Source organism: Eurosta solidaginis, chromosome X (genome assembly GCF_040869045.1).
Source record: "Eurosta solidaginis isolate ZX-2024a chromosome X, ASM4086904v1, whole genome shotgun sequence".
Classification (NCBI taxonomy): domain Eukaryota; kingdom Metazoa; phylum Arthropoda; class Insecta; order Diptera; family Tephritidae; genus Eurosta; species Eurosta solidaginis.
Genome location: NC_090324.1, coordinates 50,353,081 through 50,425,169, shown reverse-complemented (window position 1 = coordinate 50,425,169; position 72,089 = coordinate 50,353,081). Strand labels below are relative to the sequence as shown.

Below are 72,089 nucleotides of genomic sequence, written 5' to 3'. Positions count from 1 at the left end.
AATCATTGAAATCCAATTCGAATAGTTTGTGGTATAGATACAAATTGATATTGAGAAGACGTTTCATCATGGTTAAATCAAAATTTCCATGCAAAACCACTAAATAATTAGGCAATTGCCAGTAATTGTTACAATCATTACACCACAATGCCAACCGATGAAATCTGTTGAAACTAATTGAAGACAGTTTTAATTTCTTAATAATATTTAATTATTTATATAAAATATGTACATCTTATTAATACTAATAATTAACAAGTAAGGAAGGTTAAGTTCGGGTGTAACCGAACATTACATACTCAGTTGAGAGCTATGGTGGCAACATAAGGGAAAATAACCATGTAGGAAAATGAACCGAGAGTAACCCTGGAATGCGCTTGTACAATACGGGTATCAAACGAAAGGTGTTAATAAGTGTTTTAAAAGGGAGTGGGCCTTATTTCTATGGGTGTACGCCTTTTCGGGATATCGCCATAAACGTGGACCAGGGGTGACTCTAGAATGCGTTTGTACAATATGGGTATCAAATGAAAGGTGTTAATGAGTATTATAAAAGGGCGTGGGCCTTAGTTCTATAGGTGGACACCTTTTCGAGATATCGCCATAAAGGTGGACCAGGGGTGACTCTAGAATTCGTTTTTACGATAGGGGTTTCAAATGAAAGTTGTTAATGAGTATTTTAAAAGAGCGTGGGTCTTAGTTCTATAGGTGGACGCCTTTTCGAGATATCGCCATAAAGGTGGACCAGGGGTGACTCTAGAATTTGTTTGTACGATATGCGTATTAAATGAAAGGTGTTAATGAGTATTTTAAAAGGGAGTGGGCCTTAGCTCCATAGGTGGATGCCTTTTCGAGATATCGCCATAAAGGTGGGCCAGGGGTGACTCTAGAATTTTTTTGTACGATATCGACCAAAATGTGGACCAGGGTGATCCAGAACTTCATCTGTCGGGTACCGCTAATTTATTTATATTTGTAATACCACGAACAGTATTCCTTCCAAGATTCCAAGGGCTTTTGATTTCGCCCTGCAAAACTTTTTCATTTTCTTCTACTTAATATGGTAGGTGTGACACCCATTTTACCAAGTTTAATTTTGCGTCAATAGACCAATACAATTATCATGTTTCATCCCTTTTTTCGTATTTGGTATATAATTATGGCATTTTTTTCATTTTTCGTAATTTTCGATATCGAAAAAGTGGGCGTGGTCATAGTCGGATTTCGAACAGTTTTTACACCAATACAAAGTGAGTTCAGATAAGTACGTGAACTGAATTTAGTAAAGATATATCGATTTTTGCTCAAGTTATCGTGTTAAAGGCCGAGCGGAAGGACAGACGGTCGACTGTGTATAAAAACTGGGCGCGGCTTCAACCGATTTAGCCCTTTTTCACAGAAAACAGTTATCGTCGTAGAATCTAAGCTTCTACCAAATTTCACAAGGATTGGTAAATTTTTGTTCGACTTATGGCATTAAAAGTATCCTAGACAAATTAAATGAAAAAGGGCGGAGCCACGCCCATTTTGAAATTTTCTTTTATTTTTGTATTTTGTTGCACCATATCATTACTGGAGTTGAATGTTGGCATAATGTACTTATATACTGTAAAGATATTAAGTTTTCTTGTAAAATTTGAATTAAAAAAAAAAATTTTAAAAGTGGGCGTGGTCGTTCTCCGATTTTGCTAATTTTTAGCAAGCAGACATATAGTAATAAGAGTAACGTTTCTGCCAAATTTCGTTATGAAAAAACAAAATTTCACCGCCCCACCCTATCATCATAAATTTATGAACTCCATTGGCTTTCTCAGTTTCATACCGATGCTTCGATGACGTTTCATACGAAAATTGTAAAAAATATTCTTCCTCACCGAGATGGTGAACGCAGACGATATCGAATATATATACGATACCCTCGTTCTAAATCGCAAAAAACTATCCGACAATGATATAGCCAATGTGTTTCAACTGGAGGCCGACGATATACGCTTCACAGCCACTGATATCACCACCAACGACAAGGAACTGTATACGAATCGTTTCAATCGAGCATTTCGCGTCTTCAAATCTTTCGCCTTTAACATTTCAAAGAAATCCCCAAAGTAGTACATGGTGAGTACACAAGCGAACAAAAGGAACTTTTGTGCAACCAACCATCAACTGACAAACTCACCGATTTAAATATAATCGAATTAATATAAAAATAAAAAATGTAAGGCGCGATAACCTCCGAAGAGATCTAAGGCCGAGCTTCTCTTCCAATTTGCGTCGTGCTCCTCTTGATTTTCCCTACAAATTGGCCGGACGGGACCTACATGTTTTATGCCCACTCCGAACGGCATCTGCAAAGCAGATGAGTTTTCACTGAGAGCTTTTCATGGCAGAAATACACCCGGAGTGCTTGCCAAACACTGCCGAGGGGCGACCCCGCTTAGAAAAATTTTCTTCTAATTGAAAAATCTTATTTCTAAAATTTTGATGTTGCTTTGCCCGGGAGTTGAACCCAGGGCATACGGTGTGATAGGCGGAGCACGCTACCATCACACCACGGTGGCCGCCATCGAATTAATATTCTCAACTCAATTATAAAAATTCATCTTATGATTGCGCGTATGGCCAACGTGCGCATACACAATGACGATCTGGAATTTTATAAACACATTTTAAGCACTAAATTTTCCACCCAACTTGATGAGCTAATTCACGACATCGATACAAACGATCGTGAAGATATTTATCGCGGTTCTTACGACACGATCGACAACAAGCGCAGTATTGGTAGAAACTATACAATAGGTGAAATTATTGACGAGTTTCTACATTTGTATTTATATGCACATCAAAATATCATTACTGTATGGTTGAGTCGATTCATAAAAATGGCATGCAATCCCAACTATTCAAACATGGTCAACATTATGGCTGATTTTGTACCATTTTTTCAACGCTTCTTTACCAACGACTTCAATATTAATAGCATAAATAATATCATCATTTTTCGGCAAGGAATGTGTCAACCGGATGACCAACAACTTAAAACGATGAAAGATTTTCGCGAACTCAAACAAATGAATGTCAATATTTTCAAATCATTCTCAATTACACGCTACAAAGCATACAACTCTAACCCTCTCTTCACTCTAATCGACCTTATTCTATCGGCAAATAAACAACAAAAAAACTATCTCATCAACAACAACCTACTCGGTGATGCAGAAAGACACAGCTTACTTTCGCTAATAGATCCAAATGAAAAACTATTCATCGACTATGTTTATGATCTACTTATGGATGACAACAACAAATACGACATGTCTGGAGAAAGACGCTTTCAACTACAGAGTCTGAACTATGATAGTATCGTTCCGATTGTGTCAACAAATACTTTCAACGAAAATAATACATCTAAATCCTCACTACATGTTTTCAACACAATTATAGATCAAACAATGTTCTTTCATGAGCCATCCAATCGTATAGCGTTCAAAGTGCCTGGTGTTGTAGCTAATATTATAGTTAAATAAATATACACACACTATTTTTTGTCTTCTTTGTTTACACATGAGTGGGTGTGAAGCATCTGTTCCTTTTTTGTTATAATTATATGCATGCTCTCTGAATTTTCTCTTTTGCACCAAATTTACGTGTAGGTTAACTACAGTCATGATAAAATGACTTTGCAAAATTTCCATATATATATATTTACATGTGCCTTAACCAAAGTTATGGTATAACGATGCGAATCTCTCCCAGATTTTTTCAGTACTAAATTTACGTGTACTTTAACTACAGTCATGGTAATAAAAACGAATGCGACAAAAAAGGGGATCCGATCTTTGCAAGTATATTCGTAAAAATTTCTAAAAATTTGTGAACAAAATAGGACTCTCCCCTAGATTTATGAACATAAACAGTGTCATCCATAGGGCTTTTGTTGAAAATAAACAAATTTTTATTTTAATACATATGTTCATTTACATTTCTTTTGTTTGGACAAAAATTCTATTGTTTTACAAATCTTTTTCAGTACTAAATTTACGTGTACTTTAACTACAATCATGGTTATAAAGACTGCAAAATTTCCATATATATATATATATATATATATACTTATATATGAGCACACGTTCACTTGATCTGTGCTTGGACGTTAGTCTTTCTTATACATTAGAAAAGACTAAACGTCTCACCGGAAGGCTTATGCGAAAGACTACCTATTGGAAAAAAAATTAAAAAAGACAAATTAAATTTGGTGTAAAATAATCATGGATGGTGACGGAAGGGGACGAAGTGCTGGTCACAACACATGTTCATACATATGTAATTTGCAAAATAATAAACTTGTGAACAGCGCACAGGCCTAGGTTCTAAAGGGACGCACACTCATCGGCAGGGGCAACGCGGATGGCAACTACATACTACATAACCAAAAGAATTTCTCTCAAATATTAAATATCTCGAGTAAAAAAATATTATAAAAATAAACTATAGTCGTGTATTGAGGAAAGAAATGGCAAAAATATTGCACTTTAGAGTTACGTTAAATAAATTATGGCACCATCCTAAAAGCGCATACTTTGAGAGTGATACGAAATGGCAAGAATTTTGCACTTTAGAGTCACTTAATAGATCAAACAAATTAAAATGAAAAGGGTGATAAGAAATGGCAAAAATATTGCACTTTACGTCATGTTATGGCACCATACTAAAAAATCAAACAATTGAGAGTGACAAGAAACGGCAAGAATATTGCAATTTAAAGTCACTTAATAAACGAAACAATTAAAAATGACAAGAGTGATAATAAATGGTAAAAATATTACATTTAAGAATCACATTAATAGAATAATAGCATAATGTATATACATAACCAATTTAGGACAACATAATAGGTCGAACAATTAAAAAGAACATTACACTTTCCACAGCGCTTGTGATAAGAAATTGCAAGAATATTGCACGTTCTATTCACGTTTACTAAAATAACACATCTCAGCTTGTACAAGTGCATGCGTTTGCTCCTCGACAAAACTATCTACAGCCCAACACTCAAAATGTACATGTTCATATGTATGGCCTTACTCGCTCACGTGCAGAGACGAGGTGCAGTACATATTCATATATAATTTGAAAAACTTTTCGCATGGGCCAAGGGACGCACACTCTACGGCAGGGACAAGGTGCTTGTCACAGTACATGTTCATATATGTAATTTGCAAAAACCAAATATAACCACGATAAACTTTTCAGCGGCAGTGGACAAAGTGCTGGTCACAGTTCATGTTCATATATAATTTGTAAAATAATAAACTTATTATAAGAAGGGACGCACATTCGGAGGCAGGGGAAGAAGTGCTGGTCACAGTACATGTTCATTTGTAATTTTTCTTGTCCGAAGACTTGTCTGGACTATTGGGGCGCACACTCGACAGCAGGGGACGAAGTGCTGGTCACAATTCATGTTCACATGTAATTTGCAAAATAATAAACTTGGGAACAAGGCTTTGCGCACAGGCCTAGGTTCTAAAGGGACGCACATTCGGGGAAAGGAGATGAAGTGTTGGTCACAGTACATGTTCATTTGTAATTTTTCTTGTCCGAAGACTTTTCTGAACTATTGGGGCGCACACTCGACGGCAGGGGACGAAGTGCTGGTCACAATACATGTTCTTATGTATAAACTGGAATCCATATGATATTTTTGAGAAACGTTATAAAGTAAATATTTAAAGAAAACATATCAGTTAATTGAAAGATGTCGACCCATACGTACTATGAAGCCTCAAAATGTGGATCAGTAAAATGAACTATTGGGGCGCACACTCGACGGCAGGGGACGAAGTGCTGGTCACAATACATGTTCTTATGTATAAACTGGAATCCATATGATATTTTTGAGGAACGTTATAAAGTAAATATTTAAAGAAAACATATCAGTTAATTAAAAGATGTCGACCGAAACGTACTATGAAGCCTCAAAATGTGGATCAGTTAAATGTTATATTTGCAGAAAGTTGATTATTTGTAAGGACATGAAAAATCATATAAAATAGGACCATACAGCCTATAGTGGCTATTGTTTTTGTTTATTTTTGCACTAACGCAGCACTATGTGTATTTAGAAAGAAGGCGCGGAGTTAAACTAAAATATGTATTTTATTCACACTTCAAAACTTTCAATTACAAACAAAGTAATAAATGGGAAATTAATTAAATTTTAAAAGATGCGCGACGGTGGGCGGGCGGTAGTATAGCAAACGAATATTGTTGACGATGCGTAGCGAACGGGCTGGTAGTTAATGACAAACTGAAAAACTGAGAGCGCGGTGGTGGTTGGCAAGCCACAGCTGAGCTGCACTGCCAGCGCTTGGCCGCACTGGCGGGGTGTTGCCAGACGGAGGGGGCGGACTTAGTCCGAAAACTCGATCATGTCTTCAACATGCCCCCCCCCCCCCCCCCCCCCCCGCCCGACGCGTTGATGGGTTAAGGGCGGCATCAACCCTGTCCAAGGCCGCCCGTGCCTCGGCTACTAATTGCCGTATTTTGTCGTCTTTGTGACGAGCCGATCGGCTTTGTACCGCGCTCTGGCGGTTTTCCGTGCGGGCTCGTGGGGTTGCCCTATCTCTTCGTTGGCTGTCGTTGTCCTGGCGTCTAGCATGGTTGTTCGGTCGAGCCCGGTGGAGCAAAGTATGGTGGCCGAGGGAGCATTTACGGCAGCTGCTTGCGGAGTCGCACGCTCCGGTGGAGTGTGAAATTGCGAGGCAGTTGAGGCAGTGCCGGTGGGTTTTTGCACACTGGTATCTCTCCTCGGGTTTCATCGCTAAGAATGCCCGGCACTGTCTCAACACATGTCGTTGGCCACAGAGGCGACACTTTGGTCCCTCAGTTGTTCTGCGGGTCCTGCAAAGACAAGAAAGAAAAATATTCGTATTTGCAGGCATGGGTGAGGGTAGCTTATAAATCTCTTTCAGATTGCTAGGGGCATGAAACAGAGGGTACCAGAGGTAGGGTTGGCATTACTAGGCAGTTGGTAGTACGCACAGCTTGGCAATATTTCGGGTTATTAGTCCGTTTTGTGTTTTGAGTTTCACAACTCGAACATGGTTATCCGATCCAGGGTGTAAAGTGATTACCCGTCCCAAACGCCATTCGTTCGGGGGTAGTAAATCATCCTTTACCACGACTAAATCTCCAACTTGAATATTGCGTTGAGGGCATTTCCATTTGTACCGCTTATGCAGCTCCTTGAGGTACTCGTTCTTCCATCGTGTGCTGAATTGGTGGTGAAGCACTTTCAGTTTCTGCCATTTGTTGACCAAGGTGAGATGCTCTGCAGTTGGCTCCGGTAACGACAAGAGCGGCGCGCCACGTAGGAAATGCCCTGGGGTTAGGACTAGGGGATCCATTGGATCTTCGGACATAGGAGAGAGCGGTCGGGAGTTGAGGACCGCCTCTATACGTACTAAGAGGGTGGTGAGCTCTTCGAAGGAAAACTTCTGGTTTCCTGCTACCTTCGTGAAGTGTATCTTGAAACTTTTCACGGCCGCTTCCCATAGACCACCCATGTGGGGAGCGTATGGTGGGATGAATTTCCACGAGAATCCGTGAGTTGCATACTTTTCGACGACGTCTGTAGCGACTTCCTTGAGGAATGTGGTGAATTCTCTTTGTAATCCGCGTTGTGCGCCGACGAACGTCTTTCCGTTGTCAGAATATATCTGGTGGGGTAGGCCACGGCGGCCAGTAAATCGGGCAAAGGCTGCGTTGAAGGCATTCGTGGTGAGATCAGAGCACACTTCTAAATGAACAGCCTTTGTGGAAAAACAGACGAACACACAAACGTAAGCTTTGACATACGAAGCTCGGCGAAGGGGAGAAGTTTTTACCATAAATGGTCCAGCAAAGTCGACTCATGTTGTATGAAAGGGTAGGGAATACGTTGACCTCTCGGGTGGCAGGGCTGCCATTATCTGCGTTTTCATCTGCTGTTTATAGATGGTGCAGGTTTTGCAGTGGAAGACGAGCTTTTTGACCTTTTGCTTCAAACGTGGAATGTAGTACTGTTGCTGTACCATTCGGATCATCAGCTGTTTGTCGGCGTGCAGCAAGTTCGAATGGAGGAAGTCTAACAGAAGAGAACAAAATCGAGAGTTTTCGGGTATGATAATTGGGTGCCGCTCATTAAAGCTATAGGTGGCATATGCTAATCTTCCAGAAACTCGCATGATTCCTGAGTCATCTAGCATGGGGTTTAATGTCAGAAGGGTGTTCTTTCTGGGTAAGGGTCCTGACGTTTGAAGCAGCTCTATCGTGTCTCCGTAATGATTCCGTTGAGTTTGAATGATGATTTTGATTTTGGCATCATTCACTTCGGCGTGGGTGAGGTTGAGCGTGGCTGGAACTTTCAGTTTCCTTGCTTTCTTGATAAACCGCAACATATAGGCCACGACTCTAAGCGCTCGAGAAAATGACGAAGAACGGTCGATTATATCTATATTTTCTTCCTGCAGGGTGTGGAATACTTCCACATGTCGTTGTTCGGGGGGAGTTGGGTGGTGAGAAATATCCTTTGGCCACGAAGTTGATGGATTGATAAGCCAATTAGGTCCTTCCCACCATAATGGACATTGGACTAAATCCTGAGGCTTGCAGCCTCGAGTGCCCAAATCCGCTGGGTTATCCTTACTGGAAACGTGCCTCCAAGTGGCGTTGTCAACGTTCTTAAGAATTTCAGAGGTTCTGTTTGCGACATACGTTTTCCAGGTATGGGGTGGTTTTTCTAACCAGGCCAGTACGATGGCAGAATCGCACCAGAGAATGAGTTCGTGTTGGGGTAGATTCAGCTCACTTCGCAGCTGTTTCACTAACTTGGAGAGTAAAACTGCTCCACAGAGTTCCAACCGTGGAAGACTCACGGTTTGGAGGGGTGCTACTTTGCTTTTAGCAGCTAGCAAATGGGATGAAAACTTATTTTCATGGGTTTGTACTCGTAAATATATACAGGCACAAAATGCTTTTTCTGAAGCATCTGAGAATCCATGCAGCTGGATTAGTTTATCGGGGGAATACTGTACCCACCTAGGGATTTTAATGTCTCTGATATGAGGTAAATTTTCATAAATTGAGGTCCATTTTTGGAGAGCTCCGGGCTTCACGTCTTCGTCCCAATCCGTTCCTTCCATCCAGAGTTGTTGCAGCAACATTTTTGCAAGAATCATTATTGGCGAAAGCCATCCTGCGGGGTCAAACAGTTTTGCAACTGCTGATAAAATCTGCCTTTTTGTGGTCGTGTTTTCTGCTGATGGTGGATCATACGTGTAGGTGAAGGTGTCGGTTAGCGCGTTCCACTGAATTCCAAGGGTTTTTGTGGAACTTGAATCATGGAATTTAAGGAAGTCGACGTCTAGCAAATCAGGGTCGGGAACGGGTTTTAAAATTTCAGGGTGATTTGCCGACATCTTCCTCAAAGGGAACCCTGCCGATTTTAAGGCTTCGATAACTTGAGTCATAGAGTTCAAAGTGGACTGTATATTATGACCGCCTGACAAAATATCGTCAACATATGTTTCGTTTAATAAAATGTTTTTAGCGAGCGGATATTCGTCTTGACAATCGTGGGCGAGTTGGTGTAGGGTTCGAATCGCCAAATACGGCGCGCAATTTACACCAAAGGTAACTGTTTTTAGTCGAAAATCTTCTATCGGCAGAGTTGGGTGTTTTCGAAAAACGATTCGATGAAAATCTTTATCTTCTTCATGGATGCGTATTTGGCGATACATTTTCTCAATATCGCCGTTAAAAACAAACTTATAAAGTCGCCATTTAAGTATGACGAGCATTAAGTCATTTTGTAGAATGGGGCCTGTATGAAGGACGTCGTTCAACGAGTTGCCAGAATGCGACATTTTTGATGCGTTGAAGACGACTCGCACTTTTGTGGTTTTGCTGTCGGGTTTTATGACAGCATGATGGGGTAGATAAAATGATAGATATTTACCATCTCTAATTATCTCTTGTTGGGAGGCGGGTTCCATGTGATCCATGGTTAAATATTCATTAAGGACTTCAAAATATTTGTCTCTTAATTCGGGTTTTCTTTCGAGGGTTCGTTCGATGCTGATATACTGCTGTTGTGCTGCGGGTCGTGAATGACCTAGTGCCAGATTGGCTGGAAATTCCGATTTGAAAGGTAGTTTTACTCTGTAGCGTCCATCTTCCTCACGAATTGTGGTTGTCCGGTAGAGTGCTTCGCAGTATTCATCCTCTGCTGATCGTTGTTGGGTTTGGTGAACTTCTTCCTGTTCCCAAAATTGTCTCAAAAGTTGATTGATGGGGTCATCGGTGCATTCCGTGACATGAGTGCTGAAGGTTGATACCTTTTCAGCTACAGGGCCGCTTAATATCCATCCGAATATTGTGTTTTGGGCAAGTAATGTTCCACTCACATTTCGTAGGAGCCCTTCGGTGAGGATTTGCGGGGTGATGCCGATTACCACATCGATTTTTGATGGTATCGAATACTGCGGATCGGCTAACGGTAAATGGGACAGTTCTTCGAGATCGATGCTTGAAACTCTGACTGTGGGCAAGAACTTCGTTAGTTTGGGCAAAATTATTGCTTGTGCGTCTATCATTTGGGTTAAGTCTGCTGAACAGAATGTTATCTGGCAGACTTTATTGGCATTTTTCACAACCGTTCCACCCATTCCAGATATCTGGTGGAGAGACTCTTTTGTGGGTAGACCAAGAACCTTTTGTATACGGGATGATACAAAAGTTTTTTGTGAACCTTGGTCTATTAGGGCACGAATTTTATGAAATTCGCCAGCAAAGTATACTGATACTATTGCTGTGGGTAGTAGGGTGGTTCCATGATTACTCGAGAAGAGTGAAGAAACCGGGTTTTTGTCTTGAGACTGTTGGGAGGAGGTGGCTCTTGCGGCGGCTTTTGACGTTGAGGCTCGCTCGTCGTCCGTTCTCCTAGGGGTGCCGGCTTGGGCATTTTGAGCTCTGGGGTTTGGTTGTGATTGTTGGGGTTTGGGCTGCAAATGCAGTAGCGAATGATGACGCTTTTGGCAATAAACGCACGTGAAACTACTTTTACATTCGTTCTTGGGGTGTGACGTAGACAAACAGTTTTCGCAATAACTATTTTCTCTCACAAATTTGATTCGGTCTGATACCGATAAATTTCTAAACCTAACGCAAGATTTGACTGCGTGGTATTGGTTGCACAATCTACACGAAGCCGTTTTATTGAACTCGGTGTGATATGCATGGGTTTTATTATTGTTGAGTTGGGTCGAGTTTTGATTCACCGTTCGTGGTGTAAAACTCGAAAATTGGGGTTTCGCCTTGCCTGGTCTATAGGTACTTATTCTCTCTACTACCTCGTATCTGCTGGTCAAAAATTTATTCATATCCTCCCAAAGTGGGAGTTCTTTTCGGGAGCTGAGGGATTGTTCCCATAGTGAAAGGCTTTCACTTGGCAGCTTGGATGAGCAGAGGTAAACGAGGATTGGGTCCCAGTCCGTTGTCGGGATTCCTTGGGTGTTAAGGGTTGACATGCAGTTGTTGATTGTTGTCTGCATCTTCTGTATTTGTTCTCCGCTTTCTGCGAATATTGTGGGTAGGTTGAACAGCGTCTTCAGTTGGTTGTCGACGAGTATCCTTTTGTTCTCGTACCTAGATCTGAGCGCTTCCCAGGCAAGCTCGAAATTATTATCGCTCAGTGGGTATTGTTTTACAATAAGCCCATCTTGTCCTTTTGTTTTCAGGCGTAGGTGGTATAATTTTTGAGCGGGTGATAATTTAGGGTGGTTTTTATAGACTGCCGTGAACATATCTCTAAAGGATGGCCAGTCTTCGTATCCACCATGAAATACTTCGGTGTCGCATGGTGGTACTTTTAAATAAAAACCGTTTGTGTTTGAATCATTTATTGGGTGGGCGGGTATTTGTTGTTGGTTGGTGCTAGCAGTATTAAAAAGCTGTAAGGCTTCTAAAATTTGTGATTTGCATGTTTGGAACGTTTCCATGCATTTCGCAAATTTTTGCTCAACCGAGCCGATGACATCTGTATAATTATCAGAGAAACTTACATCTCGATGGGACTCTAGCACCTTTGCCCATATTTTATCAAGGTCTTCTAATTTGACCTTAAGCATAGACTCTGATAAATCGGTAGCTTGGGAGGGTGACCATCTTGAGCAGTAAACCTCTAATTGGTTACCGTCGTATATGAATTCCTGCAGGCATTGGTCTGCAGTGGTCAATTTGTGGGTTTCGTTGGTTTTTGGCATTATAATTTAATGTGATTTACCAAGAAATGGGAGCTTTTATTAAGCTGTGAAAATCGAGAAGAAAGAAAAATTTTGTCAAAAGGGCACAAACAAAATTTTTTTTTTTTTTTTTTTTTTTTTTTTTTTTTAAACCAGCTTAATGTGCGCTTGGTTTTAATACGAGCTTGTCTCAGCGCTTCTGAGTACAAGTAATGTGGGTATAATAATATAAATATTATAATATTTGTGTTCACTGGGTTTTTATTTTTTTATTTTTTGAGACCGGCCTAATGTGTACCGGCTTTTTGCTTTGTTATATGTACTTGTCTCAGCGCGTCTGAGCACAAGTAATATGGGTATATAGTACGTATGTATGTATTTATATATATGGGTGAAATATATTTGCCGACAAACTGTGGTGTACCAACAACCTTTTGTTTGCCGTGCCAATGCACTTGATCTATTGTTAACAAAGTAAATGCATGAATATGTAACCGATGATCTTCTTTGTTGATTCCTTCTATTATGTTGTTACGTATGTATGCTCATGCAATTACTTTGTTGAGGGTGGGTTTTTGGCTTATGCAAAAAGATATACAAGTGCGTGTGGGTATTATGGGTGCATATAATTGTAGGTTTGTATGCAAAATTAATATTGGGTGCACCGGTAAAATAAACTTTTGGAAAAATGACAAAAATTTGGCAAAGTTTGTTGCTATGGGTTTTTTATAAAATATATATTATGTAATATATGTATATAAGGGTAAACTGGGCAGCGGTGCTTTTCACGCTGGAGAAATATGTAGCTCGGGTAATATTACCGAGCTAAGTGGGTATATACATATATTACATATATACGTATATATTTTTATAATTATGTAGATGTTTAGCGCAACGAACTTATTGGGTATATAGAACCGGGCAGTGGATTTTCCGTTGGTACGGGAATGCAAATTTACTTGTTGAAAAATTTATATGGGTTTTTTGATGGGACTGTACCTGTTGGTAACAGTGAGTAAGCCAATGAAATATTTTGCCGTTTAGGCTTTTTGATTTGGGTTATATACCCAGGGTCCGGATCTTTAGATCGGAGGGGTATATAAATTTTGGGATTTTAGATTTTGGGTCCGTACGTTAGACGGAGGGAATATATATATGGGAATATATTGGGTAACGAGAGTACTTACTCAGACATTTTTATATGAGCTGTGTGTGACTTGTTGGTTTTGTGTTGTCCTTTAACTTTGGTTGTAATGTGCTCCTCGTTGATATGCTGTGTTGTAATGTTGTACCTCCTTTATGTTGTGTGTCTTTTGTGTAATGGTGTAATTGTAATATATGTCTTTCTTTCTTAATTAAGTTTTAACAAAAAAATTTTTTCCAAAATGTATTTTTTCTTTTTCCAAAACCTTTTTCCTTCTGTATATTTTAATGACATTTTTGTTGCACTAAGCACTTTTGTATTTTTTCTTTTGTTTTGCGGGCAAAAATATTTAAAAAATTCCCACTTTCTTTTTTCGTTATTTTCCAAAAAAAAACAATTTTTTCCAAATAATTATATTTTTCTTTTCTTTAAAAATTTTTTTTGTTGTTTTTTTTTTTTGACCAAACTTTTTTCCAGCACTTTATTCTTTAGTTTTTCTCCGTTGTTTTCACCAAATTTTGGGTTTTGTTTTAAATAAAATTAAAATTTTATCAATTTACCCTTTTTTGCTCGTATTTCAGATTTTGTTAACTTTTATGTTGTATTTGTATGTAAAATTTTCTCTTTTTGTTTTATTAAATTTTTTGATTTCTCAATTTTTTTTCCTTCACACCTTAATTTTTTGTTTTTTGTGCACATATATGTATGTATATATGTTTTGTCCAATTTATTTGAAATAGTTTTTTGTTAAGCACTTCTATAGTTTTGTGGCCGTACCGAACCGCGTTTTATGTAACAATTGTTTTTGTCTTACTTGTTTTTATTATATTTGTGTTTTTTTTTCACTTTTTACTTTTTTCTTTTGCCGCTGGTTACCTTATCCGGCTCGAAGGACCATGTTTATTTTTGCACTAACGCAGCACTATGTGTATTTAGAAAGAAGGCGCGGAGTTAAACTAAAATATGTATTTTATTCACACTTCAAAACTTTCAATTACAAACAAAGTAATAAATGGGAAATTAATTAAATATTAAAAGATGCGCGACGGTGGGCGGGCGGTAGTATAGCAAACGAATATTGTTGACGATGCGTAGCGAACGGGCTGGTAGTTAATGACAAACTGAAAAACTGAGAGCGCGGTGGTGGTTGGCAAGCCACAGCTGAGCTGCACTGCCAGCGCTTGGCCGCACTGGCCGGGTGTTGCCAGATGGAGGGGGCGGACTTAGTCCGAAAACTCGATCATGTCTTCAACAGTTTTTATTGCGGAGAGGTTGAGCTAATCCAGGGTAAACGACGTAAGCAATTCAATCACGAGACAAATAAGCATTTGGCTAAATGTTGTATCAAAAGCAAACGTCGGTATAAATCGGAGATGAGCATCGAGAAGTTTGCTTTGGAGATGTCTCCTGTGAAAAGAGGTTTTGACTGTGGAAAGTTTATTAGTACGAAGTATAAAAAAGTTGCGGGTAAGAAGGCGATGATGATCAATTCGGAGGTATCCATAGATCCGAGCGAACGTCATCTATGGGTTTCGGGAGAAGGTGTTCGAAGGATGCTTGATGAAAATGTATTTGATGCAAGGATAGATATTGTTGAAATCTTTTGGAAAACATGCAATTTTGAAATGCCAGAATGGCTTGTACAATTGACCAATCAATTGGAATTTCATGAAAAAGTGAATATCGATACATACTGGTCCAAAGTTTTTGACAATGAGTATATCGAGTTCTTTCATGTCTATGTGCATTTATGTGTATTTGAAAAATTTGCCATTGCAATTCGTAAAATGCACAATATGTGTTGTTTGCTTCGATACGCGTGTGTATGTGATAAATATGGACGAAATCGTGTTCATTTCATCTTGGTGTCACGCAAGGATGCCATGATTAACACACGCATTAATACTCGTACTATTGGCGTGTGTGAAATAACTGAAAAACGAGAAAGACTCACACTCGAGATGAGTAATTGTGGTATAAGTATCCAACCGTCGTGGCCTGACCATATACACATTTTTATGAAGCGTATCTCAAGTAGAATGCATTTATTTAATACGATAAGCTATATCAGTTCTCGAGAGTGTAGTGAGCCGTCTGCTGATAGAAGGGGACTACAAGGTGGAGGGGAATATAGATTTGAAAATGTTCAAACTCCACGCCAAGTTATTGTTGCACAAGATGTTACTGATCATATTTCAAGCTATACAACAAACATGAGCCATATTGGTTCTCATTGGTACATTTTTCGTCCAGTTCATCCATATATTGCAGCGTGGCTCATGGCTGTAAGTAGTCAAGGATTGTCTGCATATGTGGATCAGGTTATGCAAAAGAGAACACTTGTAGATAAATTCGGTTTTATAATGGAACATAATAAAAGCACCATTTTACAGTATCAAAATATCATGGAATATTCAGTACAGTCGGCCATACCTCTACGCTAAGGCGAATACGTATATCACAACATTTGTACCGATAATGTATCCAGAGGCGTAAAGGATGAGAGTCGATATATTTATTTAGGAAATAACGAGTATGTATACATTTCAAGTGGTCCACATTGTTGTGACGATTTTTCAACGCATATATTTTTTATGAGTCAACCTGATTCGATTCTGGATGCTTAAAAAAGAGAATAAAATCAAAGAACTTGAGAAAGAAATTATTAAATTAGGAATGAAAGTAAAAACTATGAAAATATTACTGAAGTTAAAGAACTTGATTGTAAAGATAAAGACCTCAAAGAATAAGAGAGTAAAATTAAAGAACTTGTGAAAAAAATTGTTGAATTAGAAATAAAAGTAAAAAACTATGAAAATATGACTGAAGTTAAAGACAAAGACCCGAAAGAAAAAAATTAAAATTACACGTCTTAAAAATCAAATTGCGCACATTATTAATTGAAAAAAAATCGGGCCCATATTTAGAATCTAATGATAAGTCAAAATCATAAAAAAAGCAAAAATTATAGATATGGTAAAAAAAAGAGATCTCTGACTTGTTCAAATAGGAGTCAATAATATTATTATAAAACTTGAAATTAATGCAATTTGTTTTATTTGTTTATACGTAATATTAAAATGTTACGTATACGCACCGGCACTCATATTTTCAGGTGGTGCGGATGAAGGAGACTGAGAAAGAAATAGAATGAGACGATGATGGAGATAGATGAAGCTAAAAAGACGTAGGGTGAGTGAATAAAAGGATTAGAAAAAAATTAAAAGGGCGGGTGGGCAGAGTTAGATGGTAAGAGCTCATTAAAATGTATGCAGATATGCCAAATTTAGGGCGGGACAACGTCTGCCGGGTCTTCTAGTTTACTATAATATATTCTACATAATCAAGTTATTCTGTTATCGGCTCCACAATTTCATTCACAAGTGTCAATAAATATTTATATTTGATTGAGAGAATTTTATACTTTCTTTTTAGTTTCGTATTAATATGTTGGAGCTCTTTGTTTGTTTCCATCAGTTTTTCCAATTCATTCTCCTCACCTTCAGTGACTGCTTTCCTCTTACGTGATGATGACAATGATGGCATTGTACCGTATATACTTCGAAGTCAATCTAATCTAAGTCATTATTTAAAAGCCTTTTCTCGTCCAAAAAATTAACACATATAGTTATTTATTATTTTACAAAACTACTATATACATTAAATTTAAAAGCCTAAATTTTTCTTTTGAAGCTTATTAGTTAATTTCTTATTTTCATTTAACAAAATATAGATTGCCTCATCTTTTGTATTTAACATTTTTTTAAGAATAAAAATTTCATAAAATAAAATTTTGTATGGTAAATCAGTTTTTAATATAACTTAATATTATTTTCCGTACATCGAAGCTTAAATTTCATGCCAAATAATTCAAATTTGATATTTTGGATTTCTTCGTCCTTTTTTGTTGTCCATTTGGTGTATAATTCACGTTCATGCGTCATATTCTAGCGAAAATTGGCGCGAAAAACATAAAACTGATTCCTTTTATATTAAAAAAAATATATACATATATATTAACAAGTACTCGTGTGTCATTATGCTGAATAAACCCAGCCACCATGTAGGTTAGGTTAGGTTCAAGTGGCTGCCGTCCACATCGGAGCGGCACACTTAGGTATTTATAGGCCCATTGTGATGTATAAACCACGATGTATAAACCATGTACATTGTATGATTTGTTATTTAATTTGATCTTGAATGTGACAGGTTTGTGTTGTAGTTAGTGTTGATACCCTTTCAATTGATTGTAACCTGTGGTCCGGAATTTTATTCATATGACGATGGCGAATCACATGACACATACTCTCATCAAATGGACAAACGACGAACATAATTTGAGAGTTAAGACTGCATCATGTGCGAAATTTTGTGCTTATGTATGGTTCGAGAAAGCCATTGACATTCTGTTGCCACGACATTGCTTTGGAAAATTTAAACGATCTTATTTATAATTGCACCTTTTTGTATGGATCTATAAAACAGCCGGTGAACAATCACTTTTGCTCATTGTACATACTGCGTATATAGTAGAGTTTGTCATAATCTATGTACGAATATTTGATCTTACATGACACTCCTTCTGCAGAACAATCGACACCACTGTGACAATGTTCCTTGTCGACAACGGAAGCTGCAGCATCAAAACTCGATCCGCACCACCTGAAAAGATGAGTGCCGGTGTGTTGACCCGCATAACAATTTATATTATCATATAGGTAACAAGTAATTGACGCAAGTGACCTGCCACTCATATTTATTGCATACACGTTTTCAGACACGTGCAGCTGTAATCGGAAAACTTTATTGTTATTAAGTATATATGTATATAATTTGACACATTTGAAATTTGAAAAGCTTTATCGTTTATAATATGGCACCTGTAATTTGAAATCCTATTATTATTTCCATAGTAACACAACTTGTAGCTATTTTGCACACTGCGCGTTAAAAATACGAATGACGGGCTCTTATTTTACAAATAAACAGAATATTTCACAAGATATTATAAAAGTTTATTGTACGGGCTCTTGTGTTACATATAAACAGAATATTTCACATGGTATTGTAGCGAATTTGCTTGCAAATTTTCTTATTTGCCTTTTTGCTAAGTTCGTATCACTAAACTGTTGAATAAATAACTCCAATATTGAATAACGGAAAAATGGCCTTTATTAAAGTACTTCACAATAACACTTATACTTTGCAATTAGCTGGCTTTATAACCAACTGATAGCTTAAATGAAACTGACTTTGAAAATAATACTGCTATTGCTCGCTAGATATCGTCTTAATCGAAACTCACTATAGCGCTGGTGCTTTCATACTCTTTGATTTCCTCGTGGCATCTTCTAGGCGCTTCCAGAATTTACTTAGTTGCCGCCATATAATTATAACTACAGATGCATGTGTATAGCTTCTCATATACGTGCATTTGTGAGCGGAACTTCAACAATTACAATTGCATACTTTTGGGAGCATCTCTTCTCTGCTGGGTGTACGTACATATGTGTAGACACAATGTTTTATTCGTTTATGTAGATACAAGTGACTGTCTGCTTTATTGTTGTTGTGACTTCGTTTACTTAGCATCATACTAGGGATGTGATTATAACCTGGTGTCACTCATATTCGTCACACTGCCCTCCACCTAAGTCTGATCGTCCCGATCAGACAAATCTCTCGATCTAAACGCTGCCAGCCTTTTCAAATGAACCACTTACATTTTGGTTCGTGGTTTGCCAATGGTTTGTATGCGGTACACTACATCGTTGATCCGTTTTACAACTTCGTTTGGGCCTTCCCAATTACACTGCAATTTCGGGGACAAACTTTTTTTTTCGTTGTGGGTTGTATAACAGCCCCAAATATCCTTTCTGAAACCCTTCCGAATTAATTGCTTTATCGGACCTCGCTTTCATCTTGTCACTCATAATTTTTGATCGTTGCCTTACAAAATCGTGTATCTCTCTCAGCTCTTCTTCCAAATCACTAGTGGATTTCTTAACATTTCTCTCCGCATTGCCATCTATCCCAAACTTCAACTCAGCTGGCAGTCTAAGGTCATTGCCAAAAATTACTTTTGCAGGGGTTTGGGCCGTTGTCTCATGCACGGCTGATCGGCAAGCCATCAAGAATAATGGTATGCGGGTATCCCACTCTTTATGGTATTTGTCTACTACTTTCCTTAAGTGCTCCTCCAATGTTCTATTGAATCGTTCTACCATACCATCGGATTGAGGATGCAATGCAGTTGTCCGTGTTTTCGAATCCCCAATGATTTACACATTTCTTCGAATACAGCTGATTCGAAATTCCTGCCTTGATCAGAATGTAACTCCATTGGTACACCATACCATGCAAACCCAATTGTTTGTAAACACTTCTTCTACCGTTTCCGCTTCTTGATTTGGAATTTGGTATACCTCTGGCCATTTGCTGAAATAATCCATAACTAACAGTACATATTTGTTTCCGCCGTTGCTTGTAGGAAATGGACCGGCGACATCCATAGCGATCCTTTCAAATGGCGAACCTGAGTTATATTGCTTCATCTGGCCATGACTTCGGATCCTGGGCCCTTTTGCTCTGCTTCAAACCTCGCAGTTCGCAATCCACTCAGTGCCCGACTGACGGAAACCAACCCAATAGAATCTCTGTTTAATCTTCTCGAGCGTCTTCGTGATTCCAAGATGACCTCCGCTTGGACCATTATGCAGCTCGCTGAGTACGTCAGGAATCCTCTTTCTGGGACCAACTATCAGTTTCTTCTTGCATTTACCATCCTCACTCTCTCACACTCGATGAAGGCAACCGGATATCAATTCTAAACTGTTCCACTGTGCCCAATATGACTTCGCAATGGGCCTCTCTGCTGACATCTCTTCTCTGTTTGGTCTTTCGTTTCGTTCGAGCCCTTGCATAACACGTGACAGATCTGTATCGTCTATCTGACACTTTCTTAACTGTTCTTTGTTCCATTCATCTGCACATGTTATAGTCATTAGCCGGACATCTATAATGTCTTCTTTAGCCTCGGCTTTTGAACAGTGCTTGCATTCCAAACTACATGGTCTTCGTGACATTGCATCGGCATTTCCATGGGTACTACCCTTTCGATGCTCAATGGAAAAGTCATAGCTTTGTAGTCGCTAGATCCACGGTGCCAATTGTCCTTCCGGATTACGGAACTGCAGAAGCCATTTTAAAGCTGCGTGATCTGTCCTGACACGGAATCGCTGGCCGTAGAGGTATTTGTGAAAATGTTTAATGCACTCTACCAATGCCAACAGCTCTCCGCATAACGCAGTAGTTCCTCCCTGGTTTTCCAATTGAACGGCTGTAATATGCAACTACCTTCTCCTGTCCATCGACCAGTTGTGATAAAACGCCTCCTATAGCATATCCGCTCGCATCTATATCTATTATAAACGTTGCTCCTGGAATTGGATATGCCAACATTGGGGCAGTGCGCAAACGCTCTTTCAATGTTTGGAAAGCTACTTCTTGCTCGTTCTTCCATTCAAAAGCTTTATTTTTTCTTGTTAGCTCGTGGAGACTATGGGCTACGCTGGCAATTTGGTACAAATCGGCGGTAATATGTGCACAGCCCAAGGAAACTTCTCAATTCATGCAGATTCTGTGGTCTTGACCAATTCTTTACTGCCTCTATCTTTTCATTCGCTGTACGGATACCTTCTGTTGTTACTTTGTGACCCAAATAATTTACTTCCTTTTTAAACAGCGCCCACTTTTTGGGATTTAACTTCAGACCAGCGCCAGCTATTCTCTGGAAAACTTCATCTAAGTTTTTAAGATGTTCATCAAAGTTCTTGCCCAATACGATGATGTCGTCCAGGTACACCAAGCATGTTTTCCAATGTAGTCCTTTCAATACCTGATCCATGAGTCTCTCGAAAGTAGCTGGTGCATTACATAGTCCAAAGTGCATTACTGTAAATTGCCAAAGACCATCTCCGACGCTGAAGGCTGTTCTCTCTTTGTCTTCCTCCTTCACCTCCACTTGCCAGTAACTGCTTTTCAAGTCCAGTATGGAAAACCATTTCGTATCAGAGAGCGAGCCCAGAGTGTCGTCAATTCTTGGCAATGGGTAGCTATCCTTTTTCGTAACGTCATTCAACTTCCGGTAGTCCACGCAAAACCTCATTTTTCCATCCTTCTTCTTTACAAGTACTACCGATGAGCTCCAGGGTCTAGCTGATGGTTCGATGACGCCGCTGTCGCTCATTTCTTGTATAATTTGACTCACCACTTCCCGCTTCGCCAGTGGAAAACTACGTGGAGCTTGACGTATCGGCCTCGCGTCTCCAGTGTCAATTTGATGTTTCACAACATTGGTGCGGCCTGTTTTGGAACCATCCTGGTCAAATATGTTTGCGTACTTTAGGAGCAGTTGCTTTGCCTTACTCTGATAATCTCCCTCTAACCCCTCCGTCAATTCCGTGATGTCATTTGAAAGATCAGTGTTACTAGATGAAACGTGTTCCTGGAGCTGTTCACATTTAATAATTACTTCAGCCTCTTGGCATCTTCCCAAAATATCTCCTTTGGTCAGTTTGAGTGGTGACTTGAACTCATTGAGTACTCTTACCAGAATACGTCCATCTTGTTTTGTCAAAGCCAGGGTTTTTCCTACAAGTATGTTCGGTGCTGATTTGTTTGCTGCTTCGAAATTCCACAATTTGTTTGTCCCACAATCTCCATCAACCTTTGCCCAGATGACTGCTTCGGATTTTGGTTGTATTTGCTGATCCTCTTCCACCAGTACTCGTTTACTGATGTAGCCTCTCTCATAGCCGAAATTAAGTGGTACATCCATGTTTTTATATCGCATCGTCTTGCTTTGCATGTCGATCTTGATGTCTTGGTTGATTAATAAGTCCACTCCAATTATGATTTCATTAACAATATCTGCCACTATAAAATTGTGTAGTACCGTGACGTTCCCAATTGCTACTTCACATTCTACTTCTCCAATTACCTGAGTGTCCTCTCCCGTGGCTGTACGTAATCTTGCTCCAAGCAGTGGTCTTATCTTTTTGTTGACTAAATCCGCTCGAATGATGGAATGAGATGCACCCGTATCTACAGTCAGTAAACGTTCCTTTCCGTCCACATGTCCTCCAACAGTAAGATTGCTCGATCTTCTTCCAATCTGCGAGATAGAGATTATGGGGTATTCAATTGCGGGAGCCAGCTGTCGCCCCTTGCGGCTGACTCGATTTAGTTTAACAATTGAGTGGTCTTCGTGATTTGCTCATCACCTTCTGCTCTGCATTTACGACCACCCATATTGTTGGAACTGTAAGGTTGGTGTTGCAATAACGCATAATATGCCCTGGCTTCCCACACTTAAAGCCTTTCCACATCCACGCGATGAGCTTCGTACGCTGGCTTACTCAAAAGTGAGGCTGTTTCCTGAGTCAGTGCATGCGATACCGTTTCAGCAAATGTTAGTTTTGGATTCGCATATGTAGCCCGCTTCGTTTCCACATCTGGTATGCCATTTATGAAACTCTGGATTTTTACCCTTTCAGTGTATTCCACGGCTGCGTCCGCATTTGCAAGATGAGCCAATCTTTCAATATCTGAAGCAAACTTCTGCAATGCCTCATTTGCTTTTTGGTAGCGGTTTTGCAACTCAACTTGTGTCTAAGCTTTGGGCAATTGAGGGCGAGCAGTTTAATACGAGTTATAAATGAGCAATTTTATGTGCTTGTAATCGTATGAGTCGTGGCACAGTGGCTGACGTACCCGACCAAAAGCCCGGGGTTGCGGGTTCAACTCCCACCAAGCATTCCTTTTTTTTAAATTTATAAATTATTATTATTAATGGACTGTATTGAGTTTATAGGGTTTTTGATTTAATGTATTCCATTTATTGAGTTGGGTAGTTTTAGTGTTATTGGTGTATTTAAGTCATGGGAGGATGCATAGCATCAGTACACCTTTATTTATTTAATGTGGGGGCGAGCACTGGGGGGCTCTGAGGCTTCGCTCTAATGAGCCACCTCATCTTCTATTTGAAGAACCCCTTCAAAGTGTGATATGGAGGCGAGCACTGGGCTCTGATGTATTAGCACACCATCCGAAGAACCTCCATTTTAATTAAAAAACTCAAACTATGTCTTTAGAATATTTCACTAACCAGTTGAGAATTACAAGCACACTCAATGGCTACTGAAACAAACGAACGAAAAATGTTCATAGTTTAAGTCGCTTAAACATACTCCCCCCTTAGACGGCTTAGTCGTCTAATGAAACTTCCATACGAGCCAGTGATCCGGCTCGAAGGACCATGTCTAAGCTTTGGGCAATTGAGGGCGAGCAGTTTAATACGAGTTATAAATGAGCAATTTTATGTGCTTGTAATCGTATGAGTCGTGGCACAGTGGCTGACGTACCCGACCAAAAGCCCGGGGTTGCGGGTTCAACTCCCACCAAGCATTCCTTTTTTTTAAATTTATAAATTATTATTATTAATGGACTGTATTGAGTTTATGGGGTTTTTGATTTAATGTATTCCATTTATTGAGTTAGGTAGTTTTAGTGTTATTGGTGTATTTAAGTCATGGGAGGATGCATAGCATCAGTACACCTTTATTTATTTAATGTGGGGGCGAGCACTGGGGGGCTCTGAGGCTTCGCTCTAATGAGCCACCTCATCTTCTATTTAAAGAACCCCTTCAAAGTGTGATATGGAGGCGAGCACTGGGCTCTGATGTATTAGCACACCATCCGAAGAACCTCCATTTTAATTAAAAAACTCAAACTAGGTCAGGTCAGGTCAGGTTGGGTGGTAGCTTCCCTGATGAGAGGAAGCTCACTTGGACAACATGACGGTCCGTTGTGATACCACATATAATAAACTAAACTAACGGTGACGTAGATATAACTACTTAGAGAATCATTGGGTAGCAACGATAAAGTTCCGAATGATCCCGATCTCAACCTTGGATAGCTCCTCGGGAGATCCAAGTGAGTCACGACCAAAATACTTTCGCCTAGTTCTGGCAAAAGCTGGGCAGTCAAGCATAAAGTGATTTGGTGATTCCACCTCATCATCCTCCATACAGCTGCAGCAGGATGGAGTTTCCAATATATTGAGACGTACCGCATGGATACCCATGGGACAGTGCCCTGTCAAAACCCCAATGACCATTGATAGGTGAGCCTTAGTGAACCCAATTATTTCAGCAGACCTCCTGCCATCCACTTTCGGCCAGAAAGATCTTGATATCCTACAAGACGTAGTGTCCGCCCAACGTTTGCTGAGCTGACTCGAGGCCCAGCTATGGAAGAGCAATCCACAGGTGGCTAGCGGAATCCCGAAATCCCTACAGCCATCTTCATCCGGTTCAGTTGTACCAATTCGGGCTAAGAGATCCGCTTGACAGTTACCCGGAATATCACTATGGCCCGGGACCCAGATAATCTTAATTGTAAAATAATTCGATGCAATCGCAAGTGTGGTCAGGCACTCCCAGACCACCCTCGATCGCACTGTAGTTGAGCTCAAGGCCTTTATAGCCGCTTGGCTATCAGAGTAGATGTTAAATTCCCTAACCGTAGTAGCGCTGGATAGCATTTCATCCACCGCATCCTTAATCGCAGCAACTTCCGCTTGGAATACACTGCAGTGATCAGCCAACTTAAACTTGCGGCTTACATTTAGCTCTTGACAAAAGACCCCCCGCCAACCTTTCCGTCCAACTTCGACCATTCCGTGAACAAGTTAACCGGTCCCATGCCCCAGATAATTCCTCTTCTCCACTCCTCCCTCGGGGGAATGACTGGGGTGAAGGTTGTATAGGGAGCGGCCACCGGCATGCAATAGTCCGTCCTGTCCGGGATAAAGTCGAAACTAGTAAGAAGGCTAGAGTGTCCGAAATCAGAAAGCATATAACCCATATCACGAAGCCTGACCAACGACCGGGCCGCGGCTGCCTTTCCCGCAATATCTACTGGATGTATATTCAGCATGACATTCAGTGCCAAGGTAGGTGTTGTTCTCATAGCGCCACTGATGCCGATAAGCGCCGTCCGTTGCACTGACACTAGCATTTTGGAGGTGCTCGCCGTGTCCAGTGCTTTCCACCAGACCAGCACCCCATATAGCAGAATCGGTTTGACAACCATCTCATAAAGCCAGTGTACTACTCCTGGCGAGAGCCCCCATCTCTTTCCGATAGCCCCCCTGCAGCAGTACAAGGCAACCGCGGCCTTCCTGGCCCTATCTTCCACATTGGGCCTCCAGGACAGCTTCTTGTCCAGAACAATTCCCAAATATTTAACCCTGTCAGTAAGTACCAACGGTACCCCTCCAATCGAAGGAGTTCTGAAGTCGGGTATCTTATATCTCCTTGTAAAAAGAACCAATTCTGTTTTTCCCGGGTTGACCGCCACTCCACATGATTCAGCCCACCTAGCCACAGTATCCAGGTATCCCTGCAGAACATCGCGCAGGGTGCCCAGAAATTTGCCCCTGACTAGGATAGCGAGGTCATCTGCATAGGCAACCACCCGACAGCCATTGGCTTCCAGCTCCACAAGAAGCTCGTTGACTACCACAACCCAGAGCAGAGGAGATAGGACACCTCCCTGTGGCGTGCCCCTGCACACCTTCCTCCTTATTATGGCTCCTCCCCACTCCGCTGCGACAATTCTGCCGCATAGAAGTTTGCTAATAAATTCAACCAGAGCCGCTTCGACTCCTAAACCCACCAGAGCTCTTTCGATTGCCCCCGGTAGAACATTGTTAAAAGCCCCCTCGATGTCTAGAAAGGCACCCAGAGCATATTCTTTATGTTCTAGAGACCCCTCTATTTGCTTTACAATCGAATGGAGAGCCGTTTCCGTCGATCTGCCTTTGCAGTACGCATGCTGTGAAGCCGACAGTAACCCCCCAGGTATCCTTTCTCGTAGGTACAGGTCAATCAGCCGCTCAAGCGTCTTAAGAAGAAACGACGAGAGACTGATTGGCCTGAAATCCTTAGGTGTTACATGAGAGCCCCTGCCGGCCTTCGGAATGAAGATGACCCTAACCGTGTGCCACGACCTAGGGATATAGTTAAGCCTGAGGCAGTTAGTGTAGATGATGGCCAACCAGCGGCAGGAAATCCCTAAAGACCTTTGAAGTTGCGCAGGAATGATGCCATCCGGACCGGGTGACTTATAGGGCTTGAACGAATTTATAGCCCAGGATATTTGACTTTCCCGTAGTGGGATGGCAGGCATTTCTGCATGGCCAGCAACCGCCGACCACGCAAGCGAAGATCCCTGCGCAACTGGGACATCGGGAAAATGATTGTCCAGTAAAAGTCTCAGGGACTCCTCGCTACTCATCGACCAGTCCCCACCATCATCTCTCAGATACCCCCGAGGGGCGGGATTCCTAGAGAGTATTTTTCTAAGCCTCGCGGATTCATTGCATCCCTCCACGTTTTCACAGAAGCTTCGCCATGAATCCCGCTTGGCTAACCTTATTTCATATTTATAAATCCCCAGACTCACCTTATAGAGCTCCCAGTCCGAGGGTAGTCTACTCCTCCTGGCTCTATTAAAGAGCCGCCTACTGGACGCTCTTAGGTCGTCAAGGGAATCAGACCACCAGGGCGGCTTGCCCTTCCCCCTGTAAGTTTTCAGTGGGCAGGACTGTTGAAAGGCGCTATTGCCTGCCAAGGTGAAGTTTTCCACCAGATCGTCTATTTCAGATTCGGACAGGTCCGAACCAGCGATAGGCGCCTCAGGCAATAGCTCTCCCAACTTCCTACAATACAAGTCCCAGTTGGTACTTTTAGGGTTCCTAAAAGATATTTTACCGGGACGTTCTTCATTCACCGAGAACTGAATATATCGGTGATCAGAGAAAGAGTGCTCGTTGAGAACCCTCCATCCAGATATCCGATCTTCCAGTTCTCTGCTAACCAGGGTGAGGTCCAAGACCTCCTCCCTTACCGCAGTAATAAAAGTCGGGTCATTCCCCCTATTACATATACAAAGTCCCTCATCTACAATAAAAGTAAATAAAGACTCACCTCTGGTGTTCGTATCCGAGCTCCCCCATATGCTATGGTGTGCATTAGCATCGGCACCTATGATTACGCCAACACCTCTCCGCCTTGCTTCAGCGGTGATTTCGCCCAGTATCACAGGCGGTGGTCCCGTTACGTCCCCATGGGGCATATACGCTGAGACCACCCACAATTCGCTACTGCCTCGCTCGAGGCAGACCGTGGTTACGTCAGCATTGCTGAAATTAGAGAGAATAAAAGCTTTAAATTCCTTTTTAATAAGCACACAGGATCTAGGCCTACCTGCCTCCCCATGCACCAAGGTGTTGAATTTTCCCGTCCTTAATCCAGAAATTTTTCCGCCGTTACTACTCAGCCACGGCTCCTGGACAAGGACAATATCCACTCCGTCTTTCTCAAGACAGAGCAACAAGTTTGCGGAAGCCGCCTTAGAATGCTGAAGATTGATTTGACGGATTTCCATCAACACCACTCTTCTTCTTCTGCACCCCATCCTTGGCGGCTTCGCCCTCGGAGACTAGGAGGTCCTCCTCCTCCCCCAACAGACGACTTACACTGATGACGGATCCCGCCATCGATGATTCGCCCTCGGAGGCCAGGAGCTCCCCCTCGGCCCTATCATCCAGACGACTAGCACTGATGACAGATCCCGCTATTGACGGGACGTCAACAGTGCTTTCGCTGTCCAAATTAGCGGAGTCAGCATCCACAACCATGGGTACTGGCTCCCCTGCGGACGCCTCCACCTCCCGAACAGTCTCTATGGGAGAGGAACCATCCCCCCTGGAATCGGCGTGGTAGATTTTAAGAACCACACGCTCGAGGCCATAGGAGATAACTCCCCTCGTGTCAGAGAGAGGACCGGTGGACTCTGCGTTTAGCAGAATCAGCACTTGCCGACGTGGCCCAACAGCCTCCTCTACTCTGAGGACCCTCCAGTTATGCGTCGGAAGGTTCGGGTTGCAGTAACGCATTAGCTCGAGTATTTTCTCCGGCTGAGATGGCCCGGCAGGCAACCACACCCGAGCCCTCGGTCGAAGGGGGAGATCCCTCCGTTCCACGGCCTCGAATCTGGCCCCCCTCCAGACCTCCCCTACCAAAGAAATTATTTTCTTAAAGATACAGGCCGACCGCTCGTCAGCACAAGTAATCAGTCTAAAACCATGATACCACCCCGAGTATTCGAAGCATGGCCGCGTACCTGGGCTCTCCATAACAGCGGTCATATAGGCCGCTGATATGGCGCTGGCGACCCACGGCCACTCCTCTCGGGAGATGGCACCATCCTCCCTACTCCTATCCAGGACCCCGAGGGTGATGGAGCCTGCACGTTTAGCGATTTCGCTAAACGAAATTGCGTCCCCACCTCCTTGGGCCCTTTTTGTCGTTGAGGCATTCCGCTCATCCGACCTTTGCCGCTTCATAGCCCCCAAACCCTGCTGCTCACCCGCATCGTTCGACACCGGTGTGTGGTCGTCGCAAGCTACGACGCTCCTGGCCCACTCCAGCGTCCGGGAATGCTTCTCAGACATCTGAGCTGCATCCCTTCCGCCGTAGCGCTCCAAGATCTTCTCAGCTAAGCGCCGATCACCCAGAGCTTTCCTACGCGGCGTCGATCGCCTACCTTTCCCGGCAGGCTTCGACCCCAGGGCTCCCGTTGGGAAAGCTCCTCGCGACAGGGCTTCCTTACTAGTACTGGGCTGCTCCGTCGCATTCGTCAACTCAAACTATGTCTTTAGAATATTTCACTAACCAGTTGAGAATTACAAGCACACTCAATGGCTACTGAAACAAACGAACGAAAAATGTTCATAGTTTAAGTCGCTTAAACAACTTGGAATATCTGTTTTCTATGCTCGCTTCCATAACGTCGTTCTACAGCAGCCATCAATGTTTCATAATTGTTTCGCTCTCCTTCGGGAATCATCTGTAGGATTTCCGCTGCTGGCCCCTGCAATGCCACGAACAGTGCAGCAACTTTATCTTCCGCATTCCAGTTGTTCACTGCTGCGGTCTTCTCAAACTGTAGCTTGAAGACCTGGAAAGGAACAGAACCGTCAAAAGATGGAGTTTTTGCCTTCGTATTACTCGCTGAAGCAGCCGGCCGATTAAGTTGCAATTCCTGTATACGACCTCTCAACGCATCCACCTCTGCCTCGAATTTTTCTTCAAACTACGTTATTTTCTTGTCCATACGGGCTTCGAGTTTTGATGATATACGTGCCTCTTGCTATTTCAGTTGTGTTTCCATCTTTGATCTAATCTGTGTTGACATTTCTGAAATACGTGTCTCATGTGATTCCAGCTGGGATGTCATATATGTCTTCTGCTCTTCCAGTTGAGATGACATTTGCGATGACATTTCTGAAATACGTGCCTCCTGTGCTTTAATCTTCGCTGTTATGCGTGTCTCCTGCGATTCCAACTGAGATGCCACTGTCGATGTTTGAGCAGTTATTGCAGCCAATATCATGTTCAAGTCTGTGCTCTTTTCTCTTCAATTTTTGTTGTTGTTTCGTCCCCATCAGGATAAAAGACAAACTCGTCCACATCAATTCCGTGCGACTCCATCACCTCTCCTCCTTTTTCAGTTGCTGGATATTCAATTCACTGAACTTTGCCATGTCCAAGATGTATTCCCAATCTTCGGAATTTATTCAACAATTCCTCTTCTGACACCAATTGTAACGAATTTGCTTGCAAATCCTCTTATTTACCTTTTTGCTAAGTTCGTATCACTAAACTGTTGAATAAATAACTCCAATATTGAATAATGGAAAAATGGCCTTTATTAAAGTACTTCACAATAACACTTATACTTTGCAATTAGCTGGCTTAATAACCAACTGATAGCTTAAATGAAACTGACTTTCAAAATAATACTGATTTTGCTCGCTAGATATCGTCTTAAGCGAAACTCACTATAGCGCCTCTACCGCTTGTGCTTTTATACTTTTTCATTTCCTCGTGGCATCTTCTAGGCGCTTCCAAATTTACTTAGTTGCCGACATATAATTATAACTACAGATGTATATAGTTTCTCATATGCGTGTATTTGTGAGAGGCACTTCAACAATTACAATTGCATACTTTTGGGAGCATCTCTTCTCTGCTGCGTGTACGTACATATGTGTGGACATAATAGGGGGACTAATGAAAGCATATAAACTTATAAGGTGTAAAATTATATCCATTTACATACGCTGTTATATGAACGCACCTAGAAATACTCGTGATAAACTTGATTGTTTATCAGCTGTATTATTGCCAAACAAAAATTTTTTGATTGTTATACAAATTAAAAAATGCCAAGATGAATTGAAAAATCAAAACTAAAACGTCTTTACTAAGATATTCTTGTAAATTACTTGCTGATGTTGCAGATTTATGATGAAGGTTGCATTCCTTTGAGTTTACCGCGTTTACACAATGAAATATGCGTGTAAATTTATACAAATTGTGAAAATGATTTTTCATATAAAATTTGACAGTTCGTTTACGCACTAGATAAATTTATACGTTTACGTACTTCATAAGGCATTTATACGGTTACATGAGTCCCCCTAATGTTTTATTCGTTTATGTAGATACAAGTGACTGTCTGCTTTATTGTTGTTGTGACTTCGTTTACTTAGCATCAGACTAGGGATGTGAGTATCACCTGGTGTCACTCATATTCGTCACAGTATTATAAAAGTTTATAGTACGGGATCTTATGTTACATATAAACAGAATATTTCACATGGTTTTATAAAAGTTTATAGTACGTGTTCTGGCCTTGAGCTCGATTCGAACCTTGAATGATTTATCAATAGGCCGATAAAAACAAAAACAATTGTACGTGCTCTTATGTTAAAAATAAACAGAATGTTGCATAAGGTCTTCTAAAAGCTTACTAATGGGTTGTTTATAATTCTATATAAACAATACTTGTAGATATCACACCATAAATACGTGGTACTTGCGACGTGATCATTTCAGTAGCTGGTACTTATGTTACATATAAACAGAATATTTCACACGGTATTATAAAAGTTTATAGCACGGGCTCTGATGTTACATATAAACAAAATATTGCACACGGTTTTATAAAAGTTTATAGTCCGTGCTCTCATGTTACAAATAAAAAGAATGTTGCGTACGGTCTTCTAAAAGCTTACTAATGGGTTGTTTATAATCCTATATAAACAATACTTGTAGATATCACACCATAAATACTTGGCACTTGGGACGTGATCATTTCAGTAGCTGGTACTTATGTTACATATAAACAGAATACTTCACATGGTATTATTAAAGTTTATAGTACGGGCTCCTATGTTCCATATAAACAGAATATTTCACACGGTTTTATAAAAGTTTATAGTACGTGATCTTATGTTACAAATAAACGGAATGTTGCATACGGTCTTCTAAAAGCTTACTAATGGGTTGTTTATAATTCTATATAAACAATACTTGTAGATATCACACCATAAATACGGAATATTCGCGACGTGATCATTTCAGTAGCTGGTACTTATGTTACATATAAACAGAATATTTCACACGGTTTTATAAAAGTTTATTGTACGTGCTCTTATGTTACAAATAAACAGAATGTTGCACACGGTCTTCTAAAAGCTTACTAATGGGTTGTTTATAATTCTATATAAACAATACTTATAGATATCACACCATAAATACGGAATATTCGCGACGTGATCATTTAAGTAGCTGGTTTACAGATGAACCTTACAAATTACAGTTAGATTTTTTTCCAAAGTATTACTTAACAAGTAAGGAAGGCTAAGTTCGGGTGTAACCGAACATTACATACTCAGTTGAGAGCTATGGAGACAAAATAAGGAAAATCACCATGTAGGAAAATGAACCTAGGGTAACCCTGGAATGTGGTTGTATGACATGTGTATCAAATGGAAGGTATTAAAGAGTATTTTAAGAGAGAGTAGGCCATAGTTCTATGGATGGACGCCATTTAGGGATATCGCCATAAAGGTGGACCAGGGCTGACTCTAGAATATGTTTGTACGATATGGGTATCAAATGAAAGCTGTTAATGAGTATTTTGAAAAGGAGTGATCCTTAGTTCCCTAGGTGGACGCCGTTTCGAGATATCGCCATAAAGGTGGACCAGGGGTGTCTCTAGTTGTACGATATGGGAATCAAATGAAAGGTGTTACTGAGCGTTTTAAGAGGGAGTGGGCATTAGGTCTATAGGTGGACGCCTTTTCGAAATGTCGCCATTAGGGTGGGCCAGGGGTGACTCTAGAATGTGTTTGTACGATATGGGTATCAAACGAAAGGTGTTACTGAGCATTTTAAGAGGGAGTGGGCATTAGGTCCATAGGTGGACGCCTTTTCGAGATATCGCCATTAGGGTGGGCCAGGGGTGACTCTGGAATGTGTTTGTACGATATGGGTATCAAATGAAAGGTGGTAATGAGTATTTTAAAAGGGAGTAATCCTTAGTTCTATAGGTGGACGCCTCTTCGAGATATCGCCATAAAGGTGGACCAAGGGTGACTCTAGAATGTTTGTACGATATGGGTATCAAACGAAAGGTGTTACTGAGCATTTTAAGAGGGAGTGGGCATTAGGTCTATAGGTGGACGCCTTTTCGAGATATCGCCATTAGGGTGGGCCAGGGGTGACTCTAGAATGTTTGTACGATATGGGTATCAAACGAAAGGTGTTACTGAGCATTTTAAGAGGGAGTGGGCATTAGGTCTATAGGTGGACGCCTTTTCGAGATATCGCCATTAGGGTGGGCCAGGGGTGACTCTAGAATGTTTGTACGATATGGGTATCAAATGAAAGGTGGTACTGAGTATTTTAAAAGGGAGTAATCCTCAGTTCTATAGGTGGACGCCTTTTCGAGATATCGCCATAAAGGTTGACCAAGGGTGACTCTAGAATGTTTGTACGATATGGGTATCAAACGAAAGGTGTTACTGAGCATTTTAAGAGGGAGTGGGCATTAGGTCTATAGGTGGACGCCTTTTCGAGATATCGCCATTAGGGTGGGCCAGGGGTGACTCTAGAATGTTTGTACGATATGGGTATCAAACGAAAGGTGTTACTGAGCATTTTAAGAGGGAGTGGGCATTAGGTCTATAGGTGCACGCCTTTTCGAGATATCGCCATTAGGGTGGGCCACGGTTGACTCTAGAATGTATTTGTACGATATGGATATCAAATTAAAGGTATTAATGAGGGTTTTAAAAGCGAGTGGCCCTTAGATGTATATGTGAAGGCGTTCTCGCGATTTCGACCAAATGTGGATCAGGTGATCCAGAAAATCATCTGTCGGGTACTGCTAATTTATTTATATATTCAATAACACTAACAGTATTCCTGCCAAGATTCCAAGGGCTGTTGATTTCGCCTTGTAGAACTTTTTCATTTTCTTCTACTTAATATGGTAGGTGTCACACCCATTTTACAAAGTTTTTTCCAAAGTTATATTTTGCGTCAATAAACCAATCCAGTTACCATGTTTCATCCCTTTTTTCGTATTTGGTATAGAATTATGGCATTTTTTTAATTTTTCGTAATTTTCGATATCGATAAATTGGGCGTGGTTATTGTCGGATTTCGGCCATTTTTTATACCAAGATAAAGTGAGTTCAGATAAGTACGTGGGCTAAGTTTAGTAAAGATATATCGGTTTTTGCTCAAGTTATTGTGTTAACGGCCGAGCGGAAGGACAGACGGTGGACTGTGTATAAAAACTGGGCGTGGCTTCCACCGATTTCGCCCATATTCACAGAGAACAGTTAACGTCATAGAATCTATGCTCCTACCAAATTTCAAAAGGATTGGTAAATTGTTGTTCGACTTATGGCATTAAAAGTATTCTAGACACACTAAATGAAAATGGGCGGAGCCACGCCCATTTTGAAATTTTCTTTTATTTTTGTATTTTGTTGCATCATATCATTACTGGAGTTGAATTTTGACTTAATTTACTTATATACAGTAAAGATATTAAATTTTTGGTTAAAATTTGAATTTAAAAAAAATTTTGTTTAAAAAGTGGGCGTGTTCTTCATCCAATTTTGCTAATTTTTATTTAGCACATATATAGTAATAGTAGTAACGTTCCTGCCAAATTTCATCATGATATCTTCAACGACTGCCAAATTACAGCTTGCAAAACTTTTAAATTACCTTCTTGTAAAAGTGGGCGGTGCCACGCCCATTGTCCAAAATCTTACTAATTTTCTATTCTGCGTCATAACGTCAACCCATCTACCAAGTTTCATCGCTTTAGCCGCCTTTGGCAATGAATTATCGCATTTTTTCGGTTTTTCGAAATTTTCGATATCGAAAAAGTGGGCGTGGTTATAGTCCGATATCGTTCATTTTAAATAGCGATCTGAGATGAACGCTCAGGAACCTACATACCAAATTTCATCAAGATACCTCAAAATTTACTCAAGTTATCGTGTTAACGGACGGACGGACGGACGGACGGACGGACATGGCTCAATCAAATTTTTTTTGGATCCTGATTATTTTGATATATGGAAGTCTATATCTATCTCGATTCCTTTATATATGTACAACCAACCGTTATCCAATCAAACTTAATATACTCTGTGAGCTCTGCTCAACTGAGTATAAAAATTATACATATAATGGATACTAACAGCATTGATATTGGTACGTCCGAGTCTAGGCTCAATAATTTATTTAATACAGTGTCTGGAATCAAGGAAAATTTCAATCATATACACGATTTATTCCATAATTTTGAAATTCTCCATAGGGATACATTGAATTTGAGTCAATCACCTGAAGAATTTGGAAAAGGTGTATCTAATTTAGATGCTTTTGTGGATGTGGAATGGCTCAAAAATGATAACAGGACAGCCGTCTCTACACAACATACAAACACGACGACCGAGCCTGAAATTATTGATATAAGCGCAGGCGTCTCTACACCACATACAAACACGACGACCGAGCCTGAAATTATTGATATAAGCGACGATTCGTCCGATGAAACTGCCTACTACAACAATATCACCACCTCCTTCGCATCTTCATCGCCATCACCAGACGATACCGCTACAGAAAGTCAGCTCATTGTGGAGTTTATGAGTTTAGAGCGAGATTGTCCTATATGCTTTGAACAATTTTGCACAGCCGAGCTAATGTTTGCTCCTTGCTCTCACCATTGCTGTTCGAATTGCTACAGACAATTGCAAGCTCACAATTGTCCTTTGTGTATGTTGGAAATGCCAATGTGTGTTCAGTACGAGAAAAGGGGTGAGAAGCTCTTGTTCTCCATATACAAAGAAGGTATACAAATATGGCCTGACACCACTCAGTTGTCCAGTCCTGCATTGGATGATGTTTCCGTATATAATTCTCGCATCACTCGTAGCATTTTTGATCATCAAGATGATGATTACAGTAACTACTACGTGAGTGATGAAGAAGAGGCATTTGGATTTTTGATTCCTGGTGTAGAATCGAATGGTGGTGTTATGCGACCTCGTCCATAGAGGAGAACTGGAATTAATTATCAAATAGTAATAAAATAATAAATAGTATTTAGTAATATGGAATATGTGTACATATTGGCGTTGTTGAATAAACAAATATATTTTTGTGTACCGTGTACAGAAAATAGCGTGGTACAGCCATATTAATAGGTGGAACTGTTGCTTATATATGTAAAACAGTACCTACGTACGGGCTCTGATAGGGTTTCCCATCATTCCCCCCACATCATATTAATATTATACACTTCTATAGGGAAAGCATGAATGGAGGTAATGGTGACAATACTTTACACGTCTAAATCGTTACTCAACTCTACGGGTGTATGCTGCTGTATCAAATATCAAGGATGACCTTAAAATCAATTTTGGACAGATTTGATGATCCCTGATGATTGTACAACAGGGTAGTGAATTATTCGGATTTGTTATAAACGCATTTGCCACTCTCACACCGCAATTGGTTTCAACCAAACCGAGTTACGATCACATCGAAATACGTCACTATCAATGTGACAACTTAATAGAGACTCAATATTTGCAAACGTCAAGTCGGTTTGTATTGCCATATAGATATGTATCCGATAGAGGGAGTTTTTTACGCTCAGTTTGATCTTGAATGTGACGGGTTTGTGTTGTAGTTAGTGTTGATACCCTTGCAATTGTTTGTAACCTGTAGTCCGGAATTATATTCATATGACAATGGCGAATCACATGACACATACCCTCATCAAATGGACAAATGACTAGCACATCTTGAGAGTTGAGATTACAACATGTGGGAAATTTTGTGCTTATGTATGGTTCGAGAAAGCCATTGATATTCTGTTGCCACGACATTGCTTTGGAAAATTTAATTGCACCTTTTTGTGTGGATCTATAAAATAGCCGGTGAACATTCGCTTTCGCTCATTGTACACACTGCGTATATAGTATAGTTTGTCATAATCTACGTACGAATATTTTATCTTACTTACATGACACTCCTTCTGCAGAACCATCGATACCACTGTGACAATGTTCCTTGTCGTATACGCACCGGCACTCATATTTTCAGGTTGTGCGGATGAAGGAGACTGAGAAAGAAATAGAATGAGACGAAAGTGGAGATAGATGAAGCTAAAAAGACGCAGATCCTACCTACATTCCTCCAATACTTACAGAAAAAGGCTTAGAAAAGGCAAAACAAAGGAGCTCATATTTAGTTGAATTGACAAGCGCATCTTTACTTAAGGAAGATACAAGTAACCGAGAGGAATAGGAAGATATTCTCATAGGTCAGCAAACTAGATTACTTGAAATTCAAAAACGACTAAAAAGTAAAGAATTCGTAAGTGTTTAATTTTTAAATAATATATTCACACACACATATTTATATATTTATTATATATTCAAGATCCACAACTTAAGCAATCTATGTTATTTTTTTTGTGATACTAGTTTTATTGACAGTAAATTGTTCAGCATTTGCAGCCGGTTTTGTTCGCAGGTAGTACATACCGGTTTTGAGACCCTTTTGCCAGGCATAAAAATGCATAGGAGATAATTTGGAGTAAGAGGGTTCGGCAACGTGCAAATTTAACGATTGACTTTGATCTATAAAAGGACCCCTGTCCGCGCTCATATCGATGAGAGTGCGTATAGAAATCTCCCACACAGTTTTATATATATTTTAGATTTCTTTCGGTATTTTAGCAATATACTGAATAGAGCCTCGATTTTCTACGATTTCGTTTTTCATCTCATCACTCCACAATTCGAGAGCCACTAGCTCGTTGACAAGTCTATGATTGACCACATAAATCTCTCCAGATAGGACACGTCGTACGTCCACGTTCGAGGTGAACGGTTCAAAGGATTCGTTATTGCTCAAAATTTGAGCAGTCGTTGTTGTAGGCATCAAAGCCACAAGTAAGGAATTGTACAAGCCATGTTTTTTGATTTTTGCTCGCAATACGTCCCAATCACATAAGGTGTCGGATTATTTTTGCACCACATATCAAACTGCAAAATACCATGACTCACGGGCGATCCCTTGTAAGTGTCATATATTTTGTCATATTTTTTTGCCAATTCGCAGCTAGTATCTAAGGTGGCATAGTAAATTGTTTCAAATATTTCTTTATTCAATTGCGCTGCCTCTTCACTGTCATAGGCCATTCTCAACAATGCAAACGTATCGGCTAATCCCTGAACACCAATACCGATTAGATAATTTGAGACTTACCCGGGTATTTTGGACTATGGTTCTGACGGTGAGCAAAATCCCACTGGTAGAGGCAAGACTTTGAGGATTTCCAGGTTGGTTCTAACGGCCGTCTGACAGCGTAGCGATGATGAGTCCAATTGACGATTGTAAGGCAAGCGACTGTAGATCTTTCCAATGAGGAATATTCACAAGGATTTTGGCAGGAACTCTCTAAGCTCAGCAAAATTTACTGGAAAATATTTTGTTGCAAGAGTATGCTGCACTTTACGTGTGCTTCGTTGGACAAATGATCTTTTCTGAAAGCTTTTCCTTATTCTGTCGCACCATATGCAGTATTAACGCACTCCACAGCACCCGACCTTTACGCTATGGTCTAATAAAAAAATCAAAGTTGGTTTTCAGGTTTTTTGTAAATTTATTTCGTTTTACAAATTTCGCGCACAGCAAAGTGAGAAAAAAAAACACTTTATGTATATGATGGTTGGAACTATTTCAGATCTCGAATTCGGAAAAACTATATGGAATCTGCACAATGACAAGTGATAAAGATGATCGCCAATTTACAATTTTATTTACTTTCAACAATGCAATATTGATTTGCGCGAAAAAAAAGGAAAAATTTTTCTAAATCAAAGTGATGGTTTTCACGATATAACAACAATAACAACTTTTGATAACCAAAAGGTGGTGGTTTTCTGACAGATGGCGATCATGCCAGATCGCCATCCTGTACTTGCGGCGAATTCCAGTTGGTGGATTTTCGCGGTGGAGGCTGCCACACGTCCATGAGGAGACCCAATAGGGAATTTAAGGGTAAATACAATTCATTGATTTTGTGGGTAATTCAATATAGTACAATTCCATATAATAAAATACAGTACAAGATACGGAATATATATATAAATTCATGGATATACGTATGTACAAGAGGGAGATGGGACGGGTGACAGCCTACACCGCGTAAACATCCTGGCCCGCCTAGGCGTACTAAGCGCCTAAAGTGTGTTGCAGCTCGGTTGGAGCCCTGACGGCTTCCTTAATGAGGATCCTTCCAACTTTTTTTTGTACGTGGATGTGCGCAAGCCGGTTGCGGTGTATCGTATCGTGCGATCTCCAACGCTGGGTCGCGGGGTTGAATGCGCGGTTGGCGCGCGACCATTAGCCATAGTAGTCTGCTGTGGACGTCGGCGACGGGGATGTGTAGCGACGCGGCGGCGTGGTTGTGGAAGGGATTCCCTTACGGGTGGTGCTTGGCGGCCTCCGGTGTCGCGGTGTAGCAGAGTGTGGTGGAAGCCCCCGCAGTCCCGGCATCGTTCGTTTGAGTTGCAGTCGTGGGTGCGATGCGATAATGCTAAGCAATTTGCACAGAATTGGTGTGCCTTGACGATGGTCATACGTTGGTGAGCTGGCATTGCCTTGAAAAGAGGACACACCGACAGAGCGTGATGTTGTAGGCATAGCCGGCACTTGCGGTAATCGGCCACCGCGGGTTTGATGCGTCGTGACGGTGCTGCGGGCACTATGACTCGCGATTCCAGCGAACGGCGTGGTGCGGGCACAGAAGGGCGCTGAAGATCCATCTGAGGAAAGTAGGATAAAATTACGTTTTAGTCACTCGTGAGGTGGGGAGTGAGTGTTGATGGGGGTTAAGATTGTTTCTGTTGATTTTACGATAGCACAGGGAGTTGGACTGTATTATGGTCTGGGGATGCTACTGAGCCTTGAGGGCTTGAGTCAGGCTCAGAGGGCGGTAGAAATCACAATTTTGTGATGGGCCTGGTGAGTATGCCATTCTCGGTGCGTACGTCGACTACTCGGATATGGCCGTCTCTTCCTAGACGGGTGCCTTCCACGCGTCCAAGTCGCCATTCGGTAGGGGGCAGGTTGTCTTCCTTGATGACGACTAGATCGCCGATTTTAGGGGAGGTTGAGCGGTTTGCCATCGATAACGCTTGTGTAACTCCATGAGATAGTCATTCTTCCAGCGCTTGCTGAATTGGTGATGTAAAACTTTCAACCGTTCCCAACGGTTGATCAAAGAGAGGTGTTCATAGTTTGGTCCGGGGATGGCGAGAAGGGGTGCGCCTCGGAGAAAGTGGCCAGGTGTGAGGGCGGTGAGATCCGCTGGGTCCTGAGAAAGCGGGGAGATAGGACGAGAATTGAGAACGGACTCGATACGAATTAATAGAGTCGAGAATTCTTCAAAGGTGAAGCTGTGTGTTCCGGCGACCCTTTTAGGATGGGTTTTAAAGCTTTTGACGGCGGATTCCCATAATCCGCCCATGTGGGGTGCGCCGTGGGATATAAATTTCCAATCGATGCCTTGTGGCGCATACTTTTGGACAATATCTGTCGAGACTTCGTTGAGGAATGTGAGGAACTCTACTTCGGTAGCTCGCTTAGCACCAATGAACGTTGTGCCGTTGTCGCTCATCATTTGTTTCGGGTACCCTCGACGCCCTACAAACCGGGCGAAGGCGGCGAGGAAAGCCTTACTGGAGAGATCCGAACACAATTCCAAATGGATGGCTTTGGTGGTGAAGCAAACGAACACGGCCACATAGCCTTTTACGAATGTTGGAAATCGGAGCATCGAAGCTTTTATTTGGAACGCACCGGCGAAGTCTACGCCAGTAGTACTGAAAGGGGGCGCGAAAGTGCATCGTTCGGGGGGTAAAGCTGCCATTATTTGGGATTGCGTTTGTCGTTTATGGATGGTGCAGACTTTACATTGGAAAATACATTTTTTCAGCTGAGGCTTGAGTCGGGGGGTGTAGAATTCCAGCCTCATAGCTTGCTGCAGGAGGCGGAGGTCCGCATGTAGGAAGCTCTCGTGTAGAAACCTTATATAGAGGGAAGTAAATCGAGCCTTTTCGGGGAGAATGATGGGATGACACTCATTGTAGGTCATGTCGGCGTTTACTAATCTTCCGTGTCTCCGTGTCCCGTTTGTATCCAGGAAGGGGTCAAGTGCCAGTAGGGGACTTCGCTTTCCGATTGGTTTTGAATTTTCGAGAGAGGCTCTTTCGGAAGCGAAGAATCTCGACTGAGTCAAGCTCAGCAGACGGGTTTTCGCGCGCATGACGTCGGCGTAAGAGAGGGCGGGATCGTTAGGGGTACGATTGCCTCCTACAGCATTTCTAAGCCGAGTTACAAATTTAAACATGTACGCTGTTACGCGTAGGGCGCGGGGATAAGAGGAGAACCGTTCCAAGAAGTCTTCTGACTCTTCCGCTGCATGCAGTGATTCGACTCGGCGAAGTTCGGGGGGTACAATATTTCTGTCCGTTGGTGTTGGCCAGTCCTCGGGGGGTCGGGAAAGCCACTCTGGGCCATTCCACCATAGCGATGAGTTAGCTAGCTCGAGTGGGGTGCATCCTCTGGTGCCCATATCTGCGGGATTATCCTTGCTGCGTACATGACGCCAAGTGGCATTGCCGATGAGGTCGATGATCTGCGCAGTTCGATTGGAGAAATAGGTTTTCCAGGAATGAGGTGGTTTCTCAAGCCAGGCTAGAACGATTTCGGAGTCAGACCACATGGTTAATTTTCCCTGATTGAGGCCGAGATGGGATTGGACAACTGCGACTAACTTGGCTAATAAGACCGCGCCGCATAACTCTAGTCGTGGCAAACTTATGGTTTTTAGGGGGGCCACTTTCCCTTTAGAGACTAAAAGGTGAGAGAAGACTTGAGTTCCTACGGTGGTTCTTACGTAAAGTGTCGCGCAATAAGCCTTTTCCGAGGCGTCGCAGAAGCCATGGAGCTCAACTGGTTTATCGGGGTTGTAGTTTATCCAGCGTGGTATTTGAATCTCCGAGATCGTTGGGAGATTTTCGGCGAACTGCGCCCACTTGATGAGACGGAGGGGCTTCACTGGCTCTTTCCAGCCAGTCCCGTCTAGCCATAGCTCTTGCATCAAGATTTTTGCTTGGATCATTATGGGCGTCAGCCACCCTGCGGGATCGAAAAGTTTCGCAATGGAGGAGAGGATTTGCCGCTTCGTGGCTGCTGTGGATGCCGGATTTGATTCGACGGTATACGAGAATGTATCCGTTAGGGCGTTCCACTGGATGCCCAGGGTCTTGGCGGTGCTAGTCTTTTCGAACTCGAGAAAGCTTGTTTCCAGCAGATCAGTTTTCGATATTTTTTGGAGGATGTTGGGATGGTTTGTCGTGATCTTTTTTAGAGGAAAGCCGGCTGAATTTAGAGCGTCTATAGTCTCTGTTAGGGATTGGTCGGCTGATTGAAGATCATGACTGCCAGATAAAATATCGTCAACATACGTCTCGGATTTTAGTATTGGGGCTGCGCGTGGATGGGAATCGGCTATGTCTTTCGCCAGATCGTGTAGAGTGCGAATAGCCAGGAAAGGCGCGCAGTTAACCCCGAAGGTGACCGTTTTCAACTTGTAGTCCTTGATTGGACTGTGTTCGGGGGTTCGGAATATTATCCGTTGGTAGTCTCGGTCATCGGGGTGCTAGAGAATTTGGCGGTACATTTTCTCGACGTCGCCATTAAACACATATTTATATGTTCGCCATTTCAGCAACATAAGTCGGAGATCGGGTTGGGGCGTTGGTCCGGTACATAAAACATCGTTGAGGGAGTGACCGGAACCCGACTTTTTGGAGGCGTTGAACACAACTCTGACTTTTGTTGTCTTTTTGTCTGACCTTACGACTGCATGGTGGCGGAGATAGAATGAGCAGTATTTACCCAGGGATTTTATTTCATTGGGACTGTATTCTTCCATGTGGCCTAGGGACAGATATTCCTCCAGTACCTGGTCGTATTGCTGCTTGAGATCGCCCTTTTTTGCGAGAGTACGTTCCATTCCATGGAACTGTCGTACGGCTGCAGTACGGGATTGACCTAGGTCGATATCGTTCGGGAACGTTGGTTTAAAGGGGAGCCGAACCATATATCGACCGTCATCCATGCGAGTGGTTGTGCCTTGATAAAAGTCTTCGCACATTTTATCTTCTGGGGTTTCCACTCGCGTTCTGGGTATTTCTTCGATTTCTCAGAATTGCCTTGGCTGTTCATTCAGCTGGACATTCGTCACTTCCCACGCTTGAGCGGAGTGTGATCCGACCTTTTCGGGGGTTTGGCCACTTATTATCCAGCCAAATATTGTGTTTTGAGCTAGCAGTGTGGGGGAGATCTTTTCGATGCCATTTAGCATTATTTGTGGGATAAGATCACTGCCTAATACCAGATCAATTTGGGAGGGGTTCTGAGTGTTCTGGTCTACTAGCTTGAGATGGGACCATTTACGCATTTGGTCGTTATTTAGCGTGAGTGTTGGGAGTTGCCTAGTGAGCCGAGGTAGCACGATTGCCTGGGCCTTTATTTTTACCTTGTGGTCATTTGAGACTAGGGTCAGTGAGCATAGCTTGTTGGAGGTTTGTACTACTCCGCCTCCAATTCCCAATATTTCAAATAGGGAGTGGGTATATGGGAGGCCTAGCTTCATTTGAGCTTTCGACGAGATGAAGCTACGCTCTGACACTTGATCCACTAAGGCTTTGAGCCTGAGGCAGTCCCCTCGGTGTTCTATGGACACTATCGCTGTTGGGAGAATAATCTTGCTATCGTTTTCTGTATGCAAAAATTGGATGCGGGCAGCGTTTGAGGTGGTGGGAAGTTCCTCGTTGGGATCTGGGTTGGTAACGTCCTGACTAGTTGCCACTTGGGCTGCCGCTCTTCGAGGGCCATTGGTTTGGTGTGATAGTCCGGTATCGTGGAGGGTGGAGTTGTGGCGACCTTGGCAGTAGAGACACGTTCTTGTGCTTGTGCAATCCTTTACGAGGTGGGTTTGGGACAGGCAGTTTTCGCAGAGATTGCTTTCTCTCACGAATTTTTTCCGTTCAGGGATTGCCAGCTTTTTGTAATGCAATCAGCTTTGTAGCGTGTGGGAGTTCTGCTTGCACTTTCTGCAGGCGTATACTTTTTGATGCTCGGCCACATGAGCATTTGTGCGATTTTGAGAGTAGTTGTTGTTCTGCGGGGGGTTGCGGTTTTGGTTAGGGGTTTGAGCCTGCCTGAACTGGGGATTGTTTTGACTTGAGGGAGGCTTTGAGAAATTAGTGGAGGGTGGATTATATCGGGATTTGGCTGGTCGCCATTGATCCACCCTTTCCACTATCTCGTAGCGAGTAGTCAGAAACTGATCCATTTGGGACCAGTTCGGTAGGTCTCTTCTGGAGCTTATAGATTGCTCCCTAAGCGCAACTGTATTTTCCGGCAGTTTTGAGGTTACCCGATATATTAATATGGGGTCCCAACTGTCTGTCGAGACTTGTTGGGTTGCTAATATCTGGAGACAGTTATTAACGGAGGATTGCAATCGCTGGATGTCTTCGCTCTTTTCAGTCGGAATGGGCTTGAGGTTCATGAGGACTTTTATTTGATTTTCGACCAGGACTCTTCTATTTTCATATCGGGATTTCAGAGCTTCCCAAGCCAGAGCAAAGTTGTCATCGCTAAGTGGGAATTGCTTTACTATCTGGCCGGCTTTTCCTTGGGTTTTGTACCTGAGGTGGTCCAGTTTTTGGGCGCTCGAGAGTTTGGGGTGGTTGATATAGACCGCCGTGAACATGTCACGGAAGGACGGCCATTGATCATAACTCCCGTAAAATACTTCGGTGTCGCAGGCGGGTACTTTGAGGTGCATCCCGGAACTTTCTTGGGGAGTGGTAGTTGTAGTGGGGACGGGATTGCTTAGTACCCTTAGCTGGAGCTGATCGCCTATTCTTGCCTTTGTGTCTTCATATGCTATAAGACAGGCGCGGTATTTATTGAAGGCTGAGGCCTTAAAGTTTTCGGGAAGGTCGTTGTCATCTGACTCTACGACGGCGTCATATGCGCTCTGTACCCTTTCCCAGAACACATCGATATTTTTATCTTTTATTTTTAGGGATGCCTCGGTGTTATCTTGGATCTCGGTTGTGCCGAACCGAGCGCAGTAATCCGAAAAGAGATCCGTTTCGGATATAAATTTATTTTCGACCACGGTAGCCATTCTAAAAAAGGACTTGCTTAATTTCACTTTGGCTATTTTGGGAATTTTTTGGGACTGACTGGTGTTTATTTATGAGGGAATACCAAAGGCAGAAGCTTTCCTATCGGTCAAGAGTGGGTAGGTTAGACCAGTTAGACTCAATTGGGAATAGTCTGGGACAAGTTGGGCAGATTTTACTGCTGGGTAATTTAAACTATGAAAATGTGGCCGAATTTGCTGCTGGGTATCCCGAGTAATAATGATGTAGGGATATGTATTTATATTATACCGCGAGGGACACAAGTTAACTTTGTAAAAGTATTAGTGGGATTTGCCGGTTTGTAATGCACCGCTTTTAAAAAAAATAAAAATAAATAAATATATATATATATATATATATATAACTTTATTTTTGGCGGGAAACTATAATTCTGGCGGGAGAAATTTGGATTTGGCGGGAGCCACCAAAATTTATTCGGGGGATATACGTAATGTATGTATGAATTTATATTATTAAAACCGCTGGTTCCGTCAATGGCGACGAAGGACCATTAGATAATTTGAGACTTACGCGGGTATTTTGGACTAAGGTTTTAAAGCTTTTGACGGCGGATTCCCATAATCCGCCCATGTGGGGTGCGCCGTGGGATATAAATTTCCAATCGATGCCTTGTGGCGCATACTTTTGGACAATATCTGTCGGGACTTCGTTGAGGAAGGTGACGAACTCTACTTCGGTAGCTCGATTAGCACCAATGAACGTTGTGCCGTTGTCGCTCATCATTTGTTTCGGGTACCCTCGACGCCCTACAAACCGGGCGAAGGCGGCGAGGAAAGCCTTACTGGAGAGATCCGAACACAATTCCAAATGGATGGCTTTGGTGGTGAAGCAAACGAACACGGCCACATAGCCTTTTACGAGTGTTGGAAATCGGAGCATCGAAGCTTTTATTTGGAACGCACCGGCGAAGTCTACGCCAGTAGTACTGAAAGGGGGCGCGAAAGTGCATCGTTCGGGGGGTAAAGCTGCCATTATTTGGGATTGCGTTTGTCGTTTATGGATGGTGCAGACTTTACATTGGAAAATACATTTTTTCAGCTGAGGCTTGAGTCGGGGGGTGTAGAATTCCAACCTCATAGCTTGCTGCAGGAGGCGGAGGTCCGCATGTAGGAAGCTCTCGTGTAGAAACCTTATATAGAGGGAAGTAAATCGAGCCTTTTCGGGGAGAATGATGGGATGACACTCATTGTAGGTCATGTCGGCGTTTACTAATCTTCCGTGTCTCCGTGTCCCGTTTGTATCCAGGAAGGGGTCAAGTGCCAGTAGGGGACTTCGCTTTCCGATTGGTTTTGAATTTTCGAGAGAGGCTCTTTCGGAAGCGAAGAATCTCGACTGAGTCAAGCTCAGCAGACGGGTTTTCGCGCGCATGACGTCGGCGTAAGAGAGGGCGGGATCGTTAGGGGTACGATTGCCTCCTACAGCATTTCTAAGCCGAGTTACAAATTTAAACATGTACGCTGTTACGCGTAGGGCGCGGGGATAAGAGGAGAACCGTTCCAAGAAGTCTTCTGACTCTTCCGCTGCATGCAGTGATTCGACTCGGCGAAGTTCGGGGGGTACAATATTTCTGTCCGTTGGTGTTGGCCAGTCCTCGGGGGGTCGGGAAAGCCACTCTGGGCCATTCCACCATAGCGATGAGTTAGCTAGCTCGAGTGGGGTGCATCCTCTGGTGCCCATATCTGCGGGATTATCCTTGCTGCGTACATGACGCCAAGTGGCATTGCCGATGAGGTCGATGATCTGCGCAGTTCGATTGGAGAAATAGGTTTTCCAGGAATGAGGTGGTTTCTCAAGCCAGGCTAGAACGATTTCGGAGTCAGACCACATGGTTAATTTTCCCTGATTGAGGCCGAGATGGGATTGGACAACTGCGACTAACTTGGCTAATAAGACCGCGCCGCATAACTCTAGTCGTGGCAAACTTATGGTTTTTAGGGGGGCCACTTTCCCTTTAGAGACTAAAAGGTGAGAGAAGACTTGAGTTCCTACGGTGGTTCTTACGTAAAGTGTCGCGCAATAAGCCTTTTCCGAGGCGTCGCAGAAGCCATGGAGCTCAACTGGTTTATCGGGGTTGTAGTTTATCCAGCGTGGTATTTGAATCTCCGAGATCGTTGGGAGATTTTCGGCGAACTGCGCCCACTTGATGAGACGGAGGGGCTTCACTGGCTCTTTCCAGCCAGTCCCGTCTAGCCGTAGCTCTTGCATCAAGATTTTTGCTTGGATCATTATGGGCGTCAGCCACCCTGCGGGATCGAAAAGTTTCGCAATGGAGGAGAGGATTTGCCGCTTCGTGGCTGCTGTGGATGCCGGATTTGATTCGACGGTATACGAGAATGTATCCGTTAGGGCGTTCCACTGGATGCCCAGGGTCTTGGCGGTGCTAGTCTTTTCGAACTCGAGAAAGCTTGTTTCCAGCAGATCAGTTTTCGATATTTTTTGGAGGATGTTGGGATGGTTTGTCGTGATCTTTTTTAGAGGAAAGCCGGCTGAATTTAGAGCGTCTATAGTCTCTGTTAGGGATTGCTCGGCTGATTGAAGATCATGACTGCCAGATAAAATATCGTCAACATACGTCTCGGATTTTAGTATTGGGGCTGCGCGTGGATGGGAATCGGCTATGTCTTTCGCCAGATCGTGTAGAGTGCGAATAGCCAGGAAAGGCGCGCAATTAACCCCGAAGGTGACCGTTTTCAACTTGTAGTCCTTGATTGGACTGTGTTCGGGGGTTCGGAATATTATCCGTTGGTAGTCTCGGTCATCGGGGTGCTAGAGAATTTGGCGGTACATTTTCTCGACGTCGCCATTAAACACATATTTATATGTTCGCCATTTCAGCAACATAAGTCGGAGATCGGGTTGGGGGGTTGGTCCGGTACATAAAACATCGTTGAGGGAGTGACCGGAACCCGACTTTTTGGAGGCGTTGAACACAACTCTGACTTTTGTTGTCTTTTTGTCTGACCTTACGACTGCATGGTGGCGGAGATAGAATGAGCAGTATTTACCCAGGGATTTTATTTCATTGGGACTGTATTCTTCCATGTGGCCTAGGGACAGATATTCCTCCAGTACCTGGTCGTATTGCTGCTTGAGATCGCCCTTTTTTGCGAGAGTACGTTCCATTCCATGGAACTGTCGTACGGCTGCAGTACGGGATTGACCTAGGTCGATATCGTTCGGGAACGTTGGTTTAAAGGGGAGCCGAACCATATATCGACCGTCATCCATGCGAGTGGTTGTGCCTTGATAAAAGTCTTCGCACATTTTATCTTCTGGGGTTTCCACTCGCGTTCTGGGTATTTCTTCGATTTCCCAGAATTGCCTTGGCTGTTCATTCAGCTGGACATTCGTCACTTCCCACGCTTGAGCGGAGTGTGATCCGACCTTTTCGGGGGTTTGGCCACTTATTATCCAGCCAAATATTGTGTTTTGAGCTAGCAGTGTGGGGGAGATCTTTTCGATGCCATTTAGCATTATTTGTGGGATAAGATCACTGCCTAATACCAGATCAATTTGGGAGGGGTTCTGAGTGTTCTGGTCTACTAGCTTGAGATGGGACCATTTACGCATTTGGTCGTTATTTAGCGTGAGTGTTGGGAGTTGCCTAGTGAGCCGAGGTAGCACGATTGCCTGGGCCTTTATTTTTACCTTGTGGTCATTTGAGACTAGGGTCAGTGAGCATAGCTTGTTGGAGGTTTGTACTACTCCGCCTCCAATTCCCAATATTTCAAATAGGGAGTGGGTATATGGGAGGCCTAGCTTCATTTGAGCTTTCGACGAGATGAAGCTACGCTCTGACACTTGATCCACTAAGGCTTTGAGCCTGAGGCAGTCCCCTCGGTGTTCTATGGACACTATCGCTGTTGGGAGAATAATCTTGCTATCGTTTTCTGTATGCAAAGATTGGATGCGGGCAGCGTTTGAGGTGGTGGGAAGTTCCTCGTTGGGATCTGGGTTGGTAACGTCCTGACTAGTTGCCACTTGGGCTGCCGCTCTTCGAGGGCCATTGGTTTGGTGTGATAGTCCGGTATCGTGGAGGGTGGAGTTGTGGCGACCTTGGCAGTAGAGACACGTTCTTGTGCTTGTGCAATCCTTTACGAGGTGGGTTTGGGACAGGCAGTTTTCGCAGAGATTGCTTTCTCTCACGAATTTTTTCCGTTCAGGGATTGCCAGCTTTTTGTAATGCAATCACCTTTGTAGCGTGTGGGAGTTCTGCTTGCACTTTCTGCAGGCGTATACTTTTTGATGCTCGGCCACATGAGCATTTGTGCGATTTTGAGAGTAGTTGTTGTTCTGCGGGGGGTTGCGGTTTTGGTTAGGGGTTTGAGCCTGCCTGAACTGGGGATTGTTTTGACTTGAGGGAGGCTTTGAGAAATTAGTGGAGGGTGGATTATATCGGGATTTGGCTGGTCGCCATTGATCCACCCTTTCCACTATCTCGTAGCGAGTAGTCAGAAACTTATCCATTTGGGACCAGTTCGGTAGGTCTCTTCTGGAGCTTAAAGATTGCTCCCTAAGCGCAACTGTATTTTCCGGCAGTTTTGAGGTTACCCGATATATTAATATGGGGTCCCAACTGTCTGTCGAGACTTGTTGGGTTGCTAATATCTGGAGACAGTTATTAACGGAGGATTGCAATCGCTGGATGTCTTCGCTGTTTTCAGTCGGAATGGGCTTGAGGTTCATGAGGACTTTTATTTGATTTTCGACCAGGACTCTTCTATTTTCATATCGGGATTTCAGAGCTTCCCAAGCCAGAGCAAAGTTGTCATCGCTAAGTGGGAATTGCTTTACTATCTGGCCGGCTTTTCCTTGGGTTTTGTACCTGAGGTGGTCCAGTTTTTGGGCGCTCGAGAGTTTGGGGTGGTTGATATAGACCGCCGTGAACATGTCACGGAAGGACGGCCATTGATCATAACTCCCGTAAAATACTTCGGTGTCGCAGGCGGGTACTTTGAGGTGCATCCCGGAACTTTCTTGGGGAGTGGTAGTTGTAGTGGGGACGGGATTGCTTAGTACCCTTAGCTGGAGCTGATCGCCTATTCTTGCCTTTGTGTCTTCATATGCTATAAGACAGGCGCGGTATTTATTGAAGGCTGAGGCCTTAAAGTTTTCGGGAAGGTCGTTGTCATCTGACTCTACGACGGCGTCATATGCGCTCTGTACCCTTTCCCAGAACACATCGATATTTTTATCTTTTATTTTTAGGGATGCCTCGGTGTTATCTTGGATCTCGGTTGTGCCGAACCGAGCGCAGTAATCCGAAAAGAGATCCGTTTCGGATATAAATTTATTTTCGACCACGGTAGCCATTCTAAAAAAGGACTTGCTTAATTTCACTTTGGCTATTTTGGGAATTTTTTGGGACTGACTGGTGTTTATTTATGAGGGAATACCAAAGGCAGAAGCTTTCCTATCGGTCAAGAGTGGGTAGGTTAGACCAGTTAGACTCAATTGGGAATAGTCTGGGACAAGTTGGGCAGATTTTACTGCTGGGTAATTTAAACTATGAAAATGTGGCCGAATTTGCTGCTGGGTATCCCGAGTAATAATGATGTAGGGATATGTATTTATATTATACCGCGAGGGACACAAGTTAACTTTGTAAAAGTATTAGTGGGATTTGCCGGTTTGTAATGCACCGCTTTTAAAAAAAATAAAAATAAATAAATATATATATATATATATATATATAACTTTATTTTTGGCGGGAAACTATAATTCTGGCGGGAGAAATTTGGATTTGGCGGGAGCCACCAAAATTTATTCGGGGGATATACGTAATGTATGTATGAATTTATATTATTAAAACCGCTGGTTCCGTCAATGGCGACGAAGGACCATTAGATAATTTGAGACTTACGCGGGTATTTTGGACTATGGTTCTGACGGTGAGCAAAATCCCACTGGTAGAGGCAAGAAGTTGAGGATTTCCAGGTTCGTTTTAACGGCCGTCTGACAGCGTAGCAATGATGAGTCCAATTGACGATTGTAAGGCAAGCGACTGTAGATCTTTCCAATGATGAATATTCACAAGGATTTTGGCAGGAACTCCCTAAGCTCAGCAAATTTACTGGAAAATATTTTTTTGCAAGAGTATGCTGCACTTTAAGTGTGCCGTGTGCTTCGTTGGACAAATGATCTTTTCTGAAAGCTTTTCCTTATTCTGTCGCACGATATGCAGTATTAACGCACTCCACAGAACCCGACCTTTACGCTATGGTCTAATAAAAAATCAAAGTTGGTTTTCACGTTTTTTGTAAATTTATTTCGTTTTACAAATTTCGCGCACAGCAAAGTGAGAAAAAAAAACACTTTATGTATATGATGGTTGGAACTATTTCAGATCTCGAATTCGGAAAAACTATATGGAATCTGCACAATGACAAGTGATAAAGATGATCGCCAATTTACAATTTTATTTGCTTTCAACAATGCAATATTGATTTGCGCGAAAAAAAGGAAAAATTTTTCTAAATCAAAGTGATGGTTTTCACGATATAACAACAATAACAACTTTTGATAACCAAAAGGTGGTGGTTTTCTGACAGATGGCGATCATGCCAGATCGCCATCCTGTACTTGCGGCGAATTGCAGTTGGTGGATTTTCGCGGTGGAGGCTGCCACACGTCCATGAGGAGACCCAATAGGGAATTTAAGGGTAAATACAATTCATTGATTTTGTGGGTAATTCAATATAGTACAATTCCATATAATAAAATACAGTACAAGATACGGAATATATATATAAATTCATGGATATACGTATGTACAAGAGGGAGATGGGACGGGTAACAGCCTACACCGCGTAAACAGGGACGATTACGCAAATTTGACACTTTGGCCTCCTCTACTGGGTAGTAGTTAATGTCGATGAGTTTATTTCAATGTTTTACAATCACTTTAACTAAGTACCCTAGAGTGGCAAAATCAAAAATATTATTGTGTACGTACTTTGACAAGGCAATGGACGCCAGATTGCAAATAGCTATCTCATCCGGTGAAGAGTATTCGACAATTTCGGCACATAGATTACTACATTTAATAGTGCCGCGATTTTGTTGGTTTGACTTACTATTACATGCGTCTTTGTATATGATGTATGGAGTATCTGTTTCGACTTGCGATTTAATTATTGAATACCAGAGCGCACGTGCTTTTACAGTACGAACAATACGACCATCTGCCTCGTATTTGGTATAGAGTTTTTCATACGCATCACCGCAAACATCGGCAAGTCCCGGAGAAATATGTGGACACATCAAAGACCAATCTTTATCAGCCTTAACACGTTGCATAAACAAATCCGGAATCCATAATCCGTAGAAAATATCTCGAGCACGATGCTCCTCAATCCCGTTGTTTTTTTCAATTCTAAAAATTCAAATATATCAGCATGCCATGGTTCCAAATAAATTGCAAACGCACCCATTCTTTTACCATCACCTTGGTCAGCATAGCGAGCAACAACATTGAATAATCGCAGCATTGGTACAATACCACTTGATGTACCATTCGAACCAAATGTCATACTGCCACGCGCCTGTATACTATGTACATTCAGACCAATACCGCCAGCTGACTTTGAAATATTGGCACAATCGGATAAAGTATTGAAGATATCTGTAATTGAGTCGCCCTTTATTGTCAAAAGATAACAAGGCGAAAGTTGGGGTTTAGGTGTGCCAGCTGCAAATAGTGTCGGTGTAGCATGTATGAAAAAATGTTGTGACATAAGATTGTATGTTTCAAGAACGGCATTTATGTCATCGCCATGTATTCCAATGGCCTGTCGCATCCATATGTATTGGGGACGTTCTACTATTTTACCATTCACACACATAAGTTATGATTTTTCGAGTGTTTTGATTCCGAAATAATTTAAATCATAGTCACGATCAATTACAATTGCATTATCCAGTATTTCACAATTTTGACATATGATTCGATAGTGTTTTTCTGTTATAAGAGGAACATGTTTATTTTTTGCATCCGAATTTTTAGAAAGGTTCCACATAGTTTCCGAAAAGCTGTTGTTTGTCTGTTTATGCAAATTGAATATGGTGATGCGTGCAGCCAATATAGAGTAGTCTGGATGTATTGTAGCCATACTGGCAGCTAATTCAGCGGACAATGTATCAAGTTCTGTTGTGGTGATACCAGTATAGAGTCCTTTGATTACCTTGTTAGAGAGTTCTGTGGCATCCACAAAGTTCATATTCAAATTGTAGCACATGGACGAAATACGATGTTTTATTTTGGCAAAGATTATTTCTTCGCTCTTTCCATTGCATTTAACAACAAAATCGTTCTTGATTGTAGACATATTGCTACCAATGCACTGGACAAATTGAAACATTTGAATATTTGTTGTTTACTTTTTTATTATCTCGGTTATTTAAGTTAACTCGCTCAGCCACTGCCCATTCATTCCATTCCCACATTCGATCAGCATACGCATCGCAACGTCAGCACATTTTGTTTCAAATCGATCAACATACGCGCTGTAGCGTAAGCATATTTGTGATGAAATACGGCACCAAAAATTCAAGTCAACACTTCACGCCTCTATAATTTTTACTCTAGTGACAGTAAACACTATATATGTGTGTTTATTCAGTGATGTTACAAATCAACAAATTAATTGTGCGATCATTTAATATGCATTCCTTTCTTGCTATCCTACTCTTATATTTGCCATTCGGACGCAATTGTGTCATTTATGTGGGAGAATATGTTGTCAAATATTTAAGTTACACAAAAGTTGGCGCAACATTTATCTATGGTCACATGCTAATGGATCAGTATATTTTTGCATTTTACGTCCTCTCATCGATATACTTATCTTTCATAACAATAGCAATAGTACGCTATTTGGGATTTATAGATTTCATTACACGAGCGTCATATAGCATGTCATTTAGTCTGGGTATATCACCAGTTGAAGGTGTCTTCGGTATTTTCAATGTATTCCTCTCCATGATCTAGACGTGTGTCATCGTTCAAGGCAGTTTAAAAAAGCTTACCAAATCGGAAATTTTCTCTCTGATGGTTACCAGCCTCTCAACCATATCATTTACAGCTCTATTCGGATATGTGAGTTTGGGTGCTAAAATAGACTATCTCATCATAAGCTCAATAATATCGATACCATGCAGTTTTGGATTTTCGAAAATATTCCATCCAGAGAATCACGTAAATAACTATTTGGTACATTCCGAATTGAGACCCCTCGACAATTTATCCAGTTTGGCCAACGAAGAATGTTGCACCACATTGGTTATTAATGATGATAACAGCGGTGCTGTAACTAATGAATATACAAAAAAGAACTTTGTTGATGTATTTATGCAGGCCATCATAGATGGAAACTGTTATTCGCGTAATTATCGGCAACATAATAGCCGTAATGAGTTTCATAGCCTGTCTAAATAGTTTTATTGAGTTATCTACGTCGCCGTTTTTTAGGAATACGGGTCTAATCAAAGGCCTAACATTTCTATGTTCATATATTGTCCCATATATGGGAGTGTATACAAATGATGCACCGCTTATTGCTGAGATGTTTGTAAAAAAAGTTATAATAAACGAATATACGGCTTTTGAAATACTTTGGAAAAATTTGAGGAAAATTACATCGGAGCGCTCAATTGCTGTAGCCAATATGATATTGTGTGGTTTTGGAAATATTTCTGCTGCTGGAATGCTTGCATCCATTATATACTCACTCACACAAACTACAATTAAAACATCATCTATGCTTGTTAAGTCTTTATGTGTAGCAACTATGGTAAACATTTATTGTGCATGTACTATATCTATGTTTATATAAAAAAGTATTAAAACCCAATAAAATATTTTATTCTATATTATTATATAGTAGAATTTTTTTCGTTTTATTATGAAAATATCTCTTATCGAAGTTCAATTTCAAAAGCTTAGCAGGTATGTTTGTCCGGAACACGATTTCCAAAATAATTTCTTTCCAACCAATAACTCGTTTGATAGCCGACGACATGAGTCCACAAAAATAATAGGCTGTAGTTGGTCCAAAATATGAATATGTGATGTAAGCAGAAATATTCATAATATCTATTACTGTTAACTTCTCGTACTCTTTTCTTCGATTATTTAATGTTGTTCTGCAATACTTCATTATACGTTTGTATACAAAATATAAAAGGAATGGATATTCATTTATATTAATTGTTTCAAAGTCGTAATATTTTAGCATTCTTTCCAATTTGTAAATGCGATACATGAGAGCGTTAGCTGATTTTATCCCATAATTCAATTTTAAATATCCAGATAGAGCGTGTGTATAATTTTTACCACACATCTCTGGTGCGGTGAGTTTCTCGATCAAATCATATAAGAAAACACAGTACCCAGTTTAAATGTGATGATGATGACGACAACTTCGTCCGACAACGATAATGATCAAGTATTTTCACAATACGAGAACACGAAACTACAGAACGAACAACAACAGCAACATCATGTTCTTCTTTTATTCGATCCTATTAGAAATTTTCAAACGTTAAACGATGAGAAAATGAGCAACAATTTGACACAACATGAATATAGAAATATCTCACCTTGGCCGCTCTCACCGAAGTTATTTCAATTCCGGTTATGATGTTGGCATTTCTAGTCGTTATTAAGATCAATATATTTGCCAAGATGATTTTGATTTTTTTAATCATTGTTCACATCATTATGTATACTTGTTTAGTAAGTTATTTATCGAAAAATTCAATTAATCATATTTCTACAAATACAACAACTCCAGACGCTCAAATTAAGACAATATCAATATGAATAACAGTAACATTATTTTGATTTATAGTATTGTATTTATTTTGGAAATATTTTTTATTATTGTTATAGTAACATCAAGTAAAAAATTTTTCAAACATATATCAGTGAAGACAAAGAAAATTATCACAACGTAGAAGCTTTATCTAAATATAATTGAACAACTTCGAATACATCTTGGAATACGTCATCTGCATTTTGACCACCATTTATGATCACATTCTTTGACGAGTTTTTGTTTGATGACGGCAAGAATAACTCATCGTGTTTGCGCTCCAACGCCCCCAGATATGCCAAATCTATATATTTGTCCGTTTCTTTTTGTCGTAATTTGATATTTTCTAAACATTTTTTGGCCGGTGTATGTATGTAGATGTATATTGTCCTCGTAAATGGATACAAATTAACGCGTCCCAATCCATTGGCCAATTCTTTCAATTTGCACAGTGCATTTTGTGTATACTTCACGGGGACAAACACTTCCATTGATGAGCGCAAGGAACGTTCAAAAATGTAACATTCCTTAGAGGGACATAATGTTTCGCGTTCGTTAAATAGGAGCAAAACTTCAGTTTGTAACTGGAATGCATCTTTTTTTTTTTATTTCGTAAAAAGCTTTAAGTGATGGCCAATTGGAAACGGTCTCATTTACCGGCACCGATATTACCTTCAATATAAATTACTAAACTCATATTTGCTCTACTGAATGTTTACCAGAATAATGCAGGAGCAATTGAAAACCGACTTTCTTTTAAATAAAATGTACAATACTGAAGAAAATACGCTTATCAAGTCGTTCGTGCCATGTGAACACTCTGCGTTAAGACGTCAGTATAACTATTTATGCATTTAACTATATAAAATGCAATCATCGTATATTAGAGACTTGTAAATTACAACGAATACCATATTTTACATGTATTGAGTATAAAGACCACGTCGAGTGTGTAGAGCAACATGTGTGCGATATTTTTCCAGTACATATAGGTATGAACTTGGACAGACAAATCTATAAACTCAGTTACGGTGAAGATGAATTAAATTCGCATAAAGTTCAACAAATAATGCACGATCTCTATGGAACCATATACATAGTATCACCGCAATATTTTTCAAATATTTTCACAAATCGAAAAGAAATCATTCACCAATCCAAGGAGGCCGATAAAATATTTAACATATACATGTATGATATTTACGATCGTGGCCCTACTATATGGTTCACCAGTGAAGCTAACAAGACATGTATATTTCGCAATAGCAACGGAGTAGATCATGTTATCGAGGATACAAAAAGCTTTCATAGTTTTATAAATAGAATTGAGTATGAGGTCGATATTAAAATGCATCTAAATTTTCTTCATATGTATTAGGCATTTGTCCGCTTTCAATCAAACAACGACATCGACGACTTGAACAACAAAAATATCCTTTTCTGTGTCAATCTATTACAACGCGGACTAAAATATGCACAGCGCAACCCAACAGAAGGTTGCAAAATATTTCGCTTTGGATCACTTCACAAATTTGCGTCAAGAAATATTATTTATCAAGTTAAAAAGGACTAAATCATATCTGAATTCAAACTCGGTTCTCACTCAGTAATAGCGGGAAGTAATACTTCATGAAATGAGGCCCCAATGCCGCATTCTAAAAACAATGGTTCCAGAAAGAATACTAACGATTGGAAAATACAAAAAGAAAAAAGTCAATGTCAGTATTTCTTCGCAAAAAGATGAACAGCAAAAAAGTCAAATGGTAAATATGATGAACTCGATTTTCGAACGCAGCCGGTCCCACATCCAGTATAGATTATAATAATCTTCCGCAAAACTATAAAACACTATCACCAACAAATTTAGTATATTCAATCGACTCGTACGACCGACATATTAAACGACCAGTCCCAAAAAAATGTGCACACCATACCGACTGGAACTGAGTTTTTTATATGTATTGCAGACACACAATTATATGTCAATTCGCCACACAAATGGTTTACGTTTATTGCCCAATGTTATACTAACAAATCATCTAAATATAAAATATAGTCCAGGATTGAATAATCTTAATGATTTTTGGAAACTCTTCTGTTGAATAACATTACGACTTGTGAACGATCAATTAAAACGGACGTTATGCTACTCGTAAATGGAGGCTTGCCCACATGTAAATAACGTGGATTTTTTTTATTTGCAAACTTGCATGTCCATTTGCAGAATGCTCCATATCCGATACATATATAGTTGCTTAGCCTAACTTATGGTGTACCAATCAATGTATCAATGCATATAATTAACGAGTTTTGGCCCAAAAGTAGAATTTTCAGACCAAAAAATTTAAATTGCAACGACAACGTGCTCTATCTCAGTCCATTGGATATGAAAAACTAATTCTAAGAGAACTGAGAAAATTCTCTATGGCAATTTGCTTGGAGGCGGTTGTCCGGAAAATATGCGAAAATATTTCAAATATATCATTCCTGCGAAAGTACATAGTGTATATAGGTTTAATAATCGATTCATATCAAACTTATCTGCAACTCAATATTATGATTTGACCTGCGAGAATTCTTTTGTTTTCATAAACGATATTTATAAACAACCAAATGCGGCTACGGATGAAAAATTCAACTTTTCAACAAATATGAATCAACTCTCAAACTAAAGACTATCTACTCGTCTGATCCACATTTGACATGCGATGGTTATATTTTTAGTGAGAAGGTCAAAATGGATACATTACTTAAACAAAAATGTCGCTTTGAATTGAAATACATACCAAGACAGATAAATTAATATGGTCAAATGATTTGCCTCTTTTCGGTGATACGTCACGAGGGCAAATAAAAACTTATGATGCATATAATAATTGTATGAAAATCTATTATCTCGTATTCACGTTGGTGCGCTACTCCAAAACATGTTTGCGCTATAAATTATTTAATCAGGCTAAACTCTCACTATATTGCTATCCGTTTAATGATGGATGGATATATCGCATGTACATATACTATGACGAGGAATCCTTCATTAAATCGAACTCTGATTTTGAAATGTCTGTAGTCTTTATAACACCCGTCGATAGGAAACTAATTAAAAATATTTCAATTATGATATGTACGTCGTGTAAACAACCCGATGGATTTTGTGGATAAATATTATATGAAATTTGTGGAAAAAAAGGGTTTGTGCGTACAACAAACGACTGAACGTTTCGAAAAATACCATAACCTACCCCGAAGAACCAGACTTGGTTGTGTCTTTGTTTTCGGCTATAGGTCGCACACCCATTATGACACTCAAAACAATGCTGCTGGACAGTATGACCAAGAATGAACATTCATTGCGGGAACGAATTTTGTACGGGGATGTGAATATGTTCTTCTCAAGAATATAAGCAGTCTGTTTTGTACGTACGGAAATATGAGAGTAGATATTAGTTTGGTGAAAATATTTCTAGCAAATAATCTAAATCAGACAATATATCTGCTGCAACAAGACGAAAAAAATAGTGGCCGTGTTCTGCCAAAAAGTTTCTGTGACTCTTGGGCTTTTATGGTCTGATAAAGGTAAATTTTGTCATGTGCTATGATTTTGTCAATGAGTATGATGTTTTTGTAAATACATTTAAGCAAAATACATAAGCTAAAAATGAACAGTGAAACTGACAAAAATATCTAGATGATGACAATAATGAGATAGATCATGAAGGTCTTCAAAACGATGATTACGAAAATATTTTTAAGAAGCACAATTGTATGGTTAGTATGGAAATGGATAATATACCTCACAGCTCGGACGAAGATGAGTTAGACAATAATAATAACACTTCCGCTGCAAATGGAGAAACTACTAGAAAAAAATCTAATATAAAAAAAGCCAAAATTATAATCTATTACATCGTCGTAACAGTCGATTTAATAGTCTAGATTCGCACAATTTACGGCAGCTACTACAAGGCAACACATATGATATGTTTAATACGGACATTAAATCTTTGTATAACAATCAAAAAATCATAATTGATTATAATGTTTTAGCCTTTTTAGAAAATAATGAAGTCGGCAATGATAATAAAACAATGAAAGTTCGAATGCGAAAATTTATAGATAAACTGAAATACAACTATAAAGGTATACAACATATCGAATATAAAGTAGATAACAAAATTTACTGTGCTCTCGACTTGATATACTTTCTACCAATTCTTTTTAACAAGTCTGAGAGTAGAGATTTAGAGAAACTAAATAGTTATATGTTGGACAATATGTTGCAGCGGATCGATAAAATCTACAAAAAACTATTGTCAGACTCTACCGAAAATTCGAATAATAATCTTAATTGTAACAAAGACTCGAAATACATATGAAAATATTAAAAAAACTCTATTCCATTGGATCCGATTTTTATTGATGTGTCGTAAAAAACAAAAATTTGCCGATGGTCAGAAAAATTTGGAGAAAAAATACTGCAAATGTTAACTACTTAAAACATGGAATAATTATAGCAGCGGTGTAAAAGATATTGGTAAACTTGTCAAGACAAAATATCCCCAAACTGAAGTGGAATGCACGAAAAAATATAATAACAAATTCAAAGAGTAGACGAGTTACAGGAAATGACTTCTGAGTTATATAGTAAATTTTATTAAATAATAAAAATATACATATTAAATATATTGTTTTATTTTCGAAATATTAAAGATAAACAAACACAAGTTAGTATAATTACACTGAGTAAACGTACAAATATCTGTTCTAAATGAGTAGCGTTTGATTTTACAATATTATTCCATACATTGTTTGTCTCCACTTCGCGAAATGATTGATATAAATGTTTAAATCGAGCGTCATCATAGTAATGGTTTTGAACAGTGTGTTCAAATCAATTCTATGTCTTTTATACGAAATGCTGCAACACGCTAGATGGTAATCAATATCTTTAATGGACTCTGTAAGTTCAGGATGTTTTTGTAATATTATATTACGTATTTGCGTTAGATTTTTAATTGATTTTTCTATAGTTAAATTATTGTCTGCATTTTGTATATTATTAACTTCTTCCACGTAATGGTTATTAATTATATCCATTATTTATATCCTTCCTATTATTTTTTCTGGTCGCATTCGTTTTCGGTGAGGGCAACATAAATTACCATGTCGTCATTGTCGTCTATATCGACATCGTTTTAACACTTATAATGTATATTATTGGATGAAAATATAGTCTTATCTTCGTCATAACTTTCGTATTCTTCAATTATTGGTTTTGATGATTGTCGTTTGATCTTTTTTTGACTACTAAATCCCAAACAAGTGGATAAATTTTCTTATTTTACAAATTATAGTACTCATGTCAAAAAATGTGTGATTAATGTAAAAGTCATAGTCGCAAAATGAAATATATTGTGCATTGTCAGCATTGTAAATACCATCCAAATTATCTATCAGAATGAACGGTAGATTCGTGGGCGGCAGGTTTTTCCTAAGTAGCGATATACTTTTTGTATTTCTGTCCAGGCCGAAAAGCATATAGTCTATTTAAATGTTGTACGTTGCACTTTAGTGTTTTTAAAAAGTTTTGCACTTGCATTCTGTTGATGTTTTTATTATTCATCCATACAACAACAAAACAATTTTTTAGAAACTCTTGAAATAGCTTACAGTCGACATTGTGATATATGGAGAAAAAAGACGAGTTCACAACAAGTATACCAGTTTTGTTTGCAATTTTATGGGGTTCTAATATTTTTGAATGTATGGGTTCTGTTGACAACACATCGCTTAAAGTCAATACGGTCTCATTAGATAATACCAATTTCTCACTAATTATCTTTTTATTTTATACTGCTGTATAAATATTTCCAGCTGAGTACATAGCGCTTTTATATCTAACAAGCTAATTGACCTATTGTTAAAATTTTGTCGTACAACAAGGCTTTGAATATCGATACACAAGTCATAGCCGTATTGTGAATTAATAAAGTGTTTCCGAAAATCAATAATAATATCCGGTAATGTCGATACGCTTGGGTTGTGTCTTTGTTTTAGGTGCATGCGCAAATATCTATATGGTTTACTACCGTTTCGTAATCCGTTTAAATAACCATTATACGGTATTGAAGATATATTGTCTTCGCCTGTGTTAAATATGCTCGTCCATAACAAAAGAAAATGTTATTTTGTATTTAAAATTCTGTGAATATCATAATTGCTCAAACACTCGAACAATAGTATCTACGACTAGAACAGCTTTCATATTTTTATATTGTTGAATCTTGATACAGAATTGCATATGCAATTGAGGAATTTAGTATATATTGTAGTGGAATTCGAAGATAAATATTTTCAATTAACACCTCGTTCTCAAGCTCATCAAATCACCTTTAATAGTATTCTTAAATAGATTATATCCCTGTTGAGGAACTTGCTTACTCTTTTTAGCAGGAAATATATTTGCGTTTGTAATGTCTAAAATTAACTTTTCATAGTTGAAATTATTATCATCATCATCGTCGTCTTTGTAATCGACACATGTGCTTTTTACCAAACGACAACTTTGATCTCGATCGTAATACTAGGTACAAACACACGCCATATTGGCAATTTATACCATTTGGGCAATTTATTACGCAATTTATCATATAATAAATTGTAATAACAAATTGCCAATTTAAAAAAAATTGCGTAATAAATTGTTTCAAACTGTAAATACAACCTTGTAAAGTGTGTTTATTGAGTAGATTTAAACGTCAGCTGCGCATGGCTCAACTATATGGTTGGCTCATCTCATCAGCTGATATTATTTTTTTCATTTCACTGGAGTAGGAATTGTCAAAAGAGGATGGCAAACTCAAAATGAAACCAAAACATTGAACACATTATCTTACAACACACATAAATTTTAAAGTTTTATGTTTTCATTCATTCATATCATCGGCCTAAACACCCGCGCTGTTAGTTCTGCTTACTCCAAGCTGGAAAAAGAAGCGGTAAAGATGGGTTTGATGGTGAATGAGGACAAAACGAAGTACCTGCTGTCATCGAGCAAAGAGTCAGCGCATATGCGCCTTGGCAACCACGCTACTGTAGGCAGCCATAATTTCGAAATAGTAAAAGACTTCGTTTATTTGGGAACCAGCATCAACATTAGCAACAACATAAGCACTGAAATCCAGCGAAGAATCAATCTTGCCAATAAATGCTACTTTGGACTAGGTAGGCAATTGAAAAGTAAAGTCCTCTCTCAGCGAACGAAAATCATACTCTACAAGTCACTTATCGTACCCGTCCTGCTATATGGGGCAGAAGCATGGACCATGACAACAGCAGATGAAGCGGCTTTGGGAGTGTTCGAGAGAAAAGTTCTTCGAAAGATTTATGGACCTCTACGCGTTGGCGATGGCGAGTACCGAAGAAGATTTAATGATGAGCTGTACGAGCTATACGCAGACATCAACATAGTCCAGCGAATTAAAACGCAGCGGCTGCGCTGGCTAGGCCATGTTATGCGAATGAAAGATGATGCTCCGGCCAAGAAAGTGTTTCTATCGGAACCCGCCTATGGAAGCAGAGGTAGAGGGCGGCCCCCACTCCGTTGGAAGGACCAGGTGGAAAACGATTTAAACTCCCTTGGTGTGACCAATTGGCGCCGGTTGGCGGAGCGAAGGAGCGACTGGCGCGCCTTGTTGGACGGCCATAACCGTTTAGACGGTTAAGCGCCAATTAAGTAAGTAAGTAAGTTTTCATTCCATTCCATACACCTAATTCCAACACGCACATTTTGACATTCTGAACACAGGTATGTTGTTGCTGTAGAGATGAGCCAACCGGCCATCAAATTACTATTGTGTAAGCTAAATTGAGTTGTATGAACACCACTCAATTTGAATTGATATTGCCTCAATTTATTTTTCTGTTTGAACATAGCATAAACCTTATCCAATAACGACTTGTATGTATGTATATTACCTTTGGCACAACTAAAGGATGCTGCTAACAAGTCAAAGCTTAACAACCCTACAAGACAGGTACCCGTTACCTAATCGATTACTTAATCGTTACCAATAACTCTTTCACCAATTATCGTCTTAATGACTTTTACATTGCTGTCGTGAAAAAGGTAACGCATGCGCTCTCTAAAAATAGTGTACGTGTGACTCGTTTTCTCGCTCTTACCTATTGTGTTTTCGACATTCCTTCTCGCTCGATGTTATTTACATTTTTAAGTTACTTCATCAGTTATGTTTTCGTTATCGCTAACCAAAACATATGCAACAACACGGGTAACTGGCCTATCGGTTACCCGTATCGGTTACCTTTTGTCAAGTCGCTTTTTACATGAATGAAACGCGTCCTTTATGTTCAGATAATATTTAATTATAAATAATTCATATATACAATGTTTTTTTACAATTTAAATTATTCCCTTATTATTCAAGTGAACTTTACATATGTGTATATTGATATGTACAAGCTCATTAAGTACAATAACGTCTATTAATAGCTGTGTCCTTTCTGGTGTGGTGGTGTTGTTCAACATCAGTTTGCAGAGCCATATGACTTTTGTAGGGATGGAAGCCCCAATTCGTGCTATAAAAGTTGATTTACAGGTGATATTGATCCTTTGGTCTTAACCCTTTCCCCTAGTATGCTTTTTAACGCCTTATCTGTGGTACTAAAAAGGCGGGGGGATAGTTGTCGAAGTTTTCTTATAATTTGAGCAAATTTATGTTCTTCCTTCAGCTAAAGCTGGAATATTTGGAATATTGCTATGCGCACATCGTCAAAATCAAATCACCTAGAATGAGAAAGAAAATAATATCAGTTAGGATAGATTAAAGTTTTTAATATATTTAACCCGAAAAGTGTTCTATAAATAGGGCTCCACAATTAGCTCTTTTCTGAGAGGCCAAAGGCACAAGGGACTCAAGGACATTTCAGATAACTAGAATCAGGGGTACCCGAAGATACTTCGCTGTTGCATTCATAGAGAACACAACATTATAACAAGGGATAATTGATTGGTGTGACGAAGGAAATTAGACGTGCTACAAAAACAAACAAATGCAGATGACTGTTTAATTCAACAAAACAACAACAACAACACTGTTTTATTCATTATCTAAAGTTCTTGTATGGATGTGCATTATGAAAAGTGCAAAGTACTGCTAAAACTGATTTCCCCGATTAACCCGGAACGAATTTTTGTGACTACGCCTATCCTTCTTTAGCAGCAGGATCTAGAACCAGTACCCTGTGGGACAGGAAATAAACATTTTGTTATCCTCCAAAGTTTGATCATATGCTATTACAGAATATACTCGTTTGCTGCATCCGACCAGTACATCCAACTTCCCCAGAAAGGGTATCCTCCTGAATGGTGCATTTTTTGCACGCTGCTGCTGGCCGCTCACCCAACAACACAAGACACGACGAATTTTCCTTGGGACACCGAAGTTCACTAATGCTTCTCATGGCTCCAGCGGGTTAGGGGCTTAGAGTATACCCGCGGTAGGCATGCCTGCGTAAGAGGCGATTAAAACACCAAATTGGTTCAGGGGGTTGTGTAGCACAACCCGTTCAATGGGTTGCCAGCGCAATATATAGCTTCTCCAACCCAATTGTGAACTTCACCTACCCGTGGAGAATCCTGTTTCTTTAACAGCCGAGGGTCTGGCGACCCCATTGTTCCTTATGGATCTACATTTGAAGGCGCTTAGTTAGCTCACATCGCTTACTTAAACGGTTGATTCTAAAGTAAAAACCAAAACAAAATATAGGTTAGGTTGAACTGGCGGGTTCATGACGACCTCACATAGACTGAATGAGTCCGTATTGTTACAAGAAGTTTGTTTTAACGACCAAGCTAAAAACCCTATCAACAACCAGGACATGTTATAAATAACTCCGTCCTCTTGACAAATACCAGAAGCTTCCTAGAACTTAGCCACTTGCTGCTTCTAGATCTGACAGCTGTCAGCTGGAGTCTTAGCCTGGAAAGCGTTAGGGCACGAGCACAGAACGTAATCGATCGTTTCCTCCTCCAACCCGCACTTCCTACATCTGCTATCACTGACCAAGCCTAATTAAATGCATGTGACGCCAGAAGGCAGTGTCCAGTAAGAATACCCGTCATGAGTCTACAGTCTACAGTTTAATGAAAATGAAAATATAAGAATCAGTGTTTATGAATAACATATTTTAATTAATCTCTTATAACAACGTGATCGGTAGCTACATCGCCATGTAGATAGTGTGGTGTTCCCCTTGTATAAACGTAGGTACTATATGTGCTCAACCTTGCAAATGGACATAGGCAGTAACATTATTCACATAAACATAGCTTGGTATTTGTGCAGGCATCAATATAGCATACATTGGTCCAGTTCGGTGTGCACCAGCCACTGGTACAAACACTTTTGAATGCATAGCTTTCATATAGATTAGATTGTCCAGCAGTGCTCGGTTGTGCCAAAATGTAATGGGCTGCTCAGTCTCTTGGTTACGGCTGTATAGGTATGGCGGGTGCAATGTATTACTAGGCTGCTCAAGATCGTATGGTACATAGATGGATCGAAGAAGCCAGAGGGGATTGGAGCAAGAGTTTTCGAACCCAGAGCCAAAATATCAGTAACTCTAAAGTACATCCGATTGAACCTTCAGCGCTGATACCCCAATGAAACAATTGCCATACTTAGTCAGGCAGTCAGGCCCACTAAAGGCATTTGCGGCGTTCGAAATAAAGTCAGCACTGGTCCTTCAGTGCGTAGAAAAGCTAAATCAATTAGGAGCACAGAACGTAGTACTGTTGCCCTGGGTCCTAGGACACAGGGGAGTAGAGGGCAATGAGCAGGCGGACTCAGTGTTTAATTTATTGCGTCCCTCCTACAAATTGTCATCCTCCCAGCAGGTCCTTGCAGCGGGTCTGCGCCATACTCTCCTCTTCCGGGAAGGTATCGACCCCAATCCGGGTTCTTCTCCTGACCCGGTCCTGAGAAATGAGTTTGCTGCGTTTGCCGGTAAAGAATCTTTTTAGGACGGTCATATATATAAGGGCCTGAAATATTTCAATGAACTTCCTAATCACATAAAAAGAAGTAATAACTTCAATACTTTTAAAAAAAGTTTATTGGAGCATTGTAAAACCCTTCCAATAAGATAAAGTTTTTCTCCTCTAATTTTTTACATGATATATCCGATACTGGAACGCGAAAAGGAATGGTAATATTGGAAGCAGTAAAATACAATGCATCCGGCCCTAAGGAAAAGAAAATCGGTCGCCACCTGTAACTCCAGACAGTTCCAACAACTAATTTCGCTGGAATTCGGTGTTTCCAGCTGATATTTACTGTTGCTGATCGGAATCACTCGCATTCCGACAGCATTAATATAACAATAAAATTATATTAATGTGTAACAAAAATAACGAAAATAAGGCCAAACAAAAGTTGGAGCAGGGGAGGATTGGAAACACGTCCTTTACAACCTCCCATTATATGTTGAGCTGTGCTAATCGGAATCTTCATGCATTCCGACAGCGTCTTTACTAAACAAAGTTGAGGGTGATTGAATACACGTTATTTTCAATTTCCAACATCCAAAGACTTGTTTAGCTGTGTTGATCGGAGACTAATACATTCCGACAGCTCAAAATACACATATAATTGAAAATATAAGTTCCAAATTTGTTGCCTTAAGCTGGGAGTACTGGAGGATTGGAACGCGTCCTTTTCAACCTTCCTTAAATGAGTGGCTCCCAGACTCGTCCCTTTGTCACGCTAGTAAATATGCTGATCGGAATCACATGGTATTCCAACAGCATACTCAATAGAAATAAGTGATTATAACAATAAATTTTACTTAGTAGTTTAAGTTTTAGGCCTAAACAGCCATAATAATAAATAAATTAAATTAAAAAATAAATACTCGTGCAAGGGATGGTTGCATCGGACAGGTTGCTATGGGCTAGATTCCAAAATCCAGCGGTCCTCGAAACTTTTATAAATCTTTTGTGGCTCTTGTTGTTCACGGCCTCATTACATTATGAGGAAATACGGCACCTGAGAACACAGCCGTATGCAGCTAAAAACAAAAGTGAACTCCACAAACAGGCGTCGGACCTCTATGCCGGTGATTCCTGTACTCAAATAACAAAACTAGCAGAGGAGGAACGCACTCTCCCTAGGGAAACGAGAGTAGTCACTCTAGCTCAACTACGAGCTGGATAACGTAACAGGTAAACTCTTACTTATCCAGAATCAACCCCGACATACAAAACATTTCCCTGCTTGTAATGTTTCCCCACATGACACCAACCATCTGTTTAACTGTATTGTGGAACCAACGCTCTAACACTCCTCTCATTATGGTCCACCCCTGTGGAAACAGAAAGTTTCCTTGGACTCCCGTTAGAAGACATTGATGACAATTTGTGATCAGTCGCACCTATTGGATGGGACGAAGCACTGCTATAACAACAACAGCAGGCGGACAACCCGAAAAGAGAGGCAGCAACTGCATGACCCATCGATCCGAGCCGTTTCTGAAGTTGCCTCACTCAATAAATGCCCCTAATAGTAGAAGGGAGGGAAAAGAGATAACACTGGCGCAATATGCCAGGCCTGAGTCAATCTAAGTTACTGTTAGGTGTTACAGCACAACTCGATATAGCGCATTAATAGGGCTTCTCAAAAAGATAACCTAAGAATCCTAACGGCTATTCTTACAAGACACTGTAGACTGAACAGTCACATGCAAAAGCTGGTATAATATCGGACAACACATACCAATTTTGTGATGGATCAGCAGACGGCGGACCATATCCTTCTAGATTGCGGCGCAATTTCAAGACGTAGGGCTAAGTTATGGGCTCACCATGGCCAGAGCATTCCCACATTTAATCCTCAGGCCAATAACACTGCTGGGGTTCATCAAGGAAGTCGGCTAGGATGAGGTGCTGCGAAGGCGATGTGCAAGTCACTGTGCAATCCTCATCTCATCCTCATCCACCATCTGGGAACTATTGACATACTACATTATACATTCTAGGGATTGAATATTAATAATGACCGCAATGCGAAAGTCTGCTAAAATTACCATTCTCCATGGAATGCTCGATATATAACTTTTCACGTTTTGAAACAGTGATGAAAAGAGCAAAATTTACTAAAATTTAACTGGCTGTGGGTAGTAAGGTGTTGTTGTCCTCTGTTAAACGCAATATAATGCCCAACTGCGACGCAGGGAAAATGACAAAAATCTTGTAAATCTACTGATAACAATTAATTAATTCCTCCTCTTCTGTGCAGTTCTATGCATACATACATATGTATTTTTCTCTCCAAACGCTAATTAAAAAATTAATTGGTTTTCACATGAACTTCGAACTCTATCGTATTTGCATTCTTTAGTTGATTATCAACAAAAGCATGACAAATTATTTAATATGGTAGCCAATTTACTTACCCTTTCTGGTGCGATGATTCCTGGACAATCGGACCTGACTAGACGCAATTTTTTTTTTTTTTGCCTTAAGAGAGCGTGCTTAACGCGAACCATATCATGTTATGGCACACTTTTGGTGATGCAAACAATCAGACATTTCTGGTTCTAATGCTTCTAGGATAGCAGCAGCAGCTCCGGTGGCGCCACATAAAAAACAGTTACATGCCTATCAGTTGCCTTTTTTGCTCTAGCTACCTATTCAATTTTAATTCACATTACATTATCTACTATTGCAATTTTTAATCAATACAAATCGATATAAATTACCGAAGCAAATACTGGCAAACCAAAATGCGTAGTTCCCCCTTTTTAGGGAAATACATCCAACCAGTTTGGTACCGTATTCCAAAGCATGTTGGTTGTAAAGTACCTTGTATCCTTGGCAAATGACACGTGAATATGCATTTAATTGTAGATTTCCTCTGATTTTGGCATATTCTGAGCTGCATCGAAACCCGGCGGAGATGCTATCTATTAGAAAATTATAAAATTTTTTTTATTATTTAAAATGCACATACGTATGAATGAAAATCATAAAGTAAAAGGTAGTAGTGTAGTTTACGGTACCCACCCTAAAGTTGGGCCAAGATTTTCGAGTGAGGTATCAAAAGACGCGTATTAATCTCGAGAACAATAATCCGAAGGCAGAAAGAAAAAATTGTATCTCTGCCCGGAGATATTTGCGTTGAATTTGGCGATTTTATGTGGTTGTTGTTGTGTTGTACCCAAAAAAAAAATTGTGCATCACCGTGGCGGAGGCACGGTTATACCACACACCCGGACTTGGCATGGCGTAGCCCCAGGGTTATTTTTTATAAGCGTGGCCGAAGGCCGCCAACGCAGAAAGGTGTTCTCTGCAACAAAATTTTTAATTTCCGTCACATGTCACAACTAAAAGCACAAGATATTTTCGTTGTAAACAATGATATTTTTTCTCCGTTTCAAAGCTTCCCGGAATAATTAATGAACTGTCATTTCGATGACGGCATGAAACGTGGATGTTTTAGTGGAGAGCGAAAAAAGCTGTGAATGTGTGGGTGAACTAGTTACCTCCGTCTTGTAGGGAAGTTATCTATAAGTGTGTAATTGCATGGCAAGTCGGATTGATAAAGTATCGATTTTTCAAATTTAATCGACAGTTCCATTGCTAGTTTAATATTTCACAATAGAAATTATAACTGTCTACAGAACCATATATAGTATATATAACCATGAGCATTTCGGCAAGAATTGTATCGGTTGGTTCAATAATGTTATATAATTGACTCAAATTGAACTCATTGTGTGTAGAAATTTTTGTGGCGATCAATTCCAGCGTTGTACAGTTGTGTGTATTTGTCAACCATTTGTATATGAAACGATTACGTAAAAAGTTGTACAGTCTCAAATGTGGAATTTTCCATCTACATTTCGTTTGTACATAGTCAAGGCAAGGCCATGCTATACTTTGCAGATGAATTATAATCAATTTCATGTGTCCCCATCAAAATCGGATGCGGTTTTCTTGAGCGACTCTGCTCCAATTTTACATCTCGAATCCGAATGAAAGTAAACCACATTGAAGACACAAAATGCCAGAATATGAATAATTGGATCTCGTTTGGCAATTATACGTTGGCCATGTAATTTATATATATACTCTTGGGGTAAACATTCGTATAGAGTTTGTGTGTTGCATATTTTCAGTTTTTCATTACTATGACTTTGGAAGTTTTCATATTTTGCCCACCAATATGGTAGTCCAATTTGTGTTGCTCTTAGAAACGGAGCCAAGCTTATTTGAGCTCTGCATGACAACACACGTTTTGGTACAGCGATGCGCACGGCACTCTTCTTACCCTGAAGGTATGATATTATTTTACGATTACTTCCCAAAACAATTTCACATATTGAACGAATATATTGAATTGCGTCTAAGGTATTTAATCGTTTTTCCATTCCTTGATGGGTCATTTTATAATATGCCAACGCTTGTAAATAGTATGCATAAACACCTACTTCATCATTTGTATACATACAATGCAGAATGTCCGGACAATCAATAAAGTTAGGATATGTAACATTATTTGAATAAATTATCTTTTTTTTCATCATAATATTCATGCGATATACAAGACAAGGTTGATTTTTAAAATTTGTTTTGAAAGATTTTTGGACCATTTTTTGAAAATTCCCATATGAGTTAGAAGTTCGATGAAATGTGCATATTTGTCATGCAGGATGACATTTTTTAGAGCCGTCACCGATTTCCTACCTATTCCACTCAGCGTAATTATAGGTAATATTTTATGTTTACTATGATCTTCTCCATTTTTAATTTCATTACGACTACTAAATAACCAAGGATAACTCGAACGAAGTAGCAAGTGTTTTTTGCTTTGATTTATTGAGCCATTCCATGATTTAAGTAAGGCATATATCTCATTATGTGAACAGAGATATTTTTTGTCTAGATTTTCATCTAAAAGGATGCGTTTAAATTTATATTTAAT

At 40.5% G+C, this 72,089-nt stretch overlaps 2 pseudogenes; one reads left to right on the top strand and one right to left on the bottom strand.

Moving 5' to 3' along the window:
- Positions 1–37,409: 37,409 nt before the first annotated feature.
- LOC137234915 (ribonucleoside-diphosphate reductase large subunit-like) lies at positions 37,410–53,598 on the bottom strand (annotated as a pseudogene).
- Positions 53,599–53,933: 335 nt separating this feature from the next.
- On the top strand, positions 53,934–54,707 carry LOC137234914 (solute carrier family 28 member 3-like; annotated as a pseudogene).
- The last annotated feature ends 17,382 nt before the right edge of the window (positions 54,708–72,089 follow it).